This window comes from Falco peregrinus, chromosome 3 (genome assembly GCF_023634155.1).
Source record: "Falco peregrinus isolate bFalPer1 chromosome 3, bFalPer1.pri, whole genome shotgun sequence".
NCBI lineage: Eukaryota > Metazoa > Chordata > Aves > Falconiformes > Falconidae > Falco > Falco peregrinus.
In genome coordinates, this window is record NC_073723.1 from 122,021,378 (window position 1) to 122,082,413 (window position 61,036).

General features: G+C 56.0%; 3 protein-coding genes and 1 long non-coding RNA gene across 9 annotated transcripts; 3 read left to right on the forward strand and 1 right to left on the reverse strand.

Moving 5' to 3' along the window:
• Window positions 1-20,968: 20,968 nt before the first annotated feature.
• Window positions 20,969-30,843, reverse strand: SERINC2 (serine incorporator 2). Of its 2 annotated transcripts, none has more exons than XM_055800658.1 (10): window positions 30,749-30,843; window positions 24,831-24,992; window positions 24,078-24,265; window positions 23,893-23,972; window positions 23,602-23,739; window positions 23,308-23,477; window positions 23,128-23,218; window positions 22,863-22,998; window positions 22,277-22,489; window positions 20,969-21,753 (listed from the first exon to the last, which is right to left on the reverse strand). In XM_055800658.1, exons 2-10 carry the CDS (start codon window positions 24,864-24,866, stop codon window positions 21,615-21,617), a joined length of 1,191 nt encoding a protein of 396 aa, XP_055656633.1. In that variant the 5' UTR covers window positions 24,867-24,992; window positions 30,749-30,843; the 3' UTR covers window positions 20,969-21,614. The 2 variants fall into 2 exon arrangements, with proteins under 2 accessions (XP_055656633.1, XP_055656632.1); XM_055800657.1 differs by having other exon boundaries at window positions 30,744-30,843.
• Window positions 30,844-38,568: 7,725 nt separating this feature from the next.
• On the forward strand, window positions 38,569-39,880 carry LOC129784157 (uncharacterized). Its single transcript, XR_008746590.1, has 2 exons — window positions 38,569-38,755; window positions 39,287-39,880. It is a non-coding gene; the product is annotated as an uncharacterized LOC129784157 (long non-coding RNA).
• Window positions 39,881-41,364: 1,484 nt separating this feature from the next.
• On the forward strand, window positions 41,365-53,972 carry LOC129784085 (cAMP-dependent protein kinase inhibitor alpha-like). 5 transcript variants are annotated; one of them, XM_055799809.1, is made up of 5 exons: window positions 41,556-41,671; window positions 52,052-52,147; window positions 52,911-53,066; window positions 53,368-53,519; window positions 53,598-53,972. In XM_055799809.1, the coding sequence occupies exons 4-5, from the start codon at window positions 53,375-53,377 to the stop codon at window positions 53,678-53,680; spliced, it is 228 nt and encodes a 75-aa protein (XP_055655784.1). In that variant the 5' UTR covers window positions 41,556-41,671; window positions 52,052-52,147; window positions 52,911-53,066; window positions 53,368-53,374; the 3' UTR covers window positions 53,681-53,972. The 5 variants fall into 5 exon arrangements, with proteins under 5 accessions (XP_055655788.1, XP_055655784.1, XP_055655785.1 ...); XM_055799813.1 differs by lacking the exon at window positions 52,052-52,147 and having other exon boundaries at window positions 41,365-41,671; XM_055799810.1 differs by lacking the exon at window positions 52,911-53,066.
• A 2,606-nt stretch (window positions 53,973-56,578) lies between these two features.
• Window positions 56,579-60,594, forward strand: FABP3 (fatty acid binding protein 3). The gene is made up of 4 exons (XM_005235301.4): window positions 56,579-57,326; window positions 58,025-58,197; window positions 60,103-60,204; window positions 60,309-60,594. The coding sequence occupies exons 1-4, from the start codon at window positions 56,933-56,935 to the stop codon at window positions 60,360-60,362; spliced, it is 723 nt and encodes a 240-aa protein (XP_005235358.2). The 5' UTR covers window positions 56,579-56,932; the 3' UTR covers window positions 60,363-60,594.
• Window positions 60,595-61,036: the final 442 nt, after the last annotated feature.

A 61,036-nucleotide genomic window follows, 5' to 3' on the forward strand; every position in this document is an offset into this window, starting at 1 on the left:
GGGCAGGTAAGAAAAACCATTTTTCCAAATACTCTCAGATGTGGGTGCCTGTCTTGGAAAATCCTCTGCCAGGTCCTCATCCAGCATAGACCAACGCTGTGGGGCAAGGAGCAGTCCTTTACACCCATTCAGATGCTGGTGGGTAGCACCATGATCTGCACACCCTGCTCCATCCACTACAGCTCCCAGCTGAGATCAGGGCCATCTCTGCTTTTTGCTTAAGCTGTTTTCAAAGCAAAAAGCCTAACTGGAAAAAGCCCCAGTTCCTCCCCAGAGTCCCAGCAGACTGAGTACAGCTCCTTGTCTCCATGTCTGAGTCACCCCACTGTGGCTGAAGCAGGGATGGCCTGTTGCTGCCAGAGGGAACTCGTCCACCATGTTCCACTCCACACTCAGTGTGCTGTTACAAGTCTCAGAAACACACTTTTTCCAGTAAACCCATCTGTGGGGTGCACTCATCTACCCCATTCCTGTAGATAGGGTCTTCTTTGCAAATTCACCTGTGAAACTCACTTACACCTTTTCTCCTTCAAACACTGCCAGTAAATGCATCTATCAAGTGCATCACAGGTTGGTGTGTTAGGAAAAAAAGGTTACCTGGCTGCAGCTAAGAGAAAAATGCATGTGGACTTTCACCCTCTGGACAACCACAGCTGCAAAGGTTTGTGCAGATGCAGCCAGGGTTGAGGGCTCGGTTTGCCTTTGAAGAGCCCATCCGGTAGTGCAGAAACCCCTGTGTTGTCCCTGGTGTTTGTGACACGTCACAGACCTCCTGCTGAGAGGATCTGGGTCTGCGGGATAAGGCATCTGAAACAGCAGCCTCAGCACTGTTGTGCCGTGCTGGGATTTCCCAGCCAAGCTGAGGGAGGCTGGGAACAGTCAAGCTGGGGAAAGGGTTGGCCAAAACACTTTAGAAGCCGTCCTTGCTGTCGTGCCACACTGGAAAGTTTTAGCAATATAAACTGCCTTGATGCATCCACAGAAAACAACCTATGAATGCTGCCAGGGTGTGTGCTGTGAAAGTGGTGGCCAGGTTTCACACCTCGGTCAACCCTCCTTGGATGGCCCCTGTTGCTACATGAGCCCCACAGCAGCTCCTCAGGGGATTTTTCAAGCACTTGGGATAGGAACAGTTTTCCTGGAAATATTCCGCTCTTTGTGACTGTGGGGAAAAATGAAGCAATGCAGGGCAGGCACTGATGGCGCAGATAGCCATCTGCAAGGGAACCTCTCCAGCTGCTCCCAGACCCAGGAGCTCTAAGGCCAGGGGGTACACGTAGGTGGGTATAGCAGAGGAGCAAGTGCAAAGGGAAGGCTCTCATGGTTTCCTCCTCCAGGTTTATCTCCCACATCGGTGGTAGCCCTCAGCATCACAACAAGACACTGAGCCTCCCTTCATTTGGCCTGGAAGAGGCTCCTTTGCTGCCAGCTTAACACTAACGCCAGGCTAGGGTTCGTTGCCAAGCCCTGTGCAAGGACAGTTGGTCCTGCCTGCTGGGACGAGCTGCTCTAGCAGCTAAGAGACATGAAGCATCACTGCCCTCTACCTCCGCTCTGCACCCCAGCGCTGGAAGGGGAAGAGGCCGAGATGCCCACGTGTTTGCTATTAAACAGCAAGAGCTTTTCCAAGGATGGGTCCGCAAAGCCCAGGGAAGCAGAGCTGCCAACAGCAGCGTCAGAAGTGTGTTCAGCATTCAACCATATCTGGCAGCCACGTCTTGCTGGCTGTGTCTGATGGGTTCGTTGGCTTTCCTTCTTGGTGTTGGTGGTTTTAAGAAGTTGAGCAGCTCTGCAGGAAGCTGATGTGTTGCTGGCACCCAGCCTTCATCTGGGGGGTTTGGAAACTCTGGGGACAGGCCCCTCAGGACAGATAATGAGGAAGATTAGTTGCAGAAAAAAAGGCTTTTGATTAAAACTATTCATTGGTGCTCAGCAAGCAGGAGAAAGCCCCTCTTTTCTGGAAGCTGAGAACTCAAGGTTTTTGTTTGTTGAGTGAGTAGTCATTTTCTATGGAAATAGTATTTTCTGCTGGAAAGATAAGAAGTGATTTTAGGTCAGAAAAGTGTTTAGGTGGAAAATTCCTCACTGACTGGAAAGGTTCCCCCAGTCTCCCTGGAGGATGTGGGGAGTCAGGAAGGGAAAAGGAGCAGCAGAGATTTTAACCCAGCTATAAAAGAGGCTCTAGGCACACTCATAAACTAGAACAGCTCCCTCACCACCACCCCAGGGACTTCACGAAAACCTAGATAGCTTGCAGAGTGGCAGATTGCATGTGGGTAGCTCAGTATGGAGAGAGAAAGATATATATGGAGATCGACAGTATAGAAAGACATCAAGCTTTCGGTTCATCTTTTGGCAAAATAGCTGTGTACTTTCTTCCTTGCCCCTTCCACAGGGAAGATTTGGCCCAGAGAGACTGAAACGAAGGTGCCTGTGGCACGTGCCAGAGCAGAATCACATTTATACAAACTCCGTGCATGTCCCACGCTGCTTTCTGCCACATGGAAAGCTGCTATTCCAGGCCTGCTGACAGGGAATGGGGAGGTCAAGCAAGTCACTTGGATACATGATTTCCCCCCATTTACAGGGCAGGAACAGTGTCTGTGGCAGAGCTCAGAGCTCAGAGCCATGGCAGGGAGGAATCATTCCCACCCACCCACTCTCTCCTACTGACCTGGGGAAAAAGATTTGCCCTGCTTTAAGGCATAAGGACAGTGTTTGCAAAGGTGCTGGGCAGCCCTGTGACCTCCGGCGTGCTGCACTGTGACAGCCCCCTTCAGGGCAGGGGACCAGGGACTCCACCATTCCTTTGTACCACCGGTGGTTAGGAGAAGATCCCCTGCAGGTCGCTTGCAGAGGGCTTGCAGGCAGTCACAGAAATACCTCTTTTTTCTCCCAGAACAACCTGACTGAGGTAATATTGAAAAGTATATTGCTGGGAGATAATTTTCTTCCAGGTCTGGCCAGGGAATTAAGGGACTTAGGCTGTCCCCAGCCCTGCAGCTGCCATCCCCGAGTTGGTGGTTATCCTGCAGCATGGTAGAAGAGCCTCTCAAGGGGCAGAAGAAGCAGGAAGAGAAGTATCATGGGGCAAACCAACTGCTTTTCAAATAACTTGTTAAAAACAGTGGGTTCTGCTTGATTTCCTCTCTGGAAATGGCATGGTGTTGGCATGACTGTCTCTGAGGGCTGGTTGTGCACTGAGAGCCCAGCTCCTGTGAGAAGAGCCAAGAATAACCCCAAATGGGAGTCATTAATAGCTGAAAAACATGTCAGTGACAAAAAGCAGAGTAAACTGGAGAGAAATTAGGATGCCATTTGTAAGGACTAATTAGGCAATGCATGGGGCTTGGCAGCCTCCTGGGGGGATATGGGGGGATGCCTGCGGCACATTATGATGGAGGTCATGGGTGGCAGGACCGAGGAGGAGGAAGGATGAGGAAGGATGAGTAGGTGGTTGTTAACCTAGGATGAGTAGTTTGTTGCCTTGAGCAGAGCCAGGACAGAGGTGAGGGCAGGGCTGAGCTGCCTGCTGGCAGGAAAACAGTCAGTAAGGAAGGATGCCACCTCCTTCCTCCAGCCACCTCTCCACATGTCACCGCTTCGATGGGGCTGGCTGCCCTTTGGTGGTGGCAGGGGCAAAGGCACTGCCTTGGACACGCTGGGCTGAGCAGAGTCTTTACCAAGGCTGCTGGGAGCTTTGGGTGGTCCCATGTCCGATCTATTTCCCAAACCATAAGCAGAGTGATGCCAGGCAGGGATGAGAAAAACACACTCTTCTTCGGTGCAGAAAAACTCCAGTCATGAGCCTCCCACCTTCTCTGAGACTCCAAAGCCTTTCCCACCACAGAATAGCAGTGGAGATTCCAGACCCACTTTCCAAAATTGGCTGAGAACAAATGGATTCATTTTTGCTGGTTTACAGGCAAGTTTGGGGGTTGTTCATCCTGTGGTTAGACCCAGCTGTGCTACGGCTTCAGGACAACCTGGGTGTCACCCTCACCAGAAAGCTGGCAAGCTGCCAAGGACAGTGCGAGAGCCTGGAAGAGGAGATATTGGGAAAACCTGGGAGTCATGAAGGTGGAAGGTGAGAAGGAGATTTCCTGGAGCAACCCCATAGCTTGGAAGGCAGGAGGAGGCCTGGAGAGGACACACATGGCCCTGGAAGGAACCATGGAACTGCCAATACAAACATCTGTGTCTCAACACATTTTATCCCAAAGGTCAGGCACAGCATCACCTCCGTGCATCCTGACAGCTCCTGCAAATACACCAGACCATGACCCTGCTTGTGCCCCTCTCCCTGTCTGCAGGTGCTCCCTAAATCCATCACCCTTACTGGATGGGGGGGGCACAGGGATGCATCACTCAGCCCTTGCCAATGTCCAGGTTTGAGGCTGTTGGAAGAATGTTCCTGATGAAGTATGTGCTCATGGAGCAGGCTATGTGCTTTTTATACATATACAACTATATACATATCCTTAAATATATATATTTGTGGCTCTGTGTCTGTACAAGTGACTGCACAGTATCCCCTGGTACAGCTCCTCCTTCCCTTCCCCCCAACGCTCTTCAGCAGTGACAAGACCTGCTCAAATTTGAAAAGCTCCAAGTGAAGGTTGCCCACCCAGAGGGAGACCCCTCAGCTTGAGCATGCAGGGCTGTGCAGCACCCTGTGCTCCACCACATCAGGGCAAGTGCAGCAGACATCAGTCCAGGGTGCGATGCCTGCCTGGTACCCACAAAGTCCTGCCCGCATCCCCGGCCATGTCCACGGCTTCCAGTACTGTCCTGCTGCTGGACAGGTCCGTATCCCTTCAAGTACCAGGGATTTCTAGGGACCTGTAGGCAGGGAGGTGTGGTCCTGCACCAGGCTGTGACTTTTGGTGGCTTTTGGTGGCTGTTTGGGAGCTATTTCCTTCCCTCTCCTTACTACTCCTTCTGCCTGTACTGCAGTGGTAGGAAGGGAAAGCCTTCGCAAGGGCTCTGTCTGGACCATTTCCTATCGAGAGCTCCCCAAGGTGAGTGAAAGGCTTTTAAATTAGCTGAAAGGAAAAAATTTAAAAAATAAAATGTGTTTAAATGCAAAACAAATATCTTTGCTGTGAAATAAAAAAGGCACAGAGCAGCTTAGTCTGACGAAGCAGAGATAAAGGTTCATGCACAACTTTGTCCCCAGGATGTTACACATCACAGCAAGCTCTGGCCGGCCCCACCGTAACCCTGCTGTGACTCCTGCTGTGCCAGCCTTCGGCCCCTACTGAAGGGCCCAGGCGACCTCTGCTTTTAAACAGGGATAGCTCAGACTGGAGAATTCAACCTCACAACAAGACACTGGGTTGGTGTCCCTTCAGCATTGCCACTGGATGAGGTGCAGGATCCCTGGGTTTCCTCCTGGTAGAATTGCAGAGGCCTTGGCCAGGAGGGATGTTTAAGACCTCCAGTCTCTTCACCCCCTTGGAGCAGGACTATCACCACGCTCAGAGCAGATTGGACATGGCTTTGGCCAAGCCTTGAAAAACTCCAGGGATGGAGGTTCCCCACCAGTCTACCGCAGGGCTGCAGCATCCTTCCAATGAAGGACCACCTGTACCTCCCAAGTCGCGACTGTGTCCACTGGTCCTTGTTTTACCATCCACTAAGAATTTGGCTCCATCATCCATCATTTCCATCTGCCCTTCAAAGAGCTGTAGATGGCTGTAAAGTCCCGTCTTGGCCTCTTCTTCGCTTAATTAAATAAGCTCCAGAGCCTTCCCTCAGCAATTGGAGTGTGGAGCTGCCAAGACCTCAGCAGGCTCCCAAATATTTGCTGTCACTCTTTCCTCAAGGGGATTGCTGCTCTCTCCAGAGGGTCCCCATGACCTCTTCTTCCAAGGAACAAAACGCAGGCTTGCATAGATGTTGCCTGCCACCGCCCGTGCCCCTGGGGAGTCCAGACATTGTTCGCTTCTCCAGATGTTTCCAATACAAACGGTATGTTCCCTCAATTTGGAACCACAGATTTCTTTGAGGTTTTTTTAACATGTCCCAAGCAACAGTCATGCAAATGGGATCTGGCCCACGTAGCTGGTCCCAGCGTGCCAGTGGAGCATCTCCTGTTTGTCTGTATGAGATGTCAGGAGATCTCCAAGCTGCTCTTTCCTTGCTCCCCAACAGGTGTCCATAGTAAATCCCTGCTCTGTCAAGCCTGCTGGTCACCAGGCTTACACCTAATAAGTTGCTGTAATTTCAGTTCATATTCCAGTCACTTTTCAAAGACACTTCAGTCATTTTCTTGGCTTTGCTAAACATTCATGTCTGTGTGTCGTCTACCCTCAACATGAACTCACAATAGCAGGGGCAAATGACAGATGTATTTAGGGATGGGAGGGGAGGGATACTGGGTAGTTATTAAATTACTGCATGTCTTAGAGTCCCGTAAGCTGTGGTAGGACACAATATTTGCCCCATCGGCCACCTGGCTGAGGGCAGTTCGGGTCCCTGTGGATGCAGCAAGTAACCATGGGCGTGCCTCAGTTTTCCATAGCGAAACAGCATGGATGTGGTTCAGCTCTGCATGAGCAAATGCACCCACAGGCACATCTCCATTCAACCCTGGGCTACTCCTGCAACAGCATGTCATGCCTTGGCCATGTAGCACTCATATCCCAGCACATGTACATTGTTCACAGAACCCAGTGGGAAGGCAGGATGTGTCCACTTTCCTCGGCAGGCTCACATCAGCTCGCAGCTAGTGCTAGGAAGAGAGCCAGGCACTATGTGGAAAGAGCCAGCACATCTCCATCTCGCTGCAGTAGTCATGGGTGTCCATGCTACTAACAGCTGGTGGAAGAAATAGGTCAGGGAGAGAAATCTGGGTTTAGGTCAGAGCGTCCTTGCAGGATTGACAAGGCACCTTTAGCCATTTCTCCCTATTTTCTTTCTTTTCTGCTTTTTCCCATCATCATGTAGAGCCTGAAGTAGTTGTGGATCCAGTGCCCATGACTCCAGGGATTTAGGGGAAGCTACAGAGTGTTTTGATCTCATTCTGGCTCAGGCTTCACTCAGGACTGTGACCCTGTCCTGTGATCCAGAATCGTGTGTGAGCTGTGTCACAAAAATCCTCCTTCCCTGCCTGCCTCCTTCGCCCTCTCCAGCTCCACAGAGACAGAGGAGCCAGGCACAGCCCTCGGGCACAGCTCAGCTGTGTCAAAGAAGGGAGTGACAGTATGAAAAGGGAAGATGAATGAAAAAACAGGTTCTACCCATCAGAGCATCGTGCAGAAGGGTCTCCCGTAGACATGGTCTCCAGCACCCAGCACCCAGCTCCCAGGGGCTGGCTTTCACAGCCTGAACTTCGTGATGCTGAGACCTGCATCCTACAGGCAAGCCCTGCAGAAAGTTTTCTGACTCATAAGGCCAGCTCTCCTAACTGCTTTTTATTGCCTAAAAAGGATTGTGGCATTGAGTGGAGAAAAAGGCCACCGAGACAGCAGAGCCCCAGCTGCCGGCTGCAGGGACCACCCGCCGCTCTCCTGGTCTCCTGGCACAGCATCCTGAGCAGTTAGCAGAAAAACGACCAGACAAAAGTGGGATAGGCAACAAGGAAATGTAACATTTTTTTTTTTTTCCCCTGTGTCTAGACCTTTTCCAAAAATCATTTAACAAATTCATCCACCTGGGAGATGAGAACATGACTTTTATTGTTGCAGTGTAACAGTGTTGTGACAGCTTTGCCTGCATGAGGATGGAAGGGAGGCAAGTCTGCAGGGGTGAGTCACAACTACTGTTAGATTAAATAGCATGTAGAGAAAAAAATGGACACACTTGCTGTTGTCCGTGGACATACTATGATTTCTGGCTAAAAGTCAGTCCTCATTTTCCAGCTATATGATTTGATTTAATAAAAAACTTATTTCTTCCCACAAATATTGCCTATTTCATTATGTCTTCCTCAAAAAGCACTCCTTGGTGGAGTTTAAGGATAATTATTGGCTGCTTTATCTCTTCTAACCACTGCTCAATCACAGAAGTCACACAATTGATGACAAACATTCTTAAGCATGGAAGGAGTTTTATTTAAAGCAAAAATATGATTCACCCACAAATTTTACATTCAAAGTGCTTTAGAACATGAAAATATGTGGTGAACAAAGGAGATCTTGCAGCCACATTTCCTAGGAAGCAAAAAAAGCCATAATACTGAAATTATTTTGATTGCAAACTGAGCCAGGCCTGTGAGCTGCCCACAGGAAAGCCTGGCAGGTTCAGTTGCACCCCAGCTTTCACCGTCACCCCAACACGAGGTGTGCTTGTGTTAGAGGGGAGCGTGGCTGGGCTGACCCATCCCACTGGATCCAGCCTGCTGCTTCTCTTGACAGCCTCTGTACATAGAAAACCCCTTTATTATCCTAAGAAGGGGCAACTTCTGTCTTGCTTCAGCTCATTTAACAACACTTGGCCTTTACACAGCTTTTCTAAGCAGTGTCTTTATGGTCTTTTCCACTGTCTTTTTTAATGAAGCCCTTTCTTTAATGAGCCCAACTATCAACTAGTGAATCCGTAAGGAGTTCTTCCCACGTACCTCTCAGTCCCTATTGTGTCTTATTTTCCACTCATCCTCCTTTGCTCTCAAGCCCTTGCTTGTCTTTCTCCCCTCAGGCTGGACAGCCCAGCCACAGGCCTTCTGCCCAGGGACGCACAGTGCCCCTGTAAGGGGGACCAGCTTTGCCACGGCCACATTTCTGCCCCTTTCACAACGTCCCAGGGCACAGTACAGTTGCAATTCAGATCTAGCAATCCTGCCTGCCAGCTTGGTTCATTTCGCTTGTTAGGGCTCACCTCACCCTCTTTTAAAAGAACGCACCTCAGAAATACTGCAGCCTGGGAGCTGGAGGTCTGTGGCTGATGCTCACAGCCCCAGTAGTTTATTTCTAGGACTGAATCTCTGCAATTTCCTTCACTGAGACTACAGCTCACACCTGCTTAGGAAAATGGCAAGCTGCAATTCAGCACAGATCGAGCTGCTTGATTCATTAAAATCAGGGGAGAGTTAACAAGCATGTGCTCACCCTGAAGCTGCCTGTTACCAAAGCACAGGGCAGAGCATAGAGAAAATCCTGGAAAACAGTCATTAAACCATCTTCACCTGGAACATTTCTGTGTCAGGCTTCAACACTGGTGAGCATTTCTCTTCAGCAAACCCTGTTGGTCTGGTTTCGTAAAGAAATGGGTTTACGCAGCTACTTGGCAGGGGAATGACAGAAGAAGACCCCCCTGGCTCAGACAGTGGTTGGGTTTTGTTTGGCTTTTGGTCCTACCTGTGTCCAAGAAGTGCAGTGTGGGAAGGAGAAAAAGAAGCAGAGCACTGAGAGGGCAGCATGCGTGCAAGAGAGGGCAGAGCATCAGTCTGGGACCAAACCCGACTATTTCCTGCTCTACACGGGCTTCCTCGATGTCCTTGAGAAAGCCTTCATGCCTCAGTGTCTCCGACTGCAAATAATGACAAAGAAAAGACAAAGTCAAATATCTTCATTAAATAATGCTCGTTAATGCCCTTCATTACATAGTGCCACTCAGAACTCCTGTTTGTGACCACAGGCTCTAAACAGAGAAGGAATATATTCATTCTCCAGGTTGCACCAAAGCAGTCCCACCTACATGTTGGAGGACAGGGGTGGTGTTTGCAGATTCAGAGGTTGATGTGCAGATCCAGGCAGCCCCGCACAAGCAGCAGCACAGGCCCCCACGCCCAGGCTGAGCTTCACAGTGGGACAAACACGGGATGGCACAAGGGGCTGATAGGAGCACAGCAAGGAGAGCTGGGGCTTAATGGCGATCACAAGCTGAGCATGTCAGTGGTGTCAAGCTGTCACAACTGATAAACAGTGCTTTGGGATGTGCAAACTGGAAAATAACTGCAAGACACATGAAGGTGCCAGGCTGCTCGGTGGTGGGTGTAAAGGGGTGCAGGCACATGGGCTGCCTGCCTGCAGAGGTGCACACAGGAGCACAGGGATGGCTGCTGCAGTGAGGGACCTGCAGAACACAGCTCAGCCATGGCCAGAGCTGGAGGGGTTTGCCTTGGGAGGAGGCAGCATCCCCAGGGCTGGAGGGATTTAACTTTTCTCTGGGGGATTTAAGGCCCAGAGAGAGAAACATCTGTCAGAAATCATGTATTTACGGCTTAACGTGGGCTCATGTGGGTTTACAGATACACCCTTGAGTACAGATAGAGAGACACCTTCCAGAGTTAACACACTAGGTAATGTCCCAGGACAGCTGAGCATGAGCAGGATGGGACCCTGCATGCACACAGCCTGCTGCAGCCAATGGCAGCCCTGACATGGCACAGGACATGATACAGGACCAGCTCCAGGTGCAGAACGATCTGCTCCAGGGGTGTGAGTGTGCTCAGGGTGCTCCATCATGAGCAGTCGGATGCTCCCATGCCAGCTGTGGTGGACCAGCCCCATGGGCAGCTGGAGAGACAGAGTGCAACCATGGCTGCATCCAGCCACAGAGGCTGCAACTCCCCAGGCGAAGGCCTGAGCTGCTCATTTATTTTTGATATCCTCATGACAACCGCAGTGCAAGACTGTGAGAAAGGGAGAGGCTGTCTGAGCAGCTGCTGTCCCCAGGGAGATGCAGGGACAGGCACCCCTGCGCAGGGAAGAGGCTCTTCCAGCAGATTTCTTTCCCTGTTCAGGTCTTTCTCTGGAGCAACCAGTTTAATAAAGCACATTGCCCTACCTCCTCCTTAGCCCTTATCTCCTGGAAAAAAAACACATCTGTTCATTTCCTAGCCCCAGCTACCCCCAGCAGCATCACTGGAAGCTGGGGACGCAGAGATGAGCCATCCTCGCCCCAGTCCCCGCACCCACGGAAGCTGGAAGCATTGCTCGCTATCAGCTGAGCCTCACTCATTGCAGCCTCAGATGGTTTGCTGTGGGTGGGGATGCACCCCTCACTACCCCAGCCTCCCACTGCTGCCTGCACCTTGCCCAGAGCTGGCAGCAGGGGAGAGGAGGGGGTGGCACAGGCTGAGGTCCTGCTGCTGCCCCAGGGGCACTGCGTGTGTCACCCCTCTGGGACCTCAGCTCCCACAGCAACTGATTTCCTTGGGCAACAGCTTCGTCATGCAACCATCTGGCTGGGTCCCAGCAGCAGAGATTTGGGGGCTTTTGTGGTCTCTAGCACACAAATGTGTGTTTGCAGGTTTTTAAGCAATTTGGCAAGAAGTCCTCCTCCCCCACAATCCAGGAGGCAAAGCGATCTGGCACCAAAAAAAGAGCAAAGCAAAGCCAGCACCACCAGCAGCCAGGTCTGGGCTCCTTTCACAGCACCCAGAAGGGACCATGGGCATTGCTGCAGCACACAGAAAGCAGCAGCCCAGGGCATCGCTGGGGGATGCCTCATCCCCCCTCACTTCCCAGCTGTTCCCACTAGAAGCAGCAATATGACAGTGCCCAATTGCATGCAAGCCCTCCCACCCAGCCCCTCAAAGGCACTTCGGTGCCTGAGCAGTGGAAGCTAAGCCCTTGCTGCCCCTAGCAAACCTCCTGCACTAATACACATCTCACACAGCAGCCACCCCAGCTCCATTGTGCTTCGATATCCCCCTGACAGACTGGTTGTCTCCCAGCTGCCAATCTCCCTCCGTTGGAACAACCCTGCCACCTGCACTGGGGTTTGCCCTGCAGGTGATATAACTAGCCTTTGGGAGAAGGTGGATGAGAAGCTGTGCATGCTCAGCTGCTCCTTGGCAGGGATTAGTGGCACTGCCTTGCTCAGCCTAAGCAACAAATTGTGCTAAGTAAATGCAAGCTCAGGTTGCATCTGATTGCAAGTGTGAGCAGCTTGGGGGGATTCCTGCTCCCAGAGGTCCACATGGTGATGGAGAACAGCAGGATGGGGAGCTGCCACCAGCCCTTGCTTGGTCCCTTCCCTTCCTTGCATGGGGGAGCTGGGAGGCCTGACTGGCAGAAGTTCTGTGTATGGAGCCACTCCTTTCAGCTGAAAGGCCGTTTTGTTTGTCTATTTAATCACATTTCCTCCAACTTAGTGAAACTGCAACAATTCCCTTTGATTTTTCAGCACCAAAGCTGTTTGCAGCAGCATGAAGAAACGGTGCTGCAGATGTTCTCCTGCGCTGACCACAGGCTGTTTGCCAGCCACAAGGGTTCCTGTGACAGCCCTGCTAGTTGTGATATTACCTTGTTTATTACTGACCCAAATCGTGCTGATTAACAGCCCACCTGCATTTGGAGGCTGGGATGGGACTGAAGCGCTGTGGAGCGATGGACCCACATAGATGCAGAGTTCAGTGTTCCCACTGCCACAGCCCCAGAATGAGCTACACCACAGCAAGGAGTGTCCTGTGTGGGGTGTCCCAGTACACATTTATAACCCCAGCACTGGCCTGGCTTTCTCTGCAACGCTGGCCACGTCTCCAGGCTGCTTAATCCCTTTTAATGGGGTATGAACTCCCCTCAATGGGGCTAGTCTGTCTGGGCTGGTGTGGGGTGCTGGGATTAGAGGTGGGGTTGGGGGGTGATGCTCAAAAGGAGGCGGTAACTGGGTTTGGGGGTCTTTGCATCCTTTATAGCCAAGGAGAGGTAGATGGAAAGGGCTAGTGGCAGGAGGGGGTTAGTTCCCTGCAGTTTCACCAGAGTAAAATTGCTGCAACAGGAGGGCCCTGGGACAGGAGGACTGGCAGCCTGCAGGTGCTTTTACTTGGTAGGTTTGTGGGTCATTGTCGCTGGTGTGGGGAAAGGATGAAACACATGGCTGCTATGTGACAGCACTTGCCAGTGAGGTCAGGCTGCCGTTCTGGGGGCAAACACTAGGAGCCATCCCCAGCACTCCAGGCATCAGCAGCCAACCCCTCTCCTAGCCCAGTGGGGACTGTGGGACCCTGGGTCACCCACCCCGCACCCTCCCCAGCCACCAGCAAGACTATGACAGGGATGGCACAGGATAGTACCGCAGTCCATAGCAGCAGTCTGGCTCCATGGCCAGACTCTGGCCGTTCTGTCCTCATGCTGCCGCGTGTCCCAGCAGCATCAGTGCTCCATGAAAGCCCCCTCTGCCACCAGGGCGGGAGAATTTCTGCTTATGAACATCTTTGAGATGAGCAAGTTGTTTATTTCTTACATTGAAATTCACTGCTAGAATGAGTACAAAAGAGAAGAAAATATTCACTTTGTGGCATTGAGTCCCTTGTTGTCCCTCGCCCTGGGCTTGCCCCTCCCGGGCCGTGTTGTCACTGTTGCTGCTGCCTGGCTGGAGGGAAAGTACTGCTGTGGGACGTGGGGAGCTGCACATCCCCAGCTGCAAGGGCAGAAGGGAATGAGTCAGAGAGGAAAAGAGGGGGAGGCAGGCAGCTTATGAGAAGTCCTAGTTGTTACAGGGTGATGGGGAAAAAAAAAGAATGAAAAAAAAAAAAAAAAAAAGGGAATAAACAAAACAGAACTGCCCTGGTGCTCCTAAGAAGACCCCATGGAGGAGGATGACGTAAGGGCTGCCTGTGCTTCCCACACTGCTGCCTCCATCACTGACACGCATGCCAGCTCCGAGAGTCCCCAGCGCCTCCCACGTGGGGCAGCGGGTCATCTGTGGCAGCCCTACGTGCCGGGTGGCAGCAGGCCGGGCAGGAGGACGCTCTCTGGGATGGGGTTTCTCCAAAACCTGGAGGAAGCTGAGTCCTTGCAAAGCTGGATGTGATGTGTCACCTCACTGGTATTTTTGGAGGAGGGAAGCCAGAAAAAAAAAAATGGAAACAGGACCCAGCTGAAAGAGCCAAAGGTGCAAGCATCTGTCAGAGCAAATGTTTCCACCCCTTGCTCAGCCCCCTAGGATCTTCCGAGCTCGGGGCATCAGTCCCCCTTTCCTTGACCTAAATGACACTCTGCTTGAGAGGATGCTTGGGGTCTTATGGCCCAAAACCAAGCACAGATAACATAGATGATCCTAGAAAAAAAGCACAACAGCAGTGCTGTGTGGCTTGGAGAAACAGCCTTCCAAAAGCAGCCTGGTGGGGCCACCCCACGGGGTGTCACAGCAAGTTAGGCAGCTCCAGAACAGGCATGGGACCACGGGATTTAGCTGGAAGAGGATAGTTTTGCTCGAGACAGGAAGGGAAACACCCTATAACTTCTTGAAGTGCATGTGTATGCAGGCTTTTACTATCTAGGAGGAATGAAGGATGGGATTTACTTTATGTGGGACTGAGCAATGCAGGACAACCCTGTGGCTGTTGCCTGGAGGAGCTCTGGGGTGCCCCATATGCACCCCTCTCCCCCAGCCAGCTGCATGGGCAACAGGGGGGACTGCAGAGCCCAGGCAAAATCACCTCCACCTTTGCTGACTCCATGTAGTCTGAACAAGGATTTGGGGATGTTCAGAGTTGGCTCCATGGCTCTAGGCCCAATGTTAATTCTAGTTTGGGATCTGCAAAACCTCACTAGGGTATGGTCCTCACTGGTGAAAACCCACCGCCCACCACAGCACCAGCAGGAGCTGGCAGGGACCTTTCTGCAGCTGAGGTTTCAGCAGCTCCCACACCAGGGAAAGGTCCCTGTCTCCTTCCCTTTTTTGCACCAGCAGACATGGCTTTTGGGCAGCAGGAGGTCACATACACATCTGGAAAAGGCTTAGACCCCTGGGAGCCACAAAGCATTGTATGGTGTGAGCTGTATGGGGTGTGGAAAGCACCTGTCTGAAGAGCACTTCTGATGGGAAATACCGACTAATGCAGGTGGCAGCAGTGGTGGCCTCCAACAATCACCTCCTGTCCGTGGCCGGATAGTGAGGGACATCTCCCCCATGGGGGCAACCTGGGGCAGTGATGGTCAGCACTTGCAGAGCAAAACCTTGCTGAGAAAGTTCTCCAGCACTGGCATGCCCTTGGGCCAGTTCGAGCCTATGGTGGACTGTGTCCTCCCAGCTGCCATCCCATCCTGCCTGCCCCAGGGCTGGTGCTGGGCTCCTGCAGAGAGCCAGGGCAGGGATGGAGCCATCCAGGAGCTCAGCAGTTTCCCATCTGAGTAAGCACCTCCCTGCCCCAGGGCCGCCATGACTGCAGGAGGGTTTGTGTGTGGTGATGAAGAGAGTCTGCGCTTGATAGGGGTTTCTTTGAGCATACATGAGCTGGGCTGGTGGGATGGAGGTCATGGAAAGGGGTGACAGAAGGCTGGGGACCAACAGTGGGACACTGTGTCCCAGCAAGGACCAGCAGGACCCCTGCTGCACCCCAGAGAGCCAGTGACATCCCTCAGGGCCATGGCTCACCCTCCCTGTGACTGAGATGCAGACAAGAAGACAACACTCATTTCTTTTTTTTTTTTTTTTTTTAAGACCCGTTTCAGGGGGGTTTTGTCCCTGAAAAAAGCCTGCAAAGCTGCAGCGACTTGTGTGTGTTACAGGAGCATGTGCTGGAATGAGGTTAGCTGGGGCGAGGCTGCTCCACTGCCTTAGGGAGCTGCTGGAGATACAGTCTGTTCCCACTCACATCGGCGGATATTTATAGATACAGATGTTTCTTTAGCAGCAGGGTTCAAGCTTGATTTTTTTTTTTTTTTTTTTTTTACTCCCTGTCTTCCTTCACATCCCTCCTTTGCTCTTCAGAGCAATACTGAAGGTAGAGAAAGCATCTCCAGAAACCAGCAGGGAGGCAGAAGAGTCATTCCCCACCCCAAGGTTTTAGAAATAAAGTGTTTGAGTGGGTTGAGGTGCCCCTGTGTCCCCATGTGAGGCCAGGGGCACCTTCTCAGAAACCCACAAACCGCCACCCCAGACCACAGCTGGCAGCCAGCCTGGGTCAGTGCGGGCTCTGCCTCCAGGCGCTGCAGCTGGAGAGCACCCAAGGGAGCGATACCAGCCCCGTTTCACTGGGTGAAAACTGCAGGGAGCGATTCTCTGAGGGCAGGGAGGGTGCTGAGCATGGAGCCTAGAGCACCCCCACTGTCTCAGCCAGCAGCAGACCCCACCATGCACCAGACCAGGGGATGCTTGGTCCATGCATCTGCAAAACAAAGCAGGGATATTTGGGGCTAACTGGTCCTGGGCCATTTGCTCCACACTAATGGGTTTTCTCCCCTCCAAGGGTCCCTCTCACCCCTTCCCCAGGGCAGGGCTCAGCCGTGATGCCTGCCTGTTGCCACAGGGCTCTGCTGGGCTCAAACACATGCCAAGAACTCTTTGCAGATGGTGCTTGCCCACAAGCCCAGCCAAGCATCCATGATTTCACAGCCCAGCTTGGCTTATTCCTCCTGCTGCTTTAACCCCACCGGTTCCCCAGCATCCATCTACCCCAAGGAAGTTTGGTTGAACATCTTGGGAAAGAGAAAAAGCCCACTGAAATAAATCTGTACCCCAGGGGGCACAGCACTGGGCAATGCTGCCTCTGCCCCTGAGCATTATCTTTGGAGGCTGGGCAATGGCTTTACTCCACAATTAATTATACATGCTCTGTGGTTTGTCTGGGAGGCATTAATGGCTCCGGATGCGGATCACAGAGCTCTGCGTGGCACTGTAAACATGCTGGAAGTCCAATTTGGATTTCCCTGGGTGCCTCATTTAAATGAATTATGTAAACGCTTTCCCCTCCTCTTTTGAGCAAAAGCCAGTCCAGCTGCTGCCCGATGTGTTAATCCCATGAATAAAATAAAAAACAAGGGACACCACACATTAAAGAGAATAAAACGGTGCTGCAGAGCCCCTGGCAGCACTGGTATCACCTGGGGGGCAGGGGAGTGGGATGGGGCTGCAGCTGCCCCCAGTCACCCTAGACCTGGGCATTGCTGGGGGGTCCCTGCTCTGTGTGGTCCTAAAACCCCTTGATGAGCTGAGCAGCTCCAGGAGGGTACTTGTCCCTATCCCTGGGTTTAAATTCAGTTTATTTCAGCAACACAGTGATCATGGTTATCTTCTGTAAAGCAAACTGCTGCCTGACTTGCCTGGGTTCCCCAGATTCCCACATATACCACGTATCCATCATTCTGAGGTGCCCCCCACCCAGGGAGAACAAATTAGCGCAATTAAAGCCACATCAGTAGATAGTACCAGTGGGGCATGTGCATTTACTGGCACGTGCATGGTCTGATCCTGCTCTCCAGGCTGGGTCTGTGACTTGGCTGCTCCATGGGGAGGGACAGGCAGGGAGGGGACCCAACCCAGGGCTGTGTTTGCTGCTGAGCGAAAGATGGCAGATGTTTGCTGATGAATTATTCACCCAGAAAATGAAAACGAAAAGGGCCACTCCACTTCAGAAACAAGGTGGCTGCAAGTGCTACGGGCTGGCCCATGCCTGCCAATAGACCATTTACTGAAGCCACCAGGATCTGGAGGCTGAAAATACTGTCTGATCCGGGCAGGCTTTGGAGAGACCCTGTAGCTCATCACCACTAGCAGAGAGCAACCAGACCCTGCTGGATATTTTTAAAATACCTAGCTAGCCTCCCAAAAGCATAGCTGCTGCTGCAGGGTGTGTGCACAGCCTGGGGATGTTTCCCTTTGGAAGTGACAAACACCAAAAAAAGGAAGTTTTTAAACCCTCACTGACTCTATGCCAGTCACGCACCCCTCGCCTACGCAAGCTCTCCTTGATGCATCCCTTTTCCATCAAAGCCATGAGCAATGCCAAGGCTGGGGAATCCCGGGCATAACGTGGGGCTGCCCTGCACAGTGTGCCTCAGGTTGTCACCCTGCACTGCAGGGTGGCAGCCGTCACGGGATGCCTCTGCACCTCTCCCATGGACTCGGGAGAGCTCAGCGGTGATGCCCAGCTGGCAGGATACTGCTTCCCATCCTCCCTGCCTGCGGACAACAGGATATTTGGATGCAGAAACGAATCTTACTTGCTAACAGGCAAATGCAGAACAGTCACAGCTCTCTGTTCCCATGACAAGCACGGGGAGGGGACTACAAAGGCCCAGACTGGACTTGGCATCGCTGCCCATGAGCCTCACTCATGTCATGCTTAGGCCTGGGGGGTTTTGTCATCAATCCACCTTGATTTGCATTAAAATATACAGTCAGGGCTTGCAATAGCAGCCAGGCTTCCCCATGGCTCTGCAGCTGGGCAAATGTGGATAGACACAGTCAGAAGGGACAGTCGCATCATACAGGCAATAACCTACCATGGGGACGGTCTTCTCTGCTGAATTCCAAACTCAAAGGATGCTGGAGGAGGCACAGCTTGGCAGCCATAGCAGCACAGCCTGAGTCACCCCAGCTTGCCCTGCCTCAGTTTCCATAGCCATTCTGGGGGTGCAATGATCATTACATTGAGGTGTATTTGCTAGTGGTTTGAAATATCTCCTGAAGAAAAGTGAGCAAAGATAATTCTTATTTAAATAAATAATGGATAGGAGGCATGACATAAAAATAAATCTTGTAGCGGACCCTTGCACAATTCAGACCTTCCCAGAACCTTCTCTGAGGGGTGCCAAGCACAGGGTGCAGAATAAAGGGTACCAGAGCAGGGTACAGTATATAGAATGTAGGCTGAAGGCCGCAGGATGCAGGGTGCAGGATGAAGGGTGCAGGATTCTGCAGACCAGGTGCAGGATGCAGGGTACAGGGCACAGTGTGCAGGGTGAGGAATGCAGGGCACAGGGTGCCAGGTGCAGGAGGCAGGGCAGAGGGCATAGGGTGCAGGACACATGGTGCAAGGTGCATGAGGCAGGGTGCACGGTGCAGGAGGCAGGGTGCAGGCTCTGGGTGCAGGAGGCAGGGTGCAGGGTGCAGGCACTGGCTGCAGGGTGCAGGAGGCAGGGGGCAGGGTGCAGGCACTGGCTGCAGGAGGCAGGGTGCAGGGGGCAGGCACTGGCTGCAGGAGGCAGGGTGCAGGGGGCAGGGGGCAGGCTCTGGCTGCAGGAGGCAGGAGGCAGGGTGCAGGGTGCAGGCACTGGGTGCAGGAGGCAGGGTGCAGGAGGCAGGCACTGGCTGCAGGGTGCAGGCACTGGGTGCAGGAGGCAGGGTGCAGGATGCAGGCTCTGGGTGCAGGAGGCAGGCACTGGGTGCAGGGTGCAGGAGGCAGGGTGCAGGGTGCAGGCACTGGCTGCAGGGTGCAGACACTGGGTGCAGGCACTGGGTGCAGGAGGCAGGGTGCAGGGTGCAGGCTCTGGGTGCAGGAGGCAGGGTGCAGGGGGCAGGCACTGGCTGCAGGAGGCAGGGGGCAGGGGGCAGGGGGCAGGCTCTGGCTGCAGGAGGCAGGGTGCAGGCACTGGCTGCAGGAGGCAGGAGGCAGGGTGCAGGGTGCAGGATCTGGGTGCAGGAGGCAGGGTGCAGGAGGCAGGCACTGGCTGCAGGGTGCAGGAGGCGGGGTGCAGGCACTGGCTGCAGGAGGCAAGGTGCAGGGTGCAGGCACTGGGTGCAGGAGGCAGGGTGCAGGAGGCAGGCACTGGCTGCAGGGTGCAGGCACTGGGTGCAGGAGGCAGGGTGCAGGGGGCAGGCACTGGCTGCAGGGTGCAGGAGGCAGGGTGCAGGGGGCAGGCACTGGCTGCAGGAGGCAGGGTGCAGACACTGGGTGCAGGGTGCAGGAGGCAGGGTGCAGGGTGCAGGCACTGGCTGCAGGGTGCAGGAGGCAGGGTGCAGGCACTGGGGGCAGGGTTTAGGCACTGGCTGCAGGGTGCAGACACTGGGTGCAGGCACTGGGTGCAGGAGGCAGGGTGCAGGGTGCAGGCTCTGGCTGCAGGAGGCAGGGTGCAGGGGGCAGGGGGCAGGCTCTGGCTGCAGGAGGCAGGGTGCAGGCACTGGCTGCAGGAGGCAGGAGGCAGGGTGCAGGAGGCAGGATGCAGGCACTGGCTGCAGGGTGCAGGAGGCAGGGTGCAGACACTGGCTGCAGGAGGCAAGGTTCAGGGTGCAGGCACTGGCTGCAGGGTGCAGGAGGCAGGGTGCGGGCACTGGCTGCAGGGTGCAGGAGGCAGGGTGCGGGCACTGGCTGCAGGGTGCAGGCATTGGGTGCAGGAGGCAGAGTGTAGGGTGCAGGCTCTGGCTGCAGGGTGCAGAGGGCAGGCTCTGGGTGCAGGAGGCAGGAGGCAGGGTGCAGGCACTGGCTGCAGGGTGCAGGAGGCAGGGTGCAGGGTGCAGGCTCTGGGTGCAGGAGGCAGCGTGCAGGGTGCAGGGTGCAGGCACTGGGTGCAGGAGGCAGGGTGCAGACACGGTGCAGGCACTGGGTGCAGGGAGCAGGCACTGGGTGCACGGTGCAAGAGGCAGGGTGCAGGGAGCAGGCTCTGGGTGCAGGAGGCAGGGTGCAGACACGGTGCAGGCACTGGGTGCAGGGAGCAGGCACTGGGTGCAAGAGGCAGGGTGCAGGGAGCAGGCTCTGGGTGCAGGAGGCAGGCGGGTGCCGCAGCGCGGGCTGCCAGCGCCCCCTGGTGGCTCCGAGCCCCTCCGTCTGAGCGGGCACCGCCCGCCCCTGCCCCCCGCCACCCCCCGCCGTGCGGGGCTGCGCGGTGGCTCCAGCAGCGGGCTCGGGCCGGAGGCACTTTCCCCGGCGCGCAGGGGCCACGGGCACCTCCCGCGGCTGCTGCAGAACAACCCCCACACACACACCCCGCCAGCCTGTGCACCCATCCGGGATCACCCCCGGCAAGCTACACCCCGCCTGTGATCCCTGCACCCCAGCACAGCACATCCTCCCGTGGTGCTCACCCCAGCTCCAGGTGCCCCCGGGCATGCAGGGCGCCCCTACGCTCTGTGCACCCCCCCGTGCTGTGCACCCCACCTTGTTGCTCTCTGCTTTGCTAACCACCACCTGCCCTGCAACATGCCCCCTCCAGCAGCAGCTCTCAGGGTGCCACAGGCTGGCAGTGGGGTCCAGGGCTCCAAGCCACTATGCCCCAGACTGATGCCACCCTGCCTGCACCCACAGGGCAGCCGACTGTGCCCTCACTCTGGCGCTGGGTCTGTTTGTCACACCCCCCTTTCTCCACCTCCCATGCACCCAGCACAGGCATCAGAGAAGACTCCAGAAGGACCGATCTGCCAGGTTTATTCCAAACAAGACTTTATTAATGAGGCAAGGCGCTGGGGTCAGGCCAGCACAGCCTGCAGGAAATGTGACCTGGGCTCTGGCGGGGCCCAGAGACCCATTCCCTGTGGGGACAGCTGGGCAGGAGAGCCCTTGAGGAGCTGGGGCCACCGCCAAGGCTGGGGGGATGCAGCTGGCCAGCTGCTTCCAGCCCCAACCCCCCCGGATTTGTTTCCCTCCAGGCTGTTTGTGGACGCAACATAAGCCTGGCCCTGGGTCCTGGGATACAGCCAGTCCCCAAAGCCCCTCCAAAAGGCACCACAGTCCTGGGGCACTGGTAAAAACCAAACCCTCCCAAGGCAAAGTGGTGGTGTCCACTAGAAGAAGGTATGGAGGTACTGCCAAAGGCACTATACACAGACATGGAGAAGCCAAGAGTTTTAAAAACATCCTCAGGTCTTTCTCAGCCCTGGCTGATTTTCCCTGCTTGGCACTTCATCCCTTTCAAATTAAAACAGAAGACCTACAAGAAGGCACTACCCAGCACAGCCACTCCTGCATGCAGAACCCGAGGCTAAGGCAGAGCTGGGGCTGTCCCCAGCATCAAGGGACAAGGCCACAACGGCTCCAACCTGGCAGGAGGATGCCCAGGGCCACCTTAGCTGAAGTCCCGGTCCAGCAGCACCAGTGGAGCCACCAACATCCAGAGGTAGAGCAGAAGCCCTGCCCAGCTGGCACAGATCTTCACCCACACGGCCGTCCAGGGGCTCGTCAGCACCTGCAGGCTCTCATCTGGCCTGAAACAGCAGAGAAGCAGACAGCACCCATCACTGCGCTGTGCCCATGGGGTGGCATCTCACTGTGTGCCCCAAGCATGGTGGGCAGCAGCCATGCCAGGGAGGGACGGAGGCTGCAAGCACCCAGCCACGGGTGCAATGCAAGGAACATGGAGGAGGGAGCAGAGGAGCCACATGCTTGCTACCACACAGCTCCCTGCAGTCGCCCAGGGAATGTGACCCCACCACTGCAGCTGACAGCACCCCAAGGGCTGGGTCCCCGCTCCCCACACATCTTAAGGGATCCCGGGCTGCAGCAGAGGATGCTGCAGCAGGGAGCTGGCAAGCCCAGGCACAACCTGCCATAGGCAGCCCTATGCTACCTAAAATTAATTAACGCTGATTAGGGTACACATTAAGTGAACTTGCACACAGATGCATCTCAGCAAACAGCTCTTCCCGGTGCAAGAGCAGGGAGGACACCAGGAGAAGGGGATGCAGAGGAAGGGGGACAGTCCCTTGACCCCACGCAAGCTCTGCCCACCTGTACCAGTTGGTGAGGCTCATCATGATGTAGAGGGCAGCCAGCAGAAGGCAGAAGTGGAAGAAGGTGTAGTTGTAGGACACGCCGTCCTGCTCATTGTCGTAGGCACGGTGCAGCCCACTCTCCGTGGCTGCTGCCTCGCCTCCAGCCCCGGCCGCACTCTCCTCCGTCAGCATCAGCTTGTTGACCTGCAGGTGGTCCGAGGAGCGGACGCTGCGGGCAGAGGGGCACAGGCTCAGGGCTGCCTGCCTGCTGCCTCCTTGGCTGCCCCCCAGTCCCAGCTCAGCCCCCCCAAGCCTGCCCACCTGGGGATGCCCTGGGGGCTGTCCCCATGACAGGCAGGGCAGTTTGGGGGATGCAGCTTGTGTGGAATCCCCAAGAGCTGTGAGCGTGACCCTGCAGGGCAGCCTGCCTGTGTCCCTGGGGACTGGGATGGCTTTGCAAGAGGCACTTAGTGACAAAAGCCCTGACCCAAGCTGTGACCTCCCCTCCAGCATCGCCCTTCCCCAAAAGCCTCCTGATGACTCCCTGCTCTGGGCAGGCAGAGGGACGGTGCAGTCCCCAGGGACACAAGCCAAGTCCTCACCTGATGAAGAGGGTGCAGAGGATGAAGATTGTCAGCCCCACAATGCTCGGGGCATCCCACCAGGTTGTCAGTGTCTGGGTGGCCATTACTGAGCCGGTGCTGTTCCTCACCAGCAGCGTGGGGTTACAGGTCTGAGCTGGGGGGGACAAGCAGGGGGTTCAGCACCTTTCCCCAGCCCCGAGACCCAGGGGGGCAAAGCACCCTTCACAGTGTGTGGTCCTGTCCTGTGCACCCCCTCCCAAACCCCAGGCCGCATCCTGCTTACTTGGTACATTGGCCAGGGCAGACCAGGTAACGTAGATAGTGTAGAGGGTGACGAGGGACGCCTGCAGCAGCCCCGAGTGTGGCTGAGCATCCTGCAGATGCAACGGCAGGTGCTCAGGGCTGGTCCTGTACCCCACGGTGACACAGCCGCCGGCCTCCCAGGTGTCCCCTGCCACCTCACCTGGATCTTGGGCAGTATGGACACAGCAGAGATGATGAGGCAGAGGATAAGGTTGATGCTGATGAGGACCTTGCCCTCCGTGCAGGCCTCAGGCTTGGTGTAGTAGATGTAGAGCAGCACTATGGCCGCAATGGAGGTGGCATAGAAGATGAAGGTGATGATGCAAAGGGCTGGGGGAGAGAACAAAAAGGAAGGAGGCTGGAGCAAAGCCCCCAGTACCCCCAGCTCAGCGTCATCCAGCTGCAGGATGACCTTCCTCGTCCCTAAACTCTCTGCAGTGCCCGTCATACCAACCTGCATACCAGCCCTTGGCATTGCTCTCTCCCGCATTGTGCAGCCACAGCTGGTTCCAGGAGTGGGCAAAGTCGATGAGGAGGATAAGCTGGATAAGGATGAAGAGGAAGGAGCCAACCACACCGAAGTAAAACCAGACTTGAGGGGAAAAGAAAACCCACTTAAGAGCAGGGAAAGCAGGACTTTGGCACAAGGGCACACAGCTGCAGGGATGCCAGCTCCAGTCATGGGTTTAATCCTGTGCTGAGGGTTAACCCAGAGGTGCAGAGGAGAGCATGGGCAGCTCCTCACCTGACGTGAAGACACCATCGGGGATGTAGAAGGCCCCCACTGTAATCCCCACCAGCACCAGGAACTTGAAAAACCAGAAGCTGCAGGAGGAGAGAGGAGGCATGGTCTGCAAGAGGGAACCCAGTGGGGAAGGGGGGGGTCTGGCCTGTCCCCACACCAGCATACCCCCAGGGACAAGTGCTCACCCATTCTGCACAGCGGCTCGTGGGTCCTTGCTGCTGCGCACGCACACCATGATCACAGCAAAGAGGAAGAAGAAGGCGGCCATGGCGAAGCCCATGCGGTACACAGCTTTGTGGCCCAGGAAGCTGTCACAGTTGACATGGGTCTGGACCCCCAGGACCGATCCGCTGCCTTCACAGAAGCCAGGGAGCTGCAACAGCGATGGGAGGGTGAGCATCACCCCAGCATCCCACACCCACCGTGAGCCCTGGTGCCACCAAAGATGGGCCAGCCCATGGTTGCTCCAATGCCACCCGTAAAGCAATCGGATGGCCTGCCTGGGGACAGCAGTGGAGTGGCACAGCTAAAGCCACCCTGCAGGTCAGTGGAAAGCTGAGATGAAACCAGCATTTCCCAAAACGCTTAGCACAGCCTTCACATTAGCTCAGCTGGCAGATCTCAGGTCTCTGCATCTGAAGTCCCACCTCCATCACTTGCAAGTCACTTTGCCAATTGAACCCCAAAAATGGGATGTAGGAAACTTTCCATGGGAGACATTTGACAAAACTAAATAATGCATGAAATTATCCCACTGCATTTCCTCTCCATAGAAAACCAGGGTTAACAACACCCTCTGCCCGTGGGATGCTCAGAAAAAAGGAACAGAAGCAACATCATGCTCCAAAAATTCACTGTCTGATTCAGCCTCATGTACCCAGCATGCACTAAACATCTCCCCCATGGTGACCAACCAGCAATCTCCAGGAGTTACTTACCTTGTGCAGCTCCTTCTCCACGCCGGGGATTATCATAATAATGGACACGAGAGTGCCTAGGAAGAGGAAGAAGGTGAAGAGGAGGCGGGAGATGGTGGAGTTCTTGGCTGAGGGGCAGCAGCTGCAGAGCAGGCATGGCGCAGATCCGCAGAGACAGGACAACTGCAATGAGAGCATCCTCATGTTGGTGGTGTTGAAACTGGCCCCAAAACACGTGCCCAGGTTGAACCATAAGGAGATCTGCCCGAGAATCCATACTGCTGTACTGGGGGCTTTGCTTAGAGCTTCTCACCAGCCAATATCAAAACCCACAGCCCGCGAGACCTCATGGAAAAGGTTCTAAATCCCCCAAAAATGTTGCTGAAGACCAAAAGCCACAGGAATGGGTTCACTGCAATAACAAACCAACTTGGAAAATGACACCAAGAGTTCTGGAGACACCCTCATCTTCTCTTTTGCTCCCCAGCAATTGCATGCAAAAAAAGGCTCCTGTCAAAACAAAGCACTGCCCTGCAGGAGCCTCTTTTCTTTAAAAAAAAAAAAAAAAAAATAATTTGCAAAATAATTTAAGGCTGCCTTTCCAATCTAATACAGTGTGGGGAAAACACCGATGTCAGCATTATGTGGAAATTAGCTTGTTCTGCCATCCTTTCCCCTCACCAAAGACCACTTTACAGGTGGGGAAACTGAGGCATGGCATCCCTGGGAGTCCACAATGGATCCTGGCTTTCCAAATCCACCATTGGCAGTGCTGCCAGGTGCACCCTCAGCCCAAGGGCAGAGGCTCCCATAGCTGTGCCAGAGGTGGGTACAGAGCAGGGAACCAGGGAAACCCCAGCTTAGCAAAACCCAACCTTACTGCCTAGCAAAATATCGGCAGAGGTTTCCTGCACAAGGATTGCAAGGAGAAAAAGGAACTTATTATTCTTAGAATATTTATATTCTTAGACTTCCCTGGCTCCTGTAAGCCATGAGAGGAGCAATAGGGAGATGCTGTTCGCATCCCAGCAGTCAGGCTGGGCTGGGCTGAGTTGAGTTTTGCTGCTCCGGTGTACACTGTTCCCACCAATCTGTCCAACAATTTGGATATTCACCCACCTATTTAACACCCACAAGGTGGGGGAGTGCTGCCATCATTTGCCTTAGAGGAAGAACAGCTGCGGGGCTTCTGCGTAACAGGTTTTAAAGCCCACGATGGGGCAGGAATGCTGGATACAGCCATAGCCAGCCCTGACTGTGGCATCCCTGATCGGGATAGGAAAGATTTTCAGCCTCTTAATCACCCATGCCAGCCCCGGTATCTCCTGACTCACTGCCACATTCTGAAAGCCCTATGTTCCCAAAAGAGGGTGAAGCTGGCAAATGAATAGGGCATATTCAGGCAAGAGAATTTAAGAAGCTTTTTGGGATGGCCTGTCACTGCTGGGTCGCTAATCCACCATGTCATGCAAGCAGAAGGCCCCATGTTAAATATTTGGGGAAAAAATAGGGGAATAAGGTGTCTCTCAGGTTTGCATTGAAGACGCTGCACCCTCAGGAATTATTGGGGTTGGCCAGGGAAGTAAAACCAACATCTCACATCAAGGCAAAGCAGGTGGCAATGCCGCCCAGCCACTGAGCCAGCAGACAGCGCTGACCCCATGTAAGTGAACAGATGGGCTAAAGTGCTAAACAAAGCCTCAAAGGACCCAAAACCTAAATTAAAACTAAATTCCCAACTGTGACCCACTCCCCATGGTGTAAGCAGGAACAGTGGGAACAGCGGGGCTCTCAGGACAGACAGCCCAAGCAATGCAACAGCAAAATATACCTCAAGTCCTCTAAAACAAGGAACCTACAGGCTAGTTCCTTTTTTTAAAAAAAAAAAAAATGCCTCACTGAAGCTCTCACAAGCCCACAGCCTCCCCTGGCCCACACACCAGCCCAGGGAGCAATGAGAAATCTGTAGGCAGCTGCTGGCAAGCTTCCAGCTACAGGTATTGCCTAGAGATCAATGGGAATTAAATATCTGAAATTTGTTTAAAATACTACTGCTTCGCTTTCCAAATACCTCTCTCTAGCTAAAATGCATTCCCAAATCCACTTTTAAAATTTACAGCACTGGGCATTTTTCACTCCTTTATCAGAGACAGCTTCTTCCTAGGAAACCTGCGACCACCTCAGGCCCTAGCAACAAACTGCTTTCCCCTCTATTTACAAGCTAACGTCATTGATTTATTTCGCCTTCTCTTTGAACAGCTTTTCCTCTCCCGCACTTGAGACACATCAGCCAGCCAGATGCACTTGCAAGCAGAAGGGTTCAGCTCTCTCCCAGTACTAAGGGATGTGCATTTGTTAAGTGTTTATTATGGCTACGGATTTCCTAATTATGCCCAACGATCAATATTAATTAAAATATTGCTCAGTATCAACGTAAATATACATTTCTCATTGCTAAAAGTAGTGTAAGAAATGGATGTGGAAGAAAAGAAAACCAGATGTTGAGCTGCTGTGCAAGCAGGACGTGAAACCTGCAGCCCCCTCATCAGGGATGCTCATAAGCAACCACTTTGATGACCCCAAGTCACTAGAGGTGGTCTTGAATTTTTTTTTAAACATAAGCACACCATTATTTGAGAAAAATTACCTCCTTCCTGATTTATTCCTCTTTACCCACATCCCAGCCCCACGTCCCAGTCCCACCAGAGGCTGTGTTGAGCTGATGGTACCCACAGGACCTGGGGCAGGTGAGAGAGCCCCTGCATCCCACGAGGACCCTCATCCCGCCTCTCCAGGAGCTGCTCAAGGGACATCACTTCATGTTTTAAACTTGAAAGCTGAAGAAAATGGCCTTCAGTAAAGATTGCTTCCTTTCAGGCTCATTAAATGCACCACTTGCACAAGAATGCACTTAAAATGTGCCAGCGTTCCTGTATTTCCCCTTCAAATAAATATTTAAAAAAAAAAAAAACAAAAATCCTTTTTAATGCAGAATTACTGCACTATTTGACCTGACCTAGTAAAACACCTTACTGTACCCTTAACTTTAAGCACACCAGTACCTCCAGCTCCTCTCCTTTCACTGCCCACTGAAACAAAAAGCACCAAGTCCCAAACCCACGGAAACTGGCCTGAGGTTTGTTTCATGATGAGAAACAAATCATGAGGTTTGTTGTTGTTCAGCAAGTTGTTGGATTTGGGGGTTCAGCTCCACATCCAAGCACCACCAAAGGCTGGCAGAAGGCATGGCCTTGGGTACCATGTTTTGTTGGGGGTCGGTGCAGGTGGCTGGGGGGTAAAGGGGTGTCCCCAGGGCCATGATGGAGCTGGGCTGAAGGGAAACCCTTGCTCCACGTGCAGCCCCCAAACCCTGTGGCTGACCTCTAGGAAAGCTGCAGGTGGATGAATTAGTCTCTAGTATGAGGCTTTCAGGAGCCCACAGCATCTGCGGAGCCCAATCTCTGTGGCTGTATTTCAGGTTTTACAGCCTCTTGCAACCACAGGAAGGCAGCCGCTGAGGTAACTGGTGCAGCAGCCCCGTTCCACTGACCTGCTTCGTGCAGCAGTAATGCAAGAGTCCCATGTCACTGGGAGCCTTTTTTCATGGCTCCTGGTGCCCTTCTGGGGTACCCCCCCTCTAACCTCCTTGGCCAAGGAACCCTGTGCCACACGCTAACCCAGCCTGTTGCGTGGGCACCTCTTGATTTCAGCCTTTTTCTTTAAAAAGCAAGTGGGTTAAGAGCAAGGAAAATCCTCCCACATTAAGGCAGCACTGGACGTGCTCTGCTACACCTCCTTTCAAAGACTCTCAAAGGTGCCCATAGGTATGAACATGGCCAACAGCCAAACAGCAGGATGGAAAAAGCCAACCAAGGGAAGTGACTGCAGCCCGAGAGTGGCGGAGTAATGAGGAAGCATCAGTTTTCAGCTACTGCAGATGAAAGATTAATCTCTTCAGTTTCACTATCGACTTCCTCATTAATCCAGCTCACCTCCAGTGCAACTCGCACGTAAGGGCTGCTGTGCTTCCTCCTCTGCCTGGAGGCTGGGAGAGCATGGCCAGAGCTAGACAAGGACTGTTCACCCAGCCAGGGAAACACAACAACATGAACTGAAGTACACTAGCCCACCTACACCAGCCCACCACCACAACCCCAACAACACATCTTCTGCAAGCTGCCTTTGCCCTGGCAAACCCAGGAAGGCAGAGACTGAGTCAACCAAAAGCAATGCTGAGCAACTGGTCTTTATCTCCTGTTAAATTAATGACTCAGCAGGTTAATCAGTACCAAACCTGCAGGGTCTGGCACAGGCTTGGGAGGCTGGTGGCTCTCACGGCCGGCAGGTAGCTTGGTACTGGCACAATGAGGGTGACAGTCCCCACGGGGTGCTCAAACCATGCCGGAGGGCTGCACCAGCCCCTGGCGCTCACTTTGGCTTGGGCAGGCTTCTGCTGGCAACACCTAGCCCTGTCCCTCAAGGAAGGCAGCTCAAGGTGACCACACTGCTCGTGGCAGTGGTGGGCAGAGCCTGGCAAATCACTGGGGGCAGAGAAAGGGAAATTATTCTCATGTGCTGCAAAATTTCACTCGGGAACGGCTTGTAGAGTTGCAATGCGAAAGCATTAAGGATGGCTTGGCAACCTGATGCTGCTTTGACTCAAATGATACAAGCTGACCAGAAGAAGTTAGCTCAGATTTTCTTGTTAAAAAAATTAAAAAAAAAAAGAGATCAGGGGGTTTGTCTAGTTTTGGTTTGATTTTTTCCATGTTGGGTTTTTTCAGTTCAGCATTGAGCTAAGACACCCTCTTAGTCAACCAGCTCCAGGAAGGAACAGGAGAATTAAACCTATATAGCCACTCTACCCCGTTACCATGGTCTGGCAAGCTTTTTGGGCAAAAAAAAATCCAGAATTAGGCCACAAAGTTCCCAGCCCTGCTCCAGAGTAACTCCTGGCTTTTCCAATACATGCCCATAAGGAAAAGCATCAGATGTGTGTTACAGACAGAGGCCTTGCAGACTGCCATCCATCCGATCTTTCAAAAGCTCCTGTTCGTTAAACCACTAAAACTTTGAGGTCAAGTTACAAAATGGGCCCCATTTCCAGGCCAGCGGCTCCCCGGCTGGTTCCACAGCCCTGCCTTGGCCCCGTGCCCGCAGGTGAGGCAATGCCAGGAAGGCAACGCCGGCCGTGGGCAGATGCCTGCGTCACTGGGCACAGCACCCCAAATCATGCACCCTGTGCCTACCCTGGGCCATGGCACCCCACACATGCCCCTCCACCCACAGACTTGCACCCCCTGTCCTGCCTCCTCTTCTCCATGCCCATCCCCCCCACTTCAGGGCTCGGCAGTAAGAAACAGGCAGGACTTCTGGTGCCCCAGCATCGCAGAACCCCCCCAGTGTATTTGGCATCAGGACAGGGGAGGCAGGACCCCCCCCAGTCCCCCCAGTGTGGCAGGGCACCACTCCTCCAGCTCCCTACATCCCCCAAGCATGCTGGGGTGCACCACTCAGGTGCCTCAGACCCCATGTTCCCCTCGACCATCACATTCATGAGCCCCAGAGTTCTCTGGGTCTCCCCCGGACACCCCCAGGTGCAGCTGGATGCCCTGCTCCAGGGGTCCCCTCCATCCCCCCAGGCACAGAGGGTGCATCCCCCGTGGGTCCCTGCATGCCCATGGGTGCGGCATGGAGCACACCTCCGGCCTTCCCCTGGAACCCCCGGCCTCCCCTCCGCCCCACTGGGACCCGGGGCACAGCCCCGGGGTGTCTCTCAGACCCCCGGGCCTCCTTTGAGCCCGCCCCCGGGCCGCGCCCGCCGCTGCAGCACTGGGAGCGGGCTCAGTCCCGCTCCCCCCCCGGGTGCCCACCCCCTCGCCACCCGGTGCGCCCCCACTCCCCTCCCGGTGCCCCGGCCGGGCGGGCACTCACGCAACTGAGCAGGGAGCAGACGCCGAGACAGGCCCCCATGGTGCGGCCGCGGCTGACGCCGGCTCCGGCCTCCCCGCTCCGGCCTCCCCTGCTCCGCGCTCCGGCCGTGCCGACCCCGCAGCACCGGGCTCGGGGCGCGTCGCTCCCGCCCCGCCTCTCCCGGGGCGGCCCCTGCGGCGGCGGGGCGGGTCCTCCCTCCCCGCTCCCTCCCCGCTCCCTCCCCGCTCCCTCCCCGCTCCCTCCCCGCTCCCTCCCGGCCGCAGGGGAGCCCCTCCATCCCCTCGAGCCCCTCGGACCAGAGCAACGGCAGCCCCGGCCCCGCCCCAGTGCTCACCGCCGAGGGGACCCCACCAACACCATCAGCCCGGGCCGGGGCGGCGGCTTCGGGGAGCGCCCGGGGCTGGGGAGGGTGCCCAGGCTCGCACTGCAGGGGGTCTCCCTCCCCTCGAAGCATCCCGCGGGAAGGAGTGGGCTCCTTCGAGGGCAGCACAGGGTCCCAAAGGGTACTCGGAGAGTGTCCTGGGATCCCACCGACACCTGTCCCCAGAGCAGCTGACAATGCTGCTGAGACCCTGGGGTCACCAGCCACCCAGCCCTGGGAGAGAAAATAATCATGGAATGATAGAACGGTTTGGGTTGGAAGGAACCTTAAAGCCCATCCAGTTCCAGCCCCCTGCCCTGGGCAGGGACACCTCCAGCCAGCCCATGTTGCTCCCAGCCCAGTCCAACATGGCTTGGGCACTGCCAGGGATATGGCAGCCACAGCTGCTGTGGGCAGCCTGTGCCAGCGCCTGACCATCCTCACAGGCAAGGATTTCTTCCTAATATCTCATATAAATCTCCCCTCTTCCAATTTAAAACCATTCCTCCTTGTCCCAACGCTACAGGCCCTACCAGTGAAGCCCTGTGATTTCTCACAGTTGGATGCTGCTTGTGCAGCTGAGAGCTGCCAAGGGGAGACACGGGGTCAATGACTGCACCTGAGGCCCAGGGACAGCAGAGCCTTGGGTTGCTCCTGGCTATCAAGTGACAGAATCACAAAACCACAGACTGGTCAGGGCTGGAAGGAACCCCTGGAGATCACCTAGCCCACCCCCTGCTAGAGCAGGCTGTCCCAGAGCAAGCTGCTCAGTTGCGTCCAGGTGGGCTTGAATGTGCCAGCGCTCTGCCACCTTTAAGGTAAACAAGTTCTTCCTCATATTCAGGTGGATTTTATTGTGACTTTCTTGAAGACAGGAGTGACGTTTCCTTTCCTCCAGCCTTCAGGCTCTTCTCCCAATCGCCATGATCAATCAAAGGTTGTCAGGAGTGGCCCCACAATGACATCAGCCACCTCCCTCAGCGCTTGTGGGTGCATCCCAGCAGGGCCCATGGACTTATGTATGTCCAGTTTTCTTAAGTATCCCCTCACCTGATCCTCTTCCACCAAGGGTATGTCTTCCTTGCTTCAGCCTTTCTCCATGGTCTCTGGGGCCTGGGATTCCTGAAGATCAGTCTTGCAAGTAAAGAGGCAAAGAAGGCACTAAGTTCCTCAGCCTTTCCTATGTCCTGTGGCACTAGTCACCAACCTCAAGGAGCAATGGGCCCATATTTTCCCTAGTCTTCCTTTTGTGGCCTATGGCAGCCTTTCTTGCTAGCTTCGACAATGCACCCACCAGCTCCAGCATACCCACCAGCCTGAACCCCCATGAGGCCAGCCCCTGGGTGAGGGGGGCTGAGGGGCATCTGCCCGCAGGGAGCCCAGGGTGGGAGCTGGGGCTGGGCAGGCAGCGGGTCTCCCCACTCTGCTTGACCAGCCAGAGCCTGGCATATCCATCCAGAGCAGCAAGTGCTGCCTTGCTGCTGGCATGCATAATTCAGGGCATGAAATAAACCAGGCTGCACTAGCCCGCTTCCAGACCCTAAATTTAGACAGTGGTGAAAGTACATGAGTACGCGGCAGGAGGCTCTGGGGGGCACAGGGCTGGGGCAGATGGGGAGCCAGCATGCCCCCTGTGGCCTTGAGGAAGAGGAGGGTGTCATGCTTCTTGCTACAGAGGTAAAGCTCCAGGGTTTGGCCTCTGATCAGCCTCTGGCACCAATAAAAAAAAAAAAAAAAAAAAAAAAAAAAGTATTTTCTAAAGCCTCTGTGAGCTCCCAAAAGCTCCGGCTCGTTGCAGTGTACAACAGGAAAGGTCAGTGCCCATAAATTACTCTCTGATCTCAGGTTGCTTTTCTTTTTGGGAGGCAGCTGGGGTGTGTGCTGGGGACCTGCCCAGCCTGGCAGCACGCAGGCACGGGTCTGGCAGCGCCCGCGGGGCAGGCAGCAGCCGCGGGGACATGACGGGCTGGCTACAGGCACAGCCCTGTGGGTGGAAGGTGGGGGTCTGGCAGCTCCTGTCTCTTCCCAGCTGGATATCAGGGCCCTGTGACACCCGCAGCAGGAACGTCCTTCAGTCCCTGTCCTCCCAGCAAGGGCAAATCAGCCACACTGGTATTTGTCCCCTTGGTCCTTCTGTCCCCCTGTGCCTTGCAGGGACGTGACCCCGCGGGCCAGCCAAGAGCAGGAATCCCATCTGCTTACGGACCCCGGAGGGACCAGTGTGTGTGTGTGTGTGTGTGTGTGTGTCTCCGTCCCCTGCGATGGTGCCGCCAGGTGGCACTGCCCCCGCGTCCCCAGGTCTGTGCCCGCAGCACCAGCCCCGTCCCCTCCTCGGCAGGCGAGACCAGAGCGAGAGATGTCGCCGTTAACAGAGCCGTGACAGTCCCGCGGGTGCCACAGCACACGCTGGTTTCACACCGCCCTGCACACGGGGAAGATGAGGCATGGGAGATGAGGGGCACAGAGCACAGGGACCTGTGGCTGCCTACAGCCCCTCCTGCAACAGAAGCCCCCAGCCCAAGTCCCAGATGCTCAGCAGGGCTGGGAGCATCCTTGCCCATGTACCTCTAACAAAACAACATTTTTCTGCTCTGCCTCCCCCTCCACTCCTTCCGCATCACTCAGCATCCTCAAGGCACAAGGGGACATCTTTCCCCTCCCCCAGGTTCATTAGGGGTCAGGGTATCACTTTTTGCTTGCTATGGGGGGATTATAGGACTGGGGGTGGCACTAGGCCAGCAGCAAGCAGGGCCAAGTGCAGCTTGCCAGGGATGCCCTCTGGCCCAGGGACCTGGGGGGAAAACAAATGATCTCATGTGACTGTATCTGGGACAATACCAGCTTAGCCATGGGTGCAGCCAGAAGGGTTCCTGCTGAGCCCAAGTGATGCTATTCATGGATAAACCTACATTACAGTAATTAATAATAATTAATAATCGAGTCTGTATTTGGAAAACCAGCTAAAGCCATCAAGAACCTTTCCTCCAGAGCATTGTCTAATGCAGCAAACTCAGGCATAATGTAAGGTGTATTTTTGTCGTGATGATTTGGGGTTTGACAAGCCCCTGGTCCATGGGATTGTCCCACATCTGGCACCCTGTGGGTTGGCCCTGCTCCTGGATGGGGCTTTTAGGGCACCCAGGACCCTTCCCCTGGGTCACCAGCTGCCAGCAAGCACATCACAGCCTTGTGCTTTGGGTGCTTTGGGGAACCGCTCCAAGACCTCAGGGTGCTGCTCACCTGCGCAGGGAGGTGGGGCTGGGGGGTCCCCCAGCCCTTCCCATGCTGCAAGGGAGGCCAGGCAAGGAGGCCAGGAATGAAGCTACGCCTGTTTACTGCCAGCAGTATGTTTTCTCAACTGTGCTGCCTCTCTTGGAGTTTCCAGCCCCCAGACAAGAAGGGGGACAGGCACAAAGCCAGTCTGGGTTGGGAAGGACAAATGGAAAAGTCCTGAGATTGAAGCATCTCCCTCCCCCCTTGTCTAAGGGAGTCAGGGAATTAGTTTTCTGCTAAGCCCTTCTGTAATAAACAGAGACACGGGAGGACTAGCAATGGGCGATTGCTTGGTCTTTAATTACAGAGAGAGGCAGGGTGTTCAGGGTCACAGGAGCTGGGATGCAAACCCAGTGGAAATGAAGGGGATGATTTTCAGAAGGAACATTGCAGGCACCTGCAGAACCTTCTGTGCTTGAGCTCCTACTTGTCCCTTTTGTTTACCAGGACCCTCCCATCCTGCAACATTGCAGGCTTAACAGCCAAATACATCTCAAATGCATCAGCTCTTGAGACCAGCCCAAAAGAGGAACCTGATGGAGACCAAAAAAACCCTCTGAATCTAGTGATGGGCATCCTACCTGCTGGCATGGCTTCTGGGGAATGCACTGAGCATCAGGATTCACATTTGGGACCCTCTTCAAGGACCTTTTGCCAGTTTGAGATGTCCTAAAGGCCAGTGAGGCGATGCGGAGCTGACCCAGCTGGTGGTTTCCATAACAGACCATTACAAAGCCTAACGCCTGTCATCCAGCAGGCTGGAATCTTCTCCCCAAAGCCTCTCCCAGCCAGAAGAGTGAAGGGCTGTGAAGCCAAGAAACGCTGGCCACCCTCCGTCCCTCCGTCCTTGAAGCTTGGTTTAGCCTGGGCTCACAGACACAGCGACTGGCTGGAAAATCTTCATCATTTCCCTGCTGAGTTTGGACAGATGCTGTTTGTCTTTCTCATGGCAGTGGCCAGATGCCTGGCTGGTGATGGATGGGAGTGTCGCGCAGGAGTTTCTGTGCTGTCACAACTGCTGAGTCTCTCATGGGGTGGAAAATCTGGAGGGTTAACTCCACTGTGAGCTGCATTTCTTCCCCAAGGTATCAGGATCTGAATCAACAGAGGTGGTGGGGTAGGAAGGTTGGAGGAGGAAGAGGCAGGGTGAGGCCTTGATCTGAAGGTGCCCTTGGTCCACCTGGTAGGAGGACCCAGTTCCTTCATTACCAGCCTGCAACTTCCACACTGCTAGGTGCTTCTGCTTTGATGCTCACACCAGCTCTGGCTTTGAGCCCCTCAGTTTGCTCACCTGGCACCCAAAGGCTCCAACCTTCCTCCAAACTCCACCACGAGCCTCCCTGAGCCCCTCCCATGCATTTCCCATGTCCCCTGGTTGACAGGGCATCCCTGGTGCCTCCAGAGCATCCCAGCAAGCATGGCCCGGCCAGGGCAGTGCTGGGGGTGTTGAAAATGTGGGATGACCATGGCAATTTTTGAGCCTGTTCATTTTCAGCCTTAACAATTCTTCCTCTCAGAGAAATGGCTAATGAGCCATGGGGTTCCATTTACCTTTCTCCAGTCAGCTTTTGCCTCGTTCCTTGCTGTTTTAAATTAAAAAAAACCACACCACAAAAACAAACAAACAAAACCAAAAAACAAAAAACAACCCACAAGTGCCAGTGTGGAGACAATTAGATCAGTGTCTCCTTAATGAGTTCATGGTTCCAGTGGAAATACCTGTCTTTGACAGGAGAGGCAGAAAATGAGCTGCACCCGTGGGTGAGTGTGCGTTGGGGTGGCAGCCATGTGCCCACCTTTTCAGACCCTTTGCAGGGTGCAGGTGACCCCACAGGGTGCCTCATCAGGTTATAGGTTTACTCCCTGCACTGTGTGCTTTGCACAGCATTCATGTGGATGCCTGGAGCTACTCGGCTGTTCTTTATTAAGCACAGCAGTGAGCTGGGGTTTTACACCATGCTTGTGTAGGATCAGGGATGCTAATAAAGTCCAGATGCTCCCCAGCACAAAATACCCTGGCTTGGGTGGAAGGACCCCAGGAAACCCTGGGGTGGGAGAGGGATGGGGCCACCAAGGCGGGGAGAAGTGATGAGCACCAAAGCAGTGGTAATGTGCCCCTGCATGGGGTGAAAGATGTCACCAGCAAGGGCATGGCTGTGCCCCCCAATGCTGGCAGAACCCATGCCCCAGCCATGGCTGCGGTGGTGCTGTCGAGCCCCACGTGGCCCTGCTGAGCAGATTTTGCTTAGCTGCCTGGACTATATTTAGCTGCCTGTAAAAGGGGTTAGCAAGCAGTGCTGGAGCCAGTGGCACAGCTAAGAACGTAAGAGCAGCCAGGGATAAAAAAAGCCCAACCCAGGCACTGGGAGCTTTGCACAAATCCCCCTTGCTGCTGGAGGTGGAGGCAGGCAGGCAGGGCTGCAGGCAGCAGCAGCATCCCTCCTGTGTGGTAGCACCGGGTGATGGCTACTTGCTGACCACCCAGTTGGCGATTTGCCTGAGGTGATTTTGGCTGATTTGGCTGGTTTGCAGCGTCCCAGCATTCAGCCGGGTAGTGAAGGTCTCTGCCAGGGGAAAATGGAGCCTGAAATCTGGTGGGTTTGGTTAAATCTGAGGGCCTTTGGGGCAGGCATCCCCTTCTGCGGGCAGGGTCCAGTGGCAGGCAGGAGGGACAGCCTGCTTCCCCAACCCAGGAGGTGTTTGTGAGGCTTCCTGCATCCCCATTCAGGCATCTGGAAGTTACTGGAGCATGAACAATAGATTTGAGGGTTTTGGGGGGTTTTTTCCCCATGAAGACATCTTTTTGGGATGCTTTCTTTATGCTCAGTTAACTCAAACACATCTTTCTTCCAAAGGCTCACCTCGCTGCTCCAATCTGGTCTCTTAAAGCAAAAACGGCAAATCCTACCACATCCTGTCTCTTCCCAGACACTCTTGGGATGCTCTGAGCTCTTCTGCACTGCCCTGACCTTGCTGGGGCTCACCTCCTATCTGTGCAAACCAGGCTGCTGCCCAGAAACACCGGATCTGGGCAAATATAGGAGTCAATACATAGAGGAGGTGGTTTCCACGACTATAGCTGTTTTGTTCAGGAAATAATTTACATATTCTGCTTGTCCATTGGGGCAGGTGATGAATATTTCAGTGGCTGGGCCCTGAGAGAGTCACTTAGAGTCATTCAATGGGGACCTCATTTTGCAGGCAGGCCTGCAGCTCCCATGATGAACTGGCAGCAGGATGAGCCCCAAGCTGTGGTTGTATCTGTCTGCGTGATCCACCATGCTTTTGCATCAGGAAAGAGCTTCTGCTGCTGCTGAAAGAAAAGACAACATTATTTTGTTTGAAATTTCCCCTTCTGCTGGGAATGGCAAGGTTGCAGGTGAGTTGCAAAGACCTGTGCAACTCATTGCAGGTATTCAAGTTGCCTTGACCTACAGAAATAGGAAAAGTAGCTCCTGTGCTGTCCCCCATCGTGGATGGGATGCACTGGGCTATACATGCACCTGAGGGCTGCTCAATTGCATGGCACAGCAGAGGGAAGATCTCCACCACCTCCATCATGTCATGCCCGGGAGGGAGACAGTGCTGCATAATCGATGTGCCCTGCAGAGGAGGTGCAGTAGGCTCAGATGCAGATGGCTGAGTACCTGGAGCAAAGAGGATGTCCCAGAAGGGCATTGCTATCTGTTGTGATCTGAACATCTCCTGTCGAGGCGGCACAGAGATGTCCAGACTTTCATCTCGGCATGATGCTCTACCCTGCCTGGTGACAAATTACCTCCCTGGGAGGTGTTTGCTGGCATTTTCCCTCTTGTTTTAAATCCTCCAGGCAAGATTCTCTCTCTGCCTTTGGCCTCTGAGGTCTCATGAGCAGGATGGTTTTGCTCAAGGACTAAGCATGTTTTCTGCAAATCCATCCCACAGGAGCCACCTCCATCACTCTGGGGTTAGTACCCGCCATGCAGGGACAGCCCCCAGGCTGTGTCCTGCCCAGGCTCATGGAAAGTCCCTGTCCCCCACCAGAGAATAACCTGCAGGACCCCAAACCCTGTGACCCATGTCCCAAAATAGCACCCTAATGGAGGGACTGACGCAGCCCAGGGGTGAGCTTAGCTCAGGAATAAGCTTTCCACCACATCACCTACATACCCAGAGAGAAATCAGGGTCTTAACTGGGCTGGGAATTAGAAATATACATCTAAAAGAGGAACCGCAAAGTGCTGCTCTTGCTGAGAGATGACTTTTAGTCCAGATCAGAGCCTGCAGCGCTGGGTGGATGAGTGGAAAACAGTCCTGCTCCTTCCCTGCCCGCACCCCTGGGCAGGGGGCTGCTACCTCCAGCCCTGGGGGGCTGCCCCAGCCCTATGGCACCTCGCAGGTCAGTGGCTTTTAATGACCTTCCTGTGCAAATGGGATAAAGCAGCTCGGCAGCAGCAGAGGAAGAATAGACGCTCCCAAGCCCATTTCTTCCCTGTTCTGGACCCTTTTTTTTTAGGAGAAAATAGGATTTAAAGGAAGTGGCAAAGCAGGGAGTAGTCTGACCCCATCCTTGCTGGTCTCACCTTCTGGATGGGTAAATCAGGGGCTCCCCCGATGCTTGGGAGGGCATGGACAATATATTTTAGGTCCCAATCAGCAGTGATGCTCACCGTGTGGGCAGCATTCTGGGGAGAGGATCCCAACACCTACGAAGCCCTAGAGCAGGTGCTGAAAGAGCAGGAGAAAGGCAGAGCAACCTTTGCTCCCATGGCAGTGTTGGGTTAATGGCTAGACTCAATGATCTTAAAATTCTTTTCCAACCTAAATAATTCTATGATTCTATGTCAGTATAGCACCAAGCATCACAGCTCTGCCCCGTACCAACACAGAGCAGGTGCTACCTGATAGAGAATATTTTTTCCCTTCCCAGCTGTCATGCCAACGTGCTTTTGCATCACCGGGGCTTGTACCCAAGAGTTTTATGAGCTTCAGCTGGGAGTCTGGGCTCCTGGTGCTCATCATGTCCTGGATGCAGGCAGGTTTGGAGAGGTTACTTGGTGCCAGCAATACACTGGCTGAACACAAGGGACTCACACACCTCTTGTGTGCCTCAGTTTACCCAGCTCTCCTAGCCCAGTCATCACCAAAGGATCACACTGTCAGAGGGAAGTGTTCAGCCTAGGTAGAAATGGGGACCAGCCATAGCTCCTCATGGACAGAGCATCCCTTGTGGGTACCCAGGAGCTGGAGGAAGGGGAGACCCACCCCAGGGTGCTCCAGCAGGACCCTCCCCAACCACCTAGGGCTTCCTTTCTCTCCCTCCCCACCCCTCCAACATCTCCCCCCTTGCTCCCATATGTTTCCTGGAGCCCTCACCCTCGACAGCCAGTGTCACATTCGATCAGGTGCCAGGCAAGATAAACATCACCGATGCTCAGCCTGAGACTGCTCCAGAGAGGAGACAGTCAAGGAGAAAACGGAGTGTGAGGAGCTAAAAATAGCAGCTGGCCAAGGCTGCCCTCCCCACAGGCTGCACAGGAGCTGCCAGTTGATCATCACCACGTGTGAGCAAGCAGGCAGGATAAATGTCCCTCCCGCTGGCTGTCAGGGCCAGGTGGCTTCAGCCCCCCCAAGCTACTGGGGGTACTGGGATACTGGGGGCAAGCACTGGGCTGAGAGCATCCAGGTCCAGTGGCTCTCATCCCTCCACAGCCAGGCACAGCGAGGCATGTCCAATTTGCCTTGCTGGTTGGTGCATCACCCTTCCCGGGGCAGCAACCTCTGCTGGGGCTGGCACAGCTGCCAGCTTCTCCCTGTGGCCCAGAGCCCTAGGTGTTGCTGAGCTCCCCAGGGAAGGGACAGGATGAAGACCTTGCTCTGGGTGCTGAGCATCACCACTCACCATCACCAGCAGGGAAAGGAGGTTGGCCAGAGCCAGGAATGTGCCCCCAGCCCCGCTCCTGCTGGGAACAGCATCCCAGCACAGGGCCAGAGGAGCAGGGACTCTGTCTCCTGAGAGCAGCCCTGGGAATACTGAGAGCCAGGAGGGGACATTTTGGAGCCTTTCACCAAAACCACACTCTTTGACAATTGCGCTCACAGGCAGGAGCACTGGTGGCAGCCTGAGGAGTTGGGCTACTGTTCCTGAGTGCAAATTTAAGTTGCTTTTAATCGATGCTCAGGGCAGCTCTGTTTATCTCTGCCTCTCCCCTCCCTCACTGTCCTGATCCAGCTCAGGGGTGCGGGTTAGGAACCCTCATTGCAGATCCTCGGTGTTGGCCATGTCCCCCCTTGAGGTGATGCTGGTGTCAGGCCTGGAGCAGCCTGGGCGGCTGCGATGGTAGCACCCACTCCACGCCCAGCTCTGCCCAGTGTCCTTCTGCAGGGAGCACAACCCTTGTGTTGGGCAGAGCCTGTGGCTGTGAAATGATCAGGTGGATTTAGCAGCTGGATCCAGGGTCTCCTAGCCCCGTCCCTGCACCTGCCCCCCAGGCACCATGAGCCACAGGGGTGCAGCCACATATATTTTAACTATTTTTCCAAAGATTTTGAGCCCGGCAACTGTTTTTGGCTGAAATAACGGGAGAGTGCCCCCCCGCTCCTCACCCCCTTCAGGGGCCATGAGGCTCCTTCCCAGGGACACTAATTCAGAAGAAATTGAGGGTTTTGCACTTTTTTTCCACGTGGAGCCGCTGGCCAGGCCGGGCTACAAGCCCCCTGCCCGGGCTGGTGGGTCCTGCCGGCGCATGGCAGCGCGATGTCACGTGGAGCCTTACGGGGAGAGATGCGCCCCTGAGTGGGGGTGTCACAGCCCCCTCGCGGTGTCTCAACGCGGGGGGGCACAGGGCACGCAGCCCCCGAGGTGGGGGGAGGTCGGCGGGGGGCGCCGGTGCCCGGCGGGCAAGCGGCGGGAATGGGGGGGCGGCCCCGGCAGCCCCCAGCAGGGCCCGGCGGCGGGAGGAGGCGGCGGGCGGGGCGGCGCGGCGGCGGCGGAGGGGGCCGGGCGGGGAGAGCTGCGGGGAGCGGCGGCGGCGGGCGGCGGCGGCTCGGCCCCGGGTGCCCCAGGGGCTGCCTGCGAGCTGGCGGCGTCCCCGGGGCTCCTGCCCGGCGTGGAGCATCCTTCTTCCGGGCACCGGCTTGCAGCGGCACCGGCGGCGGCAGCGGCAGCGGCACCGGCATCAGCATCGACACGGACACCAACATCAGCATCAACGCCGGCACCAACACCGGCATCGGCAGTAGCGCCGACACCGGCAGCAGCACCGCCGGCACCAGTATCGGTATCGCTGCTGGCACCAGCCCCAGCGGAGCCCAGGTGAGCCGCTGATGGGTGGCGGGTGCTGGTGCCTTGGTTGCCCTGAGGCCCTGGGCCGCGGCAGTGGATGCCCTGTGCTCGTGGGTGCTGGGGTCCAGGCTGGGTGCCCACCCGGGGAAGCGGGTGCCCACCTGGGGCACCTCCATGGCAGCGCATCAGAGCGAAGGGAGGGTGAAGAGGTAGGAGGCGCAGGAGATGATAGTGGCCTCGGTGGGCAGATGGTTTTTGGGGGTATGAAACTTTGCAGCAGGCTGCGGTGCTGAGCAGGGTGGTGGAGTGTCTCTCGAAGGCTTGAGGGGGGATTCGTGTCCACCCCACCAGGGGCAGGGGGCTCAGGGGGGATTGGGTGAGCAGTGGTCAGGCGCTGAGCAAAGCTCATCCATCTCAGGGTGGGCACTTCAGATCAATCCCCATGGCCGCTCCTCTGTCCCAGCCTGGGACCCACCCTTGGTCTTTCACCCCCTGCCGCCTCCTCCCTATCAGGTCCTGTGGTCACCACTGCCCCCTCCAACCTTCCACCCTGCACCATCCTCATCTTGGCTACCCCAGCCCTCCCGACACCCCAGCTCCAGCCCTCAGCTTCCTGCATTAGAGCTTCCCAGATGATTTCAGGCCCAGGGAGCTGCAGGGGTCCCAGGCAGCAAGAGCCCAGGGAGAGCCAGCACAGGGCTGAGCCCTGCTTCATGCAGAGGACATGCTCATCTTGTGCCTCCTCCCAGGTGGCATCCTCTTGGGAGGAAAGGGCTTCCCCAGGGACAACCTCTCCTCGCTACCTTCAGGGCATTATTTTGGCAGGTTGCCCCTGCAGATGCTTGGATCTGGTCCCTTTGGTCCCTGGAGCTGGCTCGTGTCCCCTGGCTGTGTGGCAGTGCCACCGAGGAGGTGGTAGAGGCTGGGTGTCCTGTGCTCACCCTAAATACTCACAGACTATGACCTTGGGGCTGTCCACCAAGGGATGCCTGAACCCTTGCTGTCACAGAGGGCTGCCTGGACTCCTCTTGGAATGTCCTCCCTCATCATGACTGGGCAGGAGAGGTGGGAGATACAACACCGGGTGAAATGGCCCTACCACTGTCTCTACCCTTTATCTGCTTTGCAGCATCTCCCCCCAAAAAACAGGAGGTTTTGGAGGGGGAAGGGTGGTGGCAGAGCCAGGTTCTCCTCACTTTTTTAAACTGGGGAAGTCACAAAATTTCTTCCCCAGCTGGGATGCAGGGAGGCAGAGGGGGAGGCGGAGGAGGTGGCCAGGAGCTGGGGATGCTCAGCGGGAGGCTGTCAGTGGCTGTGGTTGCAGCCACCCTTGGGCGAAGCCTTGGCATTCGGCTCCCGGTTCACCTGGCAAAGCTCAGGCACCCTGTCCTGGCCCCCTGCTTGCTGGCAGGCAGGATGGGATGCTCGGGTTCCTTGTGGGGACATGGCACCATGAAGGATGGGGATGGGGCCACAGCCCTGTTCTGACCTTGGCTTCTCAGGCAGGCGGTTCCAGCGCCTAGCTCAGCTCGGGGGCGATGGATCCGGCTCTGCTCCATCAGGGCTAGGGATTTCAAGCTGTACCTCTGATCCCAGGGTGCCTGCACAGATTTCTTCCCTCCTTGGCTTTCGGTCCCTTCCCTGCCAGCTCCCCAGGGGCCAGGAGGGTGTCACTGGGTGGTGGGGAAGGTGCTGTGACAGCCACCGCATTGGAGAATCCAAATGATGCTCCTGGCATCTGTGCAGGGATGGGGGAAAACATCTGGATCACCTCCATGCAATGCCTTGCCACGGGAAAGGCCCCTCAGTCCCTCACGAGGGGATGCTGTCTGAGGAGCAGGACACCCTGGAAGATTTCCACCTCCTTTCTTGGATGAGTTGCAATGGGAAGGAGGAAATCTGCTGGCTGCCAGGGACCTGGGGAGAAGCACATGCCGGGGGCTCCCCAGGGAGACGGAGGTACCAGCTGCAGCACGTGGCCTGGGAAGCATCAGCTGGCTCTGCTCCCCAAAATTAATTATCTGGGTGCCTGCATGTGTCCCACCACATTTTTTTAAAAAAAATGTGTCCTGCTGCTTTGGGGGAGCTGGGGAGCCTCCTCTGAATTCAGTGCTGCTTTCTCAGGGCACCCTGCTGCCCTCTCGGTCCTCTCCTGGTGCCAGCCAGTGGCAGATGGAGAAAAGGGACCTTGTGCTGGGAGAAGTGGCTCGCTGGTGTGTGGTCGAGCCCGGGGCCATCCGGCTGCATTTCAGAAATGCCTGGCGTGTCACCCAGCCTGTGGCACTCCTGGCAGGGCACAGCCCAGCATGCCCTTGGTGGCACCCAGCTGGCACCCTGTGTCCCCACAGATCTCCCAGCCCCTGCCCCAGGCAGCCCATGGCCCGTGTCACAGCATCCTCATGCCTCCTTGGGTTTCCCCTGGCACAAATCCCTGTGCCACCCACACGCTGCACACCCACAGCCAGCAGAATCGAGGATGTCTCCATCCGCAGCATCTCAGATCAGGTCTGTTAGCTCCCACCCAGGATGCTGAGGCTGGAGCAGCTGAAGAAAAGCTATTTGGGGAGGAGGGAGCCTGAAACTGCTAAAGAATGAAACTTATTTCGATGTGGGTGACATGTTTATTATGCAAAATTATAGTTTGTGCAATCGTCGGAGCAGCTAACTAAAGGTTATGGTGCGAGCTGTATTACCCAGGGCTCAATCATTGTAATTACCTCCCATTAGATCACCTGCTTTGCAACTGAGATGTGTGGAAGGGGAAGCTCCTGTTTACCTCCCTTGGCTATGAGAGCAAGAGCCGATTTACCAGCGATGCTAGGTCCCTCTCTGTGGGGGCTGTGGGTGGGTTTCCATCATCCTCATGTGAAAGGGGCTGTTGAATTTTCCCTCTGGGACTCAAAAAGGACCCAAATGCAGGCAATGGGACTGAAAGCAGACCCATGGGGAGAGGGGTGTGGGGGAGACGAGCTCAGCCCTCCTGCACAACACCAGCACTTTTGCAGGGTCCTTGATGGGCACCCAGACCTCCCAGGGGAAATTCCTGTTCTCCTCCCACCACACCAGCAATTAAAGGTAATTAACTGAGGGGGGGTGTAGGCAGGGATGCTCACAAGCCCTGGGAGAGGTCACAGCCCACAGGCTGACAAACACCTGGCTAGAGCAGCCTGCATCCCTCCCTGGGACGTGGTGGGATCCCTGCCTGCATCCCTCCCTGGGATGCAGGATAGCATCTCCCATCTGGGAGGTGTGGGCAGGGGAACACAAGCCTATGGCCCAGGATGCTCATGTGTGGGCAGGGGAGCTGTCGTCTGATGGATCTGCACCCAAATTGATGTGCAGGTGAGGGTCTTGCTCATTGCTGTGCTCTTGCTGGATGTGTCTTCCTGCGTGGTGGTGCTGAGCTGGGTCACGTAGCTGTCACCTCCCCCATCACTGGGAAGCCAGGAACTGCCAACACCACTGGCACTGAGGATTTGCCATGTTCCCACAGTAAATAGCCACTACTGGAATATTGCTGGTGATTTGTTGGGTGCTTTTTGTTTTCCTAGTGCTGATGAGCAGGCAAGCTGGCAGGGCCAGCAGTGGCTGCAGGGTGCGGGGGAGACCTTTCTGCTGTCCCAGAGCTGCTTCCACTACAGTATTTTGCCCAGCCTGGGTGCCAGACCCTAGCAAGGGAGCTGCTTGTTCCTTCCTTGGGGATGGCATATTGCAAAGCAGCTCTATCTCTGCTGGCAGCAGCTTTCCCCAAGTCCTGCCTGCATCTTTGCACAAGGACCTCACACCCCCCAACTGCTGGGGAACAGAAGACCTGCTCTATATGATGGTAAAAGCTGGAGGTGCTTGTTATTAGCACAAAGCAAAGGAAAAAATTTCCTCTCTACGTTTCCCAGGGAAGAACTGGGAACCTAGGGGAGATGAGGTGGGGTGGGAAGCAGTGATGTGCACTGGGCTGGGAGCCCCAGGCTCCAAGAGGATGGAGAAGAGGACCTGGGATACGGTTATTCCGTCTCCATGTGAGCAGGTCCCAATACATGCCCCACAGCCAGCGCAGCTGGTTATCCATCCCCTCCCTCCTGCGCTGAGTTCTTGGGAGCTTTTAGGTGCAGGGTAAGTCCTCAGCAAAGCCCAGCAACCATGCTGTGCTGCCAGCCCATGTCCTCATGCCTCTGCCAGCTGAGGTTTCAGTGCTTTGCTCTTTTATAAGAGCAACGCAGGGTTGTCCAGGAATGAAATTAGGATGGTCCAGAGGGCATCACATTTTCAGGTTTCCTTCATGCTTTCAGCATCTGCCCCCAGGATAACCCATGTGCTGCTCCCATGGGAGAAGATGCCTTAATTTTATCTATGTATTGACTTGTAGGAGATGCTGTGCTGGGCAGAGCTGTGTTGGGATTAAACCACTGAGTCCTCTGGAGCACATTTTCCTGGCCCAATCCAGGTCTGCAGGATCAAAATGAGATTTTCTCTGTGCTCACTACCCTTTGGGAAAGCCAAGCCATGATGTGGGACATGGAGGTGAGCACCTCAAGGTCTGCAGGCACCCAGATTTGGGTTGGTAGCACTTGGTTTGCCCTGCAGATGCTTGGAGAAACTTTGGGTTGGGATGTCAGCGAGCGCATGAGCTGGTTTCACTCTTACCCTGGAGCAGGACTTGCTCTGATTTGCATTTGCAGCATTATAAACCAAAGTGACAGTTTATACAAATAGCCTGAAATCCTGTCTGGAGAGACTCGGGTTGGATTTTATTTTTTTTCCTGGCTTTCGTGAGGGTATTAAACAGAGCTGAACTCTGCCATCATCCCCAAGTGCAATGAGACCAGGACTGATAGAGCAATAACACACCTTTCGTTTCTCCCACTGATTCCATCCTATGGATGCCAGCAGCAAAAAACACCTCTTGTGCTCATCTCCCTGTTGGCATCCAGGAATTACAAGGAATGAAGATTGTCAGTGTCCTGTTTTGGAGTCCTTCATTCTCTTTGCCTTGAACAGGAATTTAGCTACCACTATCAAATGAGCCTGGATAAGCCCTGCTGCAGAGCCAGTGAAGGGAAGTGTTTATGCTCAGTCTAGGCTGGCGTTAGCTAGGACACATTTCAGTGTGAAAAAGAAATTTCTAAGCCCTACAACTGCAGAAAAAAATCCTAAAAAAATAAGTCAGCCCTAAAGCATGCAAGAAGGAAACAGAGGGAGAATGGATGGTCTTTAAAAGTGAGAGAGTGAAGGATGATCTTCAAAAGCATCCTTTTAACCCAGGGAGAGGTTTGGGTGGAATAATTCAGAATTGTGGTATGAGCCGGGGTGGAACGGAGCCTAGACCTGGTCCTGCCCACCTGCAAGGCACTGATGGGGACCAGAGACGCAGCAGGGGAAAGGCAGAAGAGGGACATGAGGATGATGAGGGGGATGTCAAGGTGATGGAAGGGAGGAAGAGACACTTCAGCATGCCCCAGACCAAAGGATGAGGCAATTCAAGAACAAGTGGGAATTGCAGAGAAGAGGGAAAGCCAGCCATGCTGTGAGGATGGATGCGCCAGAGTAGGAGCAGGGAGGAAGGTCAAAGTGCAAAGCAGGACACAATGGGAAGGGCTTAGAGGGTAACAAGAATTACTGCTGTAAGTACATTAGTCTAACGAGAAAGATCCGCTGCTCAGCACCGAGGAGAGGCAGTGGGAGCCCTCATGTTGGATGCCTTTCAGGCAACAGTTTGCTGGAAAGTGCATCAAATGGAGGGGCCACCTCTGCGGGCACTGTGATGTGCTGGACCTTCTCAGGCTGGGCCAGAGATCTGGGGAGCTGCCTGTGTAACCTCATCTATGAAAACCTGCTGGAATGATTCCTCAGAGCTTTGAGAAGGAGCTGAGGCCACATGGTGAGGAGGAGCCAGGGAAAAATGAGGGGAAAAGTAGTATGAGACCTTGATGATGCTCCAAGCATCTTGGCAGAGGTTCACGTAGATCCCTGCTTTCCTCTGGACTGTGACACCGCTACTCAAAAGGTGCCAGGCAGCCCCCAGGCTGGCCCAGGCACCTTCCCAGCCCACCCAGAATCCTGGTGATTTAGGGACAGAAGTGCCAGTCCATGGTCAGTTTTGCTGTCAAGGGTAGGCTGCAGAGTGCCAGCATCCCCCCATGGGCCAGTGCTGGCAGCCGCATCCCGCCCAGCACTGCTTCCAGGAAGGATCATCATCTCTAGCTTCGGCTAGAACTTCCTTGTGCTCTGCGCTTGAAGCAAAACCTGTTTTTCATGTAGTTCTGCATCTCCAGGTTAAATACCCCTGCACCAGCCAACATTCCTGGGGCCTTTCCCTCCCTGCCCTGGAGACAGTGAGTTTGGGACAGTATTTATTCCCATCCTTCCCTTTTGCCTAGATCCTGGGAGCAGTTTATGGGCTGCTGGCAGCTGACAAAACCCAATTTCTACGTGGCAGCAGGTGCCTGCTCAGCATCTCCTGGGTTCTGGCACCATCAGCACTGCCGCTACATCGGGCAGGAATGCTGCTGCCTGCAGCCACATCCCTCGAGATGAAACCAGCAGGACCAAACCTGTTGCCTCCGTGGGAGATCTCTCAGCTCTCCAGATTTTATCCTGTGTTTAATTATTGCCATCTGGTGTTCCAGACTCCAGGGGCTACTTGGTCTGTCTGGTGGCTGTCTGTCTCTGGTTAGATCAGCCCCGTTGGATTTTCCTCCTGCGTGGACTCATTGCTGATTTTCCTGGATGATGCTCTCATTCCCTTCTGATCTGGGCAGCTATTTCCTTCCTGGCTTGCAATGCTCATTTAATTCAACATTACAGTTACACCTCACTAAATCCTTCCCATTGTTTATCATCTCTTAATAACATCACCATCATGGGTTTGCCAGTGAATTTTTGAAGGGTTCACACTGGGCTGCAGCATTTCCCACTTGTTCTTGGAAGGGCACAGCACAGACCCTGTAACATGAATTAAACAAGCATGAAGAACCCTCTTATAAAGAAAGCCAAGAATATTAAATGGCCCAAACCCCCACTTCCAGATGAGCTAATGACCCTTCAACCCCTTAGATGCTGAAGAAGATGCCTGTCATTAAATTAATCCTTAAGAAAACTTTACAGCCATTGCTGTAACATCTCCCCAGTCCTAAGCATCTGGTTCATGTGCCCTGGGAGGGAGAAGGCGTTTGGCAAAGCTGTCCAGTGTTGTGTGGTCATGGTGCTGACTGCAAGGTGTCCCGTGGTCCCTGAGCTCCAGCTGCTGGCTCCGGCAGCAGCCACAGATGCTACTTCAGGTGACTTGGTGAGTGTGGTCTGATCCCTCCACCCCCAGCACCTCCAGTGGCTGTGTTAGAGGAGACATCCCTGCCTCGATTGCTGGGGAGGATCCATGGATGTGCTGCCCATGGAGGCGTCTGACCCTGAACTTGGTCTCTGGCTACTTCATCCCCAGGGTGTTTCACGCCTTCCTCTGCCCATTCAGCATCTTCCTTCCTTCCTCCAAGGTTTTTATATTCAGGGAAATGTGAAATTAGAGCAAACCCTTGTGCAGGAATGACACCACACTGCGGGGAAGACCTCCACCACCAAACCCTGCTGCCCATCCTACCCCAACCCCCACGGAAGGGACTGAGCTCCTAACGCCTTTGGCTGGTTTCCCCCCATTGATGGCAAAGCCCATGTCTGGCATGGGGTGGCCGTGGCGTGCCATGCCTGTCACTGCCTGTGCCTGGTGTCACCCTATGCCTGGTGGTAGGGAAAGCGGTGGCTGTTTCCCACACAGGTCAGTCCCTTGGCTGGGTCCAACCTGCAGTTCCCCGGCCCAAGGCTGGTAGAGGAGGAGGAAGAGAGGGAAGAGGAAGAGGGGGTTGGATGCTTCTCACCCCAAAACACTCGCCTTCCCAGGGCTGATGCTCTGGGTCTCAGCAGAGATGTCCAGCTGTAGCATCTCCGACACAAGCCGTGCATTTTGGCTTTTTTGGACTTGGATGCGTAGGTTTGGAGCAAAAAGCAGGCAAACAGGGAGCAGCAGCTGGGGCAGGAGCCCTTTCCCCTGCTACTCACAGACACAGGAGCTCCCCAGGCTGCTCCAGGCTTCAAACACTATAAAGATGAGCAGTGGGGCAGCACCTGAATTAGGGCTCAGGAGATGTTTCATGCAGCAGTTCATCCCGCAAGGAGCTTGGATGCCAAAGGCAAAATGTAATCCTGCCCAGGCAGCCTGGACACTGGGTATGGGGTGAGGATCTGCAGCAGCGCGTGATGGGGAGCAGCACATTCCGGCCACAGTGGGATGGCAAGACCTTGCTTCTCTGCACTATCATCTTGTGATCACTTTGCATCTCACCCACTGGCCTTCAGCCAGACCAACACCTTCCCCTCTTGTGCTTTAATCGGTTGTCGCTGCAGCTAAATGTTGTTGCTGAGCATCACCAGTCCAAACCAAGCAGCTGAGCACATGCCCATGGTTCTCACACATGTGGCATGAGAGTGTCAGGGCGCAGTGGCACCATGGGGATGGAGCCCTTGTGTTGGGGAGAAGTTGTGTTGCATGAAGATACCTGAGGTCTGGGGGCAATCCAGCCTGGATACGGCCTTGTAGGACATTTTCTGGTGCCCCAGTGGCTTCTGTGCAAGAGACAGCTTTTGCTACAGTGGAGGCTGGCTTGATTACTGGCCTGTGTCATGTCCTCCCTCCACCTTTTTCCAGTATCTTCCACCCCAGCCCATCTCCAGGACGGATTAAGGTTTATTTCTGCCCTATCCTTCTATATCCCATTAGGGTCATTAAAGCAGGAGCCCATGGCCCCAAGGACCTTCCATGTGACTCCAGGAGCTTTTTTAAGTTGAGACCATGATAAGCCTCCCAGAAACAGTCCCTGCTTAGAGGGGGAAATCACCAAGCAGAGGCAAGGGGTTTATGCAATGTTATTTGCTCAGCGCTGGGTTGGATTTGCTGCCTGTGGGACTGGCAGGATGTGGCAGCGTTCGGCATGGGGCTGGCATTAGCACCTTGGACCTTGTTCCCAAGGGAGCCCAGGGATGCAGGGGGACAGCCCCATGGGTTCCCCCTGACAGTGATGCTGCATCCCAGGAGTGCTCACCCCCACCAGGGGTTTCTGTCCCCTCCAGGGACCCCGCAGCTCTTCTGTCTGTACCAGCATTAAAGTCCTGATCTCTCTGTGTGACTTTTTGGTGTGCTGGGTGAGTGTACCATATGTAACCTCTGCTCATGTCCCAGGCACCCAGTCACCAGCGTCACTGGGGGTGTTTAGCTGCGGGAAGATGGGCAGGATCCAGCCTGGTCTTGAAGGCTGTTTATTGCCCGGTTCTCCAGTGCCTGAGCCAGCAGGAGCGGCTGGGGCTGCCGGGAAGGGAGCTTTGATGCAGCCCTGCAGGTCTCCTGCCTTGCTGGGATGTGCAAAGAGTCAGTCTGTGTGTGTGTGTGCGCGCGCAGTGTGTGAGCACGTGTGCATTCATGTGCCTATGCTGCTGTGCATGCACGCCTGCGCATGTATGACTTTATGCATGTGTGTGTGAACATACATGTACACACATGTGTGCATGTGTGTGCTTGTGCATGCTGTCATGCTCACACCATCACACATACCTGGTGTGTGAGCCCCAGCTCACCCCAACCCCGGCTCCCAAAGGGTTGCCAGGGGAACACGGTGGGTGCTCCAGCACTGACACGGATGCTGCCCGCTGCCCACCCATGTCCTGGTGCCAGGGCTCAGCAGCTGCTGGGCCAAAGGCTCCCACTGGGTGAGCAGGAGGTGCTGTGGCATGCTCTGTGCCAGATGAGGGATGTGAACTCGAACGTGTGATGTGTGATGAGAAACTCTGTGACCAGGAGATGACACAGCTCTGGCATCAATGGGAGCTGGCAAAAGCCCTCACACTGACATAGCATACAGCACACACAGCATGCACATGTATGTCAGGGGTGCCATGCATGCAGACACATGTGCTACAATGCACCATGTATGTACATACAAGTGCCAAGGGATGCAAAGCGTGCACATACATGTGCTATGGGACACCATTCATGGACATGTGTACCAGAGAGCACCATGCATGCACACTCTGGGGCTCAGCTCCAGCTGCATGTATGTGTGCACTCACAGACAACAGCCTGGCCAGAGGTGATGCATGCAAGCATGCACATACATGTGCCAATGCACACACAAATGCATGCAGGTCCAGAGTGCCACAGATGGTGCATAGAGCATCACACCTCCGCTGTGCCATTGCCATGGCACAGCCACAGCTCACAGGGCCACCAGCCCTGTCCCCATCACACACCCAAGCCTCATTCCATGCCTCAGTTTCCCCACCTGAGAAGGTCCTGGGTCCTGCCCCATGTGGGGCAGCTGCCCTGTGACTAATCATCTCCTGGGTTAATCATTCATTTCTCCTCATCGCACGCAGCCAGGGTGACTTGTCCTGCTCGGCACGGTGCCTGTACCCAAGGACTCGGGGACCTTGGCTCGTCCTCTGCTGAGAGTGATTCCCAGGCGGACACTGGTGAGTTCATGCCCCCCCAGCAGGACAAGCTCTCGCTGACACCAGCTTGGGGACACCAGTCCCAGCATTGCCACCAGTGTCCGGCCTGGAGGGGATGGGGCTCCTGGGGTGATGGCTTGGGGGTTCCTGCACCCCATGATTGTTTGGGGAGGGTGGAGGCCACCCCGTCCCTGCCAGGTCCTGTGCCACCCCCTGCCTGCAGCCACAAAACCCTTCTGCAAAAGTCCACATTATTTACCAGCACCGAACAAACATCCTGGTAAGGTGCTGGCAGTGGCACGTTCTGGGGCCAGCTCCATGCCGGTGGGATCTGCATGGTGTTGGGGGCTTCCCGGGAGAGCCTCCCACCCACCCAGAGAGATGCCAGCATTGCCGCCGCCTGCTCTAGGTCAGCAAGTGCTGCTTTCCAAGGGACATAGTGGGGTCCCTAGGTTGGGGACAATGTGCCCTTGCCCCCTGGCACTGCAGCTGGTCCCGCTGTGCCCTCTCAGCCTTCCTTGCTGTCCCACCTCCATGTCCCTATCCCTGCTGTCCAGCCATCCTTTGCTGCCATCCCCTCTTCCTGCCTGCCCACCAGGGATGAGGGGTCCCTGCCTTTCACAGCCCAGCTCGGTGTGGCCCCCCCGGGAGGAGGGTGCTGGGTGCTATGGGTGCCCTGTATGGGGATACAGCCTCTCCCACCCCCGGGCTTGCTCCCAGCTCCCTCCCCCACACCCCTTTGGCACCAGCCCCATTGCTGACCCCCTGCTCTGCCTCCCCCCAGATTGGAGCCAGAGGGGTCCCAGCCAGGAGTCCCCATACCCTGTGGGGTCCCTCCCTGGCTGAGTGACATCGGGAGTGGGAACTGCCAGGCCAGGGAGTGGAGCAGGACCCTGGGCACGGGCAAGACGCAGCGCCAGGCCAGGCTGGAGGGTGCCCGGTAAGGCTGCCTGGGATGGGACCCCCTCTTCTTCCACGATGCAGTGACCATGTGAGGATCACAGCACCCAAAGGTGCCAGCCCTAGGGGTGGGGGGGGGTTCCACAGGCAGGGTAACCCCTGCCTTGGCTCCTGGAGAGCCTGCAGTCAGGGTGGGCAGAGGGAGTTGTAGAGGGCTGAGCCCTGGGCAGCTGCAGGCAGGGGATGCTGCCTGCCTGGAACTAGAGCATCCTGCCTGGACCAGGGTCCCCTTTGCCCTCCATGCCCAGAGGGGCTGACAGAAGGGGACCGTGTCTCCCCAGGGTTAGCATGACTGAGGTGGAACCTGTGCTGGACTTCGCATCCTCTGGGAGAACAGGCCGGCGCAATGCCTTGCCCGACATCCTGGGCTCACCGGCCGGCGTCAGCCCCTCCGACCTCCCCCTCAAGCTGGCTGAGATGTCCCTGAACGCAGGTAGGCGATGAGGAAGATGAAGGATGATGCAGGGCGGGCAGGAACTGGGGTTGCTCATCCCCTTGTCTCTCCTCACAGGCAGTGCCCAGGAGATGCAGTCGCCCTCGGCAGAGATGCCCCCTCCACAGGCCACCAGTCCTGAGCTGAAGGACACGTCCTAACCCCACTCCCCGGGGTGGACATTGCTGACCAGCAGAGGAAAGAGGCCATGGAGCATCCGCTCCGCTTTCCTGGCACGGCCGGAGGCTGCTGGGTTTTTCTGGGTGCTACCGCGGCGAGACTGTTGGGCGTCACCCCCCTGCCATGGGGGGAGCAGCACATGGCGGGGACCTGCCATGACAGAGGGGCCATTCCCACCCACGCCCTGGGCAAGGACCCGGGGGGGGGGAGAGGAATTTTTTTTGCCTTCCTGGCATGGAGGAATATTTTTCTTCTGGGTCATTTGGCAGAGCCAAGCACAGGGGGTTCACCGCGGGGGGTGGGGGGGGGGGGGATTCTCCTTGTCACAGGAGCAGCCCGCGGGTGTTTCTAGCTGAGTGTGGTGTTCACTGTGATGTTTTGGGTACCACCTCCGTCTCCTGGCCTTTCTTCCTAGGTGATGCAGGAGCTTTGTTCAAGATGGGGGGGAAGCATGACACAACTCCAACACCTCGCCCAGCCCTTAAGCAAAGCCCCCCCGCCAGCAGCCAGCACCTTGCTGTGTGTTCCCACCAAGAAGGGGAGCACCCCAGGATGGTCCCTGTCCCGGGGGTGTGGGGTCTCGGCTCCTGGGGACAGGGTGCTGCTGTTTTAAGCATCCCCAGCCTTGTGCTGTCCCTATGCCAGAGCTACCCATGGGTCCACACGGCTGCTCCCCTCCTGCCCTGGGATCCCCCCCTGCCGTGTCCTGGGGAAACCCGAGAGGGAGAAGCAGCAGCAAACGGGGCCAGCTGGGTCTTGCGGGCACTCTGGGGATGTGCACGGAGCCGGGCTTTCCCAGTCTCTGGCCGTGCTCCCCAAAACCTCTACTTCTGCTGATTGGTGGGATGGGGACCAAGGGGCTGGGGGAGGCAGGAGTCTGGGAAGGACTGGGATCGCCTGGATCCTGCCCACGCCAGGGGCTGGTTTCCCAGGCTGGGGTTTGCTGGCTGGAGGCTGGAGCCAGGCAGTGTGGTTGCATGCTGTGCTGGACCCATCTCCGTCACAGATGGTCACCTATAGCTGTCGCTGTGTGACCAGCAAAGAAAGCCCAAAGCCCAAGTCCATGCTGGCCACCACCCGGGTGGTGACTGGGTGCAGGAGAGCTGTGCGGGGCCACAGGCAGGGCCACTGTGTCCAGCAGCACCCAGCCCCAGCACCCCAGGGTGGCCCCAGACACCCCCAGGATCTGGGGCAAGGACCCTTGCTGTGGAGGCCAGCACGGGCCAGGACATAGCGTCATGTGTGTGTGGGCATCCGTGTGCATGGGCATCCGTGTGCATGGGCATCCGTGTGTGCGTGGGCATCTGTGTACGTGGGCATCCGTGTGCATGGGCATCCATGGGCATGGGCATCTGTGTGCGTGGGCGTCTGTGTGCATGGGCATCCATATGTGTGGGCATCCGTGTGCGTGGGCATCCATGTGTGGGCATCCATGTGTGGGCATCCATGTACATGGGCATCCGTGTGTGTGGGCATCCGTGTGCGTGGGCATCCGTGTGTGTGGGCATCCATGTGCGTGGGCATCTGTGTGCAGGGGCATCCGTGTGCGTGGGCATCTGTGTGCATGGGCATCCATGTGTGGGGGCATCCATGTGTGTGGGCATCTGTGTATGTGCATGCGCATAGGTGTCTGCATGCATGGGTGCCTGTGCGCATGGAGCACCCATGTGTGTGGGGACCTTTCTGCATCCATGTGCATGGGTGTTGTGCACATGGGTGTCAGTGTGCATTTGGGTGCGTGGCTGTGTTCATGGGTGCTCCTGTGGGTATGTGTCCATGTGCGTGGGCAGCCATGTGCATGTATGTTTATGTGCATGGATGTCCATGCATGTATGTTTATGTGCATGGTGAGTCTCTGTGAGCATGGGTGTCCACAGTGCGGGAACTTCTGCAGCTGGGTGGGGATCCATGTGCATGTGTGTTCATGCATATGGGTGTTCCTGTGGGCGGGTGGCTGTGTGTGAGCAGCTGTACATGTGAATGCCCACGTCTCATGGTCCCGTTGACTCTGGGGGAGGGTAGGAGCACGAGTGGGGACTAGGGCTGTGTGGATTTGGGCCACTGACACCCAGGAGGTCAAGGAGACAGTCCCACAGTTCCTGCCATCTTTGTCCTCCCCTGCCTGCAGCTGTAGGGGTGGGTGTGCACAGGGGGTCTGGCTCCCCGGGAACTTGTTCAGAGAATCAATCACCCACCTTTCCCTGGGTAGCCGAGCCATGCAGGATGTCCCAGCTAGGGCTGGGGGACACCCATCACACGGGGTCTGGTGCCTGTTCCCCCCAGGGACACGATGAGAAGGAGTGCCGCTCAGTGGCAGTGCCGACGGGAGGAGCTGAACACGAGCTCCCGGCTATTTTTGGGTGTCTGAGGTGACACCTTGGGGCCAGAGAGGGGGACAAAGTGTCCCCAGGTCCCTTCCAGACCTGGTCACTTTGACCTTGATGTCCCCAAGACAAGGGGGACACGCTGCAGCTGCAGGGGTCGAGGAGACCCAATCCCCCCAGCTGGGACACGCCGCTGCCTTGGGATGGGGCCAAGGGACACCAACCTCACCACCACAGGTGACCCCCTGGGCACTGGGCAGGGACTGGGTGTTGACTGGCCCTGATCCTGCTGTCACTGGAGCCCAAAGCAAGGGGACATGTGGCAGGGGGCATGCTGTAGGTCCAGCAGCCCCATTGTTGTCCTTGTCCCCAGTGTCCCCCAACACACAGAGCATCACTGGGAACACAGGTGTGTCCCCACACACATGGGGTAGGGACAGGGTCACACATCTGTGTGTGTGTCCCCACATACATGGAGCAGGGACAGGGTCCTGTGTCCACACACACACATGGAGCAGGGGTGGGGTCACATGTGTACCCCCCCTCACACACACACTGAGCAAGGACAGGGTCACACATGTTCTCACACACACACGGAGCAGGGACGGGGTCACACATGCCTCCACACTCCCCTGGATGCCTGACCTTCCACCCTGGCACGTGCTGCTCCCTGTGCCTCAGTTTCCCCAGCTCAGCCTCCCTGTCCCCAGAACACATTGCCCCAAAAGACACTGCCATTGCCAGCATCCCCATGTCCCAGCCATGACCCACAGACCACAGGCAGCATCTGCCCCCACTCCTGGGGGCTACCATGGGCCAGGAGGCACACACCAACCCTGCCTCAGTTTCCAGCCCCCACGCAGCCCTGTGGCCACCCTGCCCTGCCGGTGCTGAGGCTGTACACAACTCATGACACAACTGACCCACTCTGCTCCTCCCATCCCTGACCCGACCGGACCCTCCACGACCAGGGGTGCCGGGCAGAGGCTGGTGGCCAGTGGTGGGTGGCGGGTGACCTGGGCCGAGGTGGCCGCTGGCAGCGCTGCCGGGGAGTATTTCTGGAGCGGTTGTGCTCTTTCCAATCATGTGATGAGGACATTATTTAAGGCGGCTGCGAGGCCGGCAGGCAGCTGCGAGCTGGGCGGTGCAGTGCCACGCTCAGAGCCGGCTGGACCCCTGGGCCCCCCCATCCGCGCGTGTGGCTGTGTGTCCCCCCCGCACCCCCTCGCCATGGTTGACGCCTTCGTGGGCACCTGGAAGCTGGTGGATACGGCCAATTTCGATGAGTACATGAAGGCACTGGGTGAGTGGGGAGGCTGGGGGGGGCAGGGAGTCAGGACAGAACCTCTTTTTTTTTTTCCACATTTCCCCTCAACCAATCTGCCTGGCCCACGGGGGTCTGGCAGGGGGTCTGCAGGCACTGGCGAGGTCACTGCTGCCTGGGTGGGGTGCTTTATGGGGGCCTCTACCCCCAGGGACTTGGGCTGGGTAAAGGGGTCTCATCCTTCCCCTGCCCCCTGCTCCCTCAGGGGCAGCTCTTGGGAGCAGGTGGAGGGATGGGACACCACCCGAGGGTGCTGGGAGCTGCCCAGGACCCCTCCAGCCTGAGCCTCCTCCCTGAGCCCCCCATCACCCAGCCCTGCCCCTGTGCAGCTCCTGGGCAGGGCAGGACCCCCATCCCAGAGTGATCTGGGAGGGGGGTGACACCGGTGCCCCGCCCCCAGCCCCAGAGCTGGTGGGTGCTGGTGCAGGATCCATCCCTGAGCACACCCAGGCACCCCCTTCTCCACCTGTGCCCCGGAGCCCCCCAAGCACAATAGGCACACATGGGGCTCCCCAGGACTGTGGGTGGGAGCAATTTTGGAGTTTTGGGGTTCACACACACCCCCATCACGGGGAGGAAGAACTCCAGGGTGATGCCGGCAGGGACTAGAGGGTGACAGCCACATCCTGCCCCTCTACGCATCCTCAGCCCCCCCCCCCTCCCCTTGCACCCCACAGGTGTGGGCTTCGCCACCCGGCAGATGGCCGGCCTCACCAAACCCACCACCATCATTGAGGTGGATGGCGACAAGATCACGGTGAAGACCCAAAGCACCTTCAAGAGCACGGAGATCAGCTTCAAGCTGGGCGAGGAGTTTGACGAGACCACAGCAGATGACAGGCATGTCAAGGTGAGCCCCCAAGCCCTAACCCCCACATCGGAGCCCCCAGAAAGGATCTGTGCGCTCTGCTGGATCCAGCCATCAGCTCTGGGCTCTAGGGCTCCATTGGTTTTGCCTATGGAAGGGAAAAACCTCTTTGCAAGTTGTGCTGGTGCTCAGCCCTGTCTCATCCAGCCACCCCACCACCACCCCACCTTCACCCCGTTTTGCAGCTGGGTTTCCCCCAGGGAGCTGCCCAGTTTGGAGCTGACGAGAAGGCTGTGCAACAGCCAGGCTTGCAAATGCCAGCTGCCTGCCCGGGGGTTTGCTCAAGAGGAGGTGAGGGGACATGCTGGGGTGGCAGCAAGCATTGTCCCCACTCCAGGGTGGGGGGGAAGGGGCACAACGGCTCTTTGCTGAACCCCCTCTTTTCTTGTGTGACACAGCAGGCAGCTGGAGTAGCTGTGCAATCCTGCCCGGACAATGCTTCCCTAGGGGCTGATGCCTCCCCGAGGGTCCCTGGGGAGGACAACATCTCTCACATCAGGCTGTTCCTCCCCTTAAGAACAAGGAAAAAAAAAAAAAAAAAGGTGCTTTCATGGCCTCTCCCCCACCCCGCTGAGACATTTTCCCTTGCAGGACTGATCCAGCCCCTAGTTTTTCCTAGTTTCTCAGCTGCTGGTCCTATGCACTAAGTATGCCATGCATGGAGCAGCTGGCCACCCTGTGCCCCCACCCAGCCCGGGTGGCAATTCAGGGGGTCCTTGGGGCTTGTTGGACACAAACCCCCTTCACAGCCCCAAAGAGGCAAGCACAAGGGCTGGGCACAAAGCAAGGATGGGCTGAAACAGGGAGAGCATGAGCAAGGCGGTAGCACTGGGTAGATACGGGGCAGCACGTCCCTGCCTGCAGCTCTGCTGCCACTCAACCCCACCAGAGCTGGCAGAAACTAAGTTCAAAGCAGCAGAGATGTGCAGCCTGCTGTGAGCCCCTGCCTGCAGCCCAGGGCACACAGCAGAGGCCAGGATGGCTGCTCAAGATGGGTCAGGTGGGGGGTGCTGAGTCATAGGGCACCCGGGATGTGTGGGGTCCAGGGCTGTGGGGCACCCCAGCTCTGCTGGAGCCAAGTTGTGGGGGGATCCAAGCTGTGTGGAGACCCTGGCTGCAGGGCACCCAAGCCGTGGGGAGACTGAGCTCTTAGGGGACACACCCCAAGCCATGGGGGGCACCCAAGCTTTGTGGGGACCTGGGCTGTGGGGGCACCTGAAGGGCAGCACCCTACTCTTGAGGAGCTAGGTAGGAGGCAAGGGGCAGGATGGGGCCATTGCCTGTCCTGGCACAACCCACACTACGCTGCCCCGTGGCTGTGCCCAGCCGAACCTTGGCACCAGCCAGGCTCTCGAGGCTGAGTCAGCAGCAGCAGCTGTGCAAACAGTAGCCCCAGCGAGCAGAGGCGTGTTTGCTGGATCAGCCCCTCCAATAACTCTTGCCGAGCCCTCTGGCATCAGGGGAGGCTTTGGTTCAAAGCACTGATACCTGCCCTACCTCTCTGATCCCCTCTGGCACCAAAGCCTCGCTTGGGAGTGGCTGCAACGAGGTCCCAGTAGCCCTGGAGCAGTATGCAGCCCCAGGTCAGGGTGGGCAGGGTCACCGTGACAGTGCCCACAGTGGGGTTACTGGGGAGCAGCCGAGGCCCTTGACCCAGCCAGCAGACAGGGCAGGATCCAGCCTGTGCTGAACTGGGCTGACAAAGTCAGGCAGGATGCTGCCAGATGGGTACCCCAACAGTGGCACCAGTGGCCTGACCCTGAGCCCCATGGGGCTCCAGGGCGAGCACAAGGATGCCCAGCATCGTCCCCTCTGAGGGACAAAGTCCCCAAGAATCAAGAAACCCCAGGGAGGAGGGTAATGGTGGGTCTTGCTCTCTCCCCGCAGTCTGTGGTCAAGCTGGATGGAGGCAAACTCATCCACGTGCAGAAGTGGGACGGGAAGGAGACATCGCTGGTCCGGGAGCTGAAGGATGGTAAATTAATTCTGGTAAGGAAATAGAAATGGGTTTAGATCAGAGAGGTTCAGAGGGCCGGCTAGGAGCTGCACCACCTCAGCACAACTAACCTCCCCGCCACTGTTTCTGCCACCAGACTCTCACCATGGGCAACGTCGTCTCCACCCGCACCTACGAGAAGGCGACATAGATGCCATCTCCAGCTCCCTGCACATCACCTGCTGCCCCCTGCATTGCCTCCATCCTTGCCCCGTGCCGGGCATGGCTTGCTGTGCTCTCAGAGCCCACTGCAGCCACTGGGGCTGCCTGCTGCCCCTGGCCCCATCACCTCAGACTTGGGGCTTGGGTGGTGGTTTCAAGGTTTGGTTTGGTTTTTTTATTAATAATGGGAAAAACCCACTAATAAAGGCCATGTTGTTACAGCTCTGTGATCAGTTTACTTGGAAAAAGGCACATGCTTGCCCATAGTGTTGAGCCACACTGGTCTCAGCCAGTCTGTGGGAAGGAACGTGGGAGTTAAATCCAGTCCAGACACTCTGGAAGCAATGGGGATATGACCAGCGATCCAAGTAGCCCATCTCAGGCAGTTCTCTAAGCTGTGGAAAAAAGAGATGTTGTTATGGTTAGAAACGTGCTTTTCCAGAGAGAATATTAGTTTACCCACACTGCAGCTCTGCCATCAATCATCCACGATCCAACCAGGCACGCTCCATCCCAGCGAGAGCAATCTTTCCGCCACCAGTGCAGGCAGGCACTTGCTGCCAAAGCATCAGCTGATGGTGCATGCCAGCAGCAGCCGAGCCAGGAGTCAAGGTCACAAGCACTTCATGCCTGCGTCTGGAAAGGGAACTGGCCCAAGCGGGG

Excerpts from the sequence above, each read along its gene's own strand:
- SERINC2 (XM_055800657.1), bottom strand. The coding sequence starts at position 30,782 with ATGGGGGCCTGTCTCGGCGTCTGCTCCCTGCTCAGTTGC. Across the intron at positions 23,478-23,601 it reads TGCCAAGGGCTGGTATGCAG|CCCTTTGCATCATCACCTTC; the intron begins GTTGGTATGACG and ends TCTCTCCCCCAG. Across the intron at positions 21,754-22,276 it reads AGCCTCACCAACTGGTACAG|GCCAGATGAGAGCCTGCAGG; the intron begins GTGGGCAGAGCT and ends CTGCTGTTTCAG.
- LOC129784085 (XM_055799813.1), top strand. The coding sequence starts at position 53,375 with ATGACTGAGGTGGAACCTGTGCTGGACTTCGCATCCTCTGGGAGAACA. Across the intron at positions 53,520-53,597 it reads TGAGATGTCCCTGAACGCAG|GCAGTGCCCAGGAGATGCAG; the intron begins GTAGGCGATGAG and ends CTCTCCTCACAG.
- FABP3 (XM_005235301.4), top strand. The coding sequence starts at position 56,933 with ATGACACAACTGACCCACTCTGCTCCTCCCATCCCTGACCCGACCGGA. Across the intron at positions 57,327-58,024 it reads TGAGTACATGAAGGCACTGG|GTGTGGGCTTCGCCACCCGG; the intron begins GTGAGTGGGGAG and ends TGCACCCCACAG. Across the intron at positions 58,198-60,102 it reads CAGATGACAGGCATGTCAAG|TCTGTGGTCAAGCTGGATGG; the intron begins GTGAGCCCCCAA and ends CTCTCCCCGCAG.